Source organism: Saccopteryx bilineata, chromosome 4 (genome assembly GCF_036850765.1).
Source record: "Saccopteryx bilineata isolate mSacBil1 chromosome 4, mSacBil1_pri_phased_curated, whole genome shotgun sequence".
NCBI lineage: Eukaryota > Metazoa > Chordata > Mammalia > Chiroptera > Emballonuridae > Saccopteryx > Saccopteryx bilineata.
In genome coordinates, this window is record NC_089493.1 from 86,298,248 (window position 1) to 86,370,336 (window position 72,089).

Genomic DNA, 72,089 nt, shown 5'->3' on the forward strand with positions numbered 1-72,089 from the left:
AGGAGTTGAGGGGCACACTCACTTTTGGGGGAAGCAAAAAATTTAATAAAAAACCATTAAATTTTAAAAATCTTATCATTGTTCATTTCTCCTCTAAAAGGTGAATATTTTGTCCAGAAATTTCATTTTTGAGCTGAAGTAGCTAAAATAGTAGATGGAGTCACCCTTTTCCATCTATACCCAGAATCCAGTTAAAAAAGAAAATGGGACATAATATGTATGTACCAGTCAGTAGACCATTATGGGGGTAAAATTGGTCTAGCACAGCTCTTTGGTGGGGAATGTAATTTTAGCAGGTCATCACTGATTATTCTAATTCTTTAGAACAATTATAATTCATTTTACTCTATCTCAGTGAATCCTGCTTTGAAATTTTAAAACTATCTATCATTATAGTAACTTCTTTATAGGCTGCTAAAATACCTAAGGACAGTATTGCCCAAGTAGAATAGATGGAAAGCAAATGATATAGGTTTCATGCATATGGCTATGGACAAGTTAGCTTCTTTCACTGAGCCTCAGTTTCCCCATCTGTAAAGTGATCTGAACCAAACCCATGGCGTTATTGTAAGTTGTACATAAACCCTTAAGTTAATCACCTAGCATAGTGATTAAGACCGGAAGATACTCCATAAATAGTAGCTATTATTGTTATAATTAATAAGTTATGCAATTATATTTATTTAGATTATTTAAAGTTGAATTTCAGAACTGCCTTTGATAATAAGGAATTTGTTTCAGTAGCATTCTGTCAACTCTTATTCATAAACATTAAAAATTCAAATTGTTCTGTCCAGTTATAAATATATTTTTGCTATTTAAATATGTACATTAATGTAGATAGGATTAACCCATAGCTTATATATTATGGAAGAGAAGAAGGCTGTTAAATAAACATCCTTTAAGCAAATTTATATAACTCATTTTTCCATTGCCTTCCATGACTTTTATATATTTTAAAAAAAAGCAAAAAAAATAACATTAACGGAGGTGGGGGAGGTGGAGGAGGGTAGCGGGGAGATAGATGACGATGGAAGAAGATTTGCCTTGGGGTGGCAAATCATCAATGCAATATACAGATGAGGTAGTTGTGCCCCAGCAACCTGTATAATGTAATTACCCAATGATTTAATAAAAAATAAAAAGTAAAAAAATTCAAAAAGAAAAAAACCTTCTAAGTAAGGCAATTGAAAAATTGAGTTAAAGAGCAGTGTCTTTATACTTAGCATCTTCTCAGCCATGGTATTTGTTCTTTATCATTCACTGCCTTTCCATTTTTTCTTCTTTATCTTGATGCTTTCCAAGCAATAAGAACATCTACAATTAATAATAACATTTTAACTCACATCTAAAATGTCCAGAATTTTAGTCTGGGTTTCTACAAATTAACAGAATCAGGATGTATTGAGACTGGTTTTGTTTTTTGTTTTTTTGTTATCTATGTATTCTAATAATCTTAGTTATAATGGTTACGAAAGTGGGCTTCAGAACATACTGAACAAGTTCAAATCTTTTCTCTGCCACTGTTTATCCTTGGACGAGAGACTTTACACTCTATTCTGAGGACTTTTCTTCTGTGAGAATTATAGTAGAATTATAGGAGTAATTCCTATCCCAAAGGTCGTTAACGGGAATTAAAGTCATTTGTCTGTCTGCTTAGTGCCTGTCACAGAAGAATCACTCAGTGAATGTTTCCTTTTTTTTTTTTTTACTTTTTTTTTTTTAATAAATTTTTATTAATGGTAATGGGATGACATTAATAAATCAGGGTACATATATTCAAAGAAAACATGTCTAGGTTATTTTGTCATCAAATTATGTTGCAAACCCCTCGCCCAAAGTCAGATTGTCCTCCGCCACCCTCTATCTAGTTCTCTGTGCCCCTCCCCCTCCCCCTAACTCTCTCCCTCCCTCCCTCCCTCCCTCCCATGTCCTCCCTCCCCCCCCACCCTTGGTAACCACCACACTCTTGTCCATGTCTCTTAGTCTCATTTTTATGTTCCACCAATGTATGGAATCATGTAGTTCTTGTTTTTTTCTGATTTGCTTATTTCACTCCTTATAATGTTATCAAGATCCCACCATTTTGCTGTAAATGATCTGATGTCATCATTTCTTATGGCTGAGTAGTATTCCATAGTGTATATGTGCCACATCTTCTTTATCCAGTCTTCTATTGAAGGGCTTTTGGGTTGTTTCCATGTCTTGGCCACTGTGAACAGTGCTGCAATGAACATGGGGCTACATGTGTCTTCACGTATCAATGTTTCTGAGGTTTTGGGGTATATACCCAGTAGAGGGATTGCTGGGTCATAAGGTAGTTCTATTTGCAGTTTTTTGAGGAACCACCATACTTTCCTCCATAATGGTTGTACTACTTTACATTCCCACCAACAGTGAATGAGGGTTCCTTTTTCTCCACAGCCTCTCCAACATTTGCTATTACCCGTCTTGTTGATAATAGCTAATCTAACAGGAGTGAGGTGGTATCTCATTGTAGTTTTGATTTGCATTTCTCTAATAAGTAATGAAGCTGAGCATCTTTTCATATATCTGTTGGCCATTTGTATCTCTTCCTGGGAGAAGTGTCTATTCATGTCCTCTTCCCATTTTTTTATTGGATTGTTTGTTTGTTTGTTGTTGAGTTTTATGAGTTCTTTGTAAATTTTGGATATTAGGCCCTTATCTGAGCTGTCGTTTGAAAATATCAGTTCCCATATAACTATATGGCTGTCTGTTTATTTTGATATCAGTTTCTCTTGCTGAGCAAAAACTTTTAATTCTGATGTAGTCCCATTCATTTATCTTTGCCTTCACTTCTCTTGCCATTGGAGTCAAGTTCATAAAATGTTCTTTAAAACCCAGGTCCATGATTTTAGTACCTATGTCTTCTTCTATGTACTTTATTGTTTCAGGTCTTATATTTAGGTCTTTGATCCATTTTGAATTAATTTTAGTACACGGGGACAGGCTGTAGTCGAGTTTCATTCTTTTGCATGTGGCTTTCCAGTTTTCCCAACACCATTTGTTGAAGAGGCTTTCTTTTCTCCATTGTGTGTTGTTGGCCCCTTTATCAAAGATTATTTGACCATATATATGTGGTTTTATTTCTGGGCTTTCTATTCTGTTCCATTGGTCTGAGTGTCTATTTTTCTGCCAATACCATGCTGTTTTAATTATCGTGGCCCTATAATATAGTTTAAAGTCAGGTATTGTAATGCCCCCAGCTTCATTCTTTTTCCTTAGGATTGTTTTGGCTATTCGGGGTTTTTTATAGTTCCATATAAATCTGATGATTTTTTGTTCCATTTCTTTAAAAAATCTCATAGGGATTTTGATGGGAATTGCATTAAATTTGTATATTGCTTTGGGTAATATGGCCATTTTGATTATATTTATTCTTCCTATCCAAGAACAAGGAATATTTTTCCATCTCATTGTATCTTTTTCGATTTCCCTTAACAATGCTTTGTAATTTTCATTATATAGGTCCTTTACGTTCTTTGTTATGTTTATTCCTAGGTATTTTATTTTTTTGTTGCAATCGTGAAGGGGATTATTTTTTTGAGTTCGTTTTCTAATATTTCATTGTTGGCATATAGAAAGGCTATGGACTTTTGTATGTTAATTTTGTATCCTGCGACCTTACTGTATTGGTTTATTGTTTCTAATAATCTTTTTGTGGAGTCCTTCGGGTTTTCGATGTATAGGATCATATCATCAGCAAAAAGTGATAGCTTTACTTCTTCTTTTCCGATATGGATGCCTTTTATTTCTTTGTCTTGTCTGATTGCTCTGGCCAGAACTTCTAGCACCACGTTGAATAAGAGTGGAGAGAGTGGACAACCCTGTCTTGTTCCTGACTTAAGGTAGAAAGTCCTCAGTTTTATGCCGTTTAATAGGATGTTGGCTGATGGTTTATCATATATGGCCTTTATCATGTTGAGATATTTTCCTTCTATACTCATTTTGTTGAGAGTCTTAAACATAAAATTGTGTTGTATTTTATCAAAAGCCTTTTCTGCATCTATTGATAAGATCATGTGGTTTTTGTTCTTTGTTTTGTTGATATGGTGTATTACGTTAACCGTTTTGCGTATGTTGAACCATCCTTGAGATTCTGGGATGAATCCCACTTGATCATGATGTATTATTTTTTTAATATGTTGTTGTATTCGGTTTGCCAGTATTTTGTTTAGTATTTTAGCATCTGTATTCATTAGAGATACTGGTCTGTAGTTTTCTTTCTTTGTGCCATCCTTGCCAGGTTTTGGTATGAGGGTTATGTTGGCCTCATAAAATGTGTTTGGAAGTATTGCTTCTTCTTCAATTTTTTGGAAGACTTTGAGTAGAATAGGAACCAAGTCTTCTTTGAATGTTTGATAGAATTCACTAGTATAACCGTCTGGGCCTGGACTTTTATTTTTGGGGAGATTTTTAATAGTTTTTTCTATTTCCTCCCTGCTGATTGGTCTGTTCAGGCTTTCTGCTTCTTCATGACTCAGTTTAGGAAGGTTGTATTGTTCTAGGAATTTATCCATTTCTTCTAGATTGTTGTATTTGGTGGCATATAATTTTTCATAGTATTCTACAATAATTCTTTGTATTTCTATGATGTCTGTGGTGATCTCTCCTCTTTCATTTTGAATTTTATTTATTTGAGTCCTGTGTCTTTTTTCCTTGGTGAGTCTTGCCAAGGGTTTGTCAATTTTGTTGATCTTTTCAAAGAACCAGCTCCTTGTTTTATTGATTTTTTCTATAGTTTTTCTGTTCTCTATTTCATTTATTTCTGCTCTGATTTTTATTATCTCCTTTCTTCGGCTGGTTTTGGGTTGTCTTTGTTCTTCTTTTTCTAGTTCCTTAAGGTGTGAAGTTAAGTGGTTTACTTCGGCTCTCTCTTGTTTGTTCATATAGGCCTGAAGTGATATGAACTTTCCTCTTATTACTGCTTTTGCTGCATCCCAGAGATTCTGATATGTCGTATTTTCATTTTCATTAGTCTGTATATATCTTTTGATTTCTGCACTTATTTCTTCTTTGACCCATTCATTTTTTAGAAGTATGTTGTTTAGTTTCCACATTTTTGTGGGTTTACCCCCCTCTTTTTTGCAGTTGAATTCTAGTTTCAAGGCTTTATGATCAGAAAATATGCTTGGTACAATTTCAATTTTTCTAAATTTGCTGATATTGTCTTTGTGGCCCAACATATGGTCAATTCTTGAGAATGTTCCATGTACACTAGAGAAAAATGTATACTCTGTCGCTTTGGGATGAAGTGTCCTGTAGATGTCTATCATATCCAGGTGTTCTAGTATTTCGTTTAAGGCCACTATATCTTTATTGATTCTCTGTTTGGATGACCGATCTAGAGCCGTCAGCGGTGTATTGAGGTCTCCAAGTATGATTGTATTTTTGTTAGTTTTTGTTTTAAGGTCAATAAGTAGCTGTCTTATATATTTTGGTGCTCCTTGGTTTGGTGCATATATATTAAGGATTGTTATGTCTTCTTGATTCAACTTCCCCTTAATCATTATGAAATGACCATTTTTGTCTCTGAGTACTTTTTCTGTCTTGTAGTCAGCATTATTAGATATGAGTATTGCTACACCTGCTTTTTTTTGGGTGTTGTTTGCTTGGAGTATTGTTTTCCAGCCTTTCACTTTGAATTTGTTTTTATCCTTGTTGCTTAGATGTGTTTCTTGTAGGCAGCATATAGTTGGATTTTCTTTTTTAATCCATTCTGCTACTCTGTGTCTTTTTATTGGTAAGTTTAATCCATTTACATTTAGTGTAATTATTGACACTTGTGGGTTCCCTACTGCCATTTTATAAATTGCTTTCTGTTAGTTTTGTATCTAGTTTGATTCTTCTCTTTTGTTTCTCTATCATTTGTTTTTGTTTGTTTGTGTTCCATATACTTCTTTCCTCTGTTGCTACCTTTTTTAAGTCAAGTGTTTTTGTGGTGGTTTTTTTAAGGGTGGTTACCATTAAGTAATGAAAAGGGTACCTACCATATTCATTGTAGTACCCTATCTTATAAGTATTTCTGCACTTCATCATCCTTTGCTACTGTTAATCTCCATCCTCTCCCCCCTTTTTTTCCTTTGTTGTCACAGTTTAAGTTTGGTTTTATTGTGTTCTTGGTGGAGCTGTTACTTGTGGTGTTGTTTTCTTTTGTTCTTTGAATCTGGTTGGAAAACCCCCCTTAGTATTTCCTGGAGTGGGGGCTTTCTGTTGATAAATTCTCTCATCTTTTCTGTATTTGTGAATGTTTTTATATCTCCTTCATACTTGAAGGATAGCTTTGATGGGTATAGTATTCTTGGCTGAAAGTTCCTCTCTTTCAGGGCTTTAAATATTGGGGTCCACTCTCTTCTAGCTTGTAGAGTTTCTGCTGAGAAATCTGATGATAATCTAATAGGCCTTCCTTTATATGTTGTACTCTTCTTTTCCCTGGCTGCCTTGAGAATTTTTTCTTTGTCATTGGTTTGTGTCATCTTTATTATGATGTGCCTTGGAGTGGGTTTGTTGGGGTTAAGAAAACTTGGTGTTCTGTTTGCTTCTTGAATTTGAGGCTTTAGTTCCTTCCACAGGCTTGGGAAGTTCTCGTCTATTATTTGTTTGAGTATATTCTCCATTCCATTTTCTTTCTCTTCTCCCTCTGATATACCTATTATTCTTATGTTATTCTTTCTGATGGAGTCAGACAATTCCTGTAGGGCTTTCTCATTTTTTATTATTTTTGAGTCTCTTTCTTCTTCTCTCTGTTGTGCCTCAATTGTTTGTCTTCTATTTCACTAATCCTATCTTCAATCTGGGCTGTTCTGTTAGCTAAGCTTGTTACCTCGTTTTTCAGCTCGTGAATTGAATTTTTCATTTCTGTTTGATTTGTTTTTATAGTTTCAATTTCCTTGGTAATATATTCTTTGTGTTCATTGAGTTGTTTTCTGATCTCCCTATATTGCCTTTCTGTGTTTTCTTGTATATCTCTGAGTATTTTTAAGATTTCTATTTTAAATTCTCTGTCATTTAGCTCCAAGGCTTCCAATATGTTAAGTCTTTTCTCCATAGATTTTTCCACATCTATTTGTGTTACCTCTCTTTCTTTTGTATCCATAATATTCGATTTCCTCTTTCTTATCGGCATCTGAGGGTGGTCTTATTGATAGCACGCAGGCGCACTCCCTCGCGGCTTGAATGAGCGTCGCTGCGGTAGCTTCCTCCACACCCTCGTCTCTCAGATTCAAGTCATAACAGTCCTTTTGCTTTCAGTTTGTGTGGAACTCCGGAATGCTCCGAGGATAAATTTTTCTGTTTCTAGTTGATAAATTTGTTGTGATTTAGGGGAGAGCTGTCGGATGCGCTTCTCACGGCGCCATTTCAAATGTTTTCTATTATTATAATAGCTCCTACTTTTTAGTTTAAGATATTGTTCAGGCATGACAAAATGTTTTTATGACCTTAATTCGTGACCTTCTCCCTTTTTCTCATGTAATGTCTCTATTACCATGACTAAAATTTTCAACTAGTGAATACCCAACAACATCAATGTATCAGTGGACTATTTCTACTTTGACACTTTTTTCCCCACCATGGTTAATTTAACTAATCAATACTGCTTCTTAAATTTTTTTTAATTCTTTGTTTTAGCATGTCAAATGCATGATTCTCTCTTTTTTTTTTTTTGACAGAGACAAAGAGACAGTCAGAAAGAGAGACAGATAGGGACAGACAGACAGGAAGGGAGATGAGATGCACCAATTCATTGTTGCGGCACCTTAGTTGTTCATTGATTGCTTTCTCATATGTGCCTTGACCAAGGGACTATAGCAGAGCAAGTGACCCTTTGCTCAAGCCAGCGATCTTTAGGCTATGCCTATGATCCCACACTCAAGCCAGCAACCCTATGCTCAAGCTGGTGAGCCCATGCTCAAGCCCAATCAGCCTGTGCTCCAGCAGAATGAGTGCATGCTCAAGCCAGCGTCCTCGAGGTTTTGAACCTGGGCTTTCCACATCCTAGTCCAATGTCTATCTACTGCACCATCACCTTGTCAGGCTCAACTGCATGATTCATAAGTATGGTTAAATGAAAAATTAAATGCTTATAATTCACACTTGTCCTATATAATTAACTGGTATTTCTGTTAGCACCAAGAATACCTTTAGCTGCCCTAACTGTGAAGAAGTAAGCCACAAATGAAAGAAAAATATTTATAATCTTGAATGTTGCCCTAGTCATTTCTTCAATTATTTCCATCATTAGAAATGCATCATGGAAACAGGATTTTAAATTACCTATGAGGGTTCTCAAAGCAAGTTTGTTAGTTTATTGAGTTTTAAAAAGTCTTTGCAACCATAAAAAAACAAAGACTTGAAGTATCTTAACAATGCCTCAGATGCAATGTTTGGAGCCAACAAACTAGACACTTGGGTGAAGTCTAACTTCTGTGAGACTTATGAAATCTGCATAACATAGGAAAACCATCTGCATTCTTGTCAAGAAAGCTCCCACTGAGTGTCATTCCAACACCAGAAAGAATTTCTTATGATCCTCAAGTGGTTTGTAAAGTATCATCATATGCAGTTTCTTTGGTAACAAGAGAAAATTTTGTCTTATTTTTCACCCTAGCAGAGATTAGGTCTCTCACAAATCTTTGCATGAGAGTCATTTCTAGACTCACAGTCTTTCCCGCAGCCTGGGTGGCCACTCTAGGGAGGGTCTGCACCTTCCACAGGCATGCCACTTTACTGACCAATTCTACACATAGGAAGACACAGAATGTTAATTCTTATAGCCTACTAATTAACTTCTGAACATTCTTTTTTTTATCACTTTTGGGGTTTATATAATGAGTGCCCACTGCTTTTATTTATCACTACAAAATGACATGTCCTCTTCTCCCTACAGGCTTCTGCATTGCCTGAAGTGGAAGAGGACTCTACTGAAATAGAGCTCTCCTCGTGAAAGCCAGCTTGTTACTTAAAATTCTCAGAGCATGCAGAATATGTGGTTTCTCAAAACACACACACAAAAAATCTTATTAATAAAGAATTTTTACCTCAGTGGGAACAAAAAAAGGGGCAGGAATTTTAGAAGATTAGTAACTCCTAACATTAAAAACCACAATATTATAAACACAAAAACAATGGCATTGTTTTCATATTAATGATGTCTTTTTCTCTAAGATGAAAACAAGGAGGTGATTGAAAATGCCACTTCCAATGCATATTTACAATGCATTCAGTAATAAAAGTATTTGCTAAATATTGGCCTTATCATTTATTTTCACGGGCCAAGAGGAGGCAGATTCTTCATCAATAAACATTTTTTTTATTATTGGTTAAAAACATGACTCCCATGAAACTGTAATATCATTAACCCTTTAAAGTAAGTTGTAGATTTTTTAAAAGTCTACAATGGGCTATGCTTTGTTGTGGGAATATTATTTTCTTTAAAAGAAACTTTCAAAAATGATGCTAAGGTCCATACCCGTTATTCCTTCTGTCTGTCATGCATCTCACTTCTTTCCAACCTCACTGATTATGAACTTTTATTTGAACCTTATGTAAAATATGTTATGTTCCTCTTGTTTGTCAAAGATGAATAAGCAAACTGCTCCTGTGTTACAAGATTAGTTTTTGCCAAATCTAATAAAGGATTTTATGTTATAATTTATAAAAGATTGTCAATGCTCCTTACTTTCTAGAATTTCCTTTTCCAGAGAACAGACTTCCAACCCAAGTCTTTACCAAACATCTTGGGTAGGAGTGATTGATCTAGGGCTGACCCAAAGTTTTTATTGAGCCTCAAGATCAGCAGGAAGAACAACTCAGACTAAGATTAACTGTATTTTTACTTTGGTTTACTACTGAACCAGCAAGTAAGTCCTATGAAGGATATATAAATAAAAGGAAATGAATGAATGCACACAGCTCACTGATGCCCTGCTGGTCCCTCACAGAGATGCCCCTAAAGTGAAGTGACCAACTGTAGACCACACACATTTGATCCTGGAAATAAAATCTTCCAGGAGAGAGGAACCCATGACCAGGGACTCACTCTCCCTTCTACAAGTGGCCTTGTCCACACACAAAAAGTGATAGTACTATAATCTACTCTACCACCATGTAAAGATGTCTTGCCATAATTACCTACTTCTGGTTCTATTACACACAGTGTTGGTTTGTCCATAGCAAGCTGTCCATGGCCTCTAGTCCTGTTTCTTAACAATTACATTACATATGATCTTCTGTCATTTAAAGCACTTAATAGCCTGACCAGGCAGTGCCACAGCATCGATCTGGGACACTGAGAACCAAGAGTCAGAACTCCAAGGTTGCCAGCTTGAGGCAGGCTCACTAGCTTGAACAGGGTCACCAGCTTCAGCGTGGGATCATAGCCCATTGTCACTGGCTTGAGCCCAAATCACTGGCTTTAGTCTCAAGTTCTCTGGCTTGAGCAAGGGGTCATGGTTCAGCTGAAGCCCCCTGGGTCAAGGCACATATGAGAGAGCAATCAATGACCAACTAACGTGCTGCAACAATAAGCTGATGCTTCTCATTTCTCTCCCTTCCTGTACAAACACGTCTCTCTTCTTTCTCTAACTCTCACAACTCTCAGTACAGTTAGCCCTGAGTCAACTTATTATCCACATATGTAGTACCCCATAGAATAGCTGCCACCTAAAAAGATCTCTCTCTTCTCCTTGGGTTCCAATCTTACCTATGTGTATGCTGATCATGAAATCTTTCTACACAAACACATCACAATTTTTCATCTCTCCTTATTCCTGACTCCCCAGAATTAATTGCTCTTAGCAAATTTACACAAATTAGAAACTAATACAAATGATTTCTAAACTCATCAAGCTTTATACATTCATTATTTACACCTTTTTGTATGTCAAAAGAAAAGTTTAAGATTAAAGACTACAGCTTTAGTGGGATGACAGAGCATGAAATAAAAATATTATGAGCCTTCACATTTCTCATTTTCCATATTTTTTCATGTATTTCATTCACTCTCACTGTTCTCAGGCTATTTTATTATACTTTCTCATCCTCCATTTATTCATGTATTCAAAAACTCATCAAAAGTAATACCTGGGCTCTGGCCAGTTGACTCAGTGTTATAGCATTGACCCAGGGTGTTGACGTCCTGACTTTGATTTCCAGTCAGGGCACACAGGAAAAGTAACCATCTGTTTCTCCACCCCTACGACTTATCCTTCTCTCTCTTTCTCTCTCTCGTTCCCCTTCCTGCAACCATGGCTGGATTGGTTTGAGTGTACCCACTCTCAGTGCTGAAGATGACTCTGTGGAGCTTCTACCTCAGGTGCTATTTAGCTTGGTTGCAAGCATAGCCCTAGATGGGCATAGCATAGCCCAAATGGGAGTTGTAAGGTGAATCCTGATTCAGGTGCATGCTAGAGTCTATTTCCTTTCCTTTCATTTAAATTAAAAAAAAAGTAATACCTGGCCTGACCAAGTGGTGGCACAGTGAATAGAGCATTGACCTAGGATGCTGTGGACTCAGGTTCAAAACCCTGAGGACACTGGCTTAAGCACAAGGTTATCCAGCTTAAGTATAGGATTATAGATATGAACCCATGGTCGCTGACATAAGCCCAAAATTCTCTGGCTTAAAGCTCAAGGTCACTGGCTTGAGCCCAAGGTTGCTGGCTTAAGCAAGGGGTCACTGGCTCAGCAGGAGCCCCCCAATCAAGGTACATATGAGAAAGCAATTAATGAACAACTAAGGTGCCACAACTATGAGAGCTTCTCATCTCTCCCTTCCTGCTTGTCTGCCCATCTGTTTCGCTCTTTATCTCTCTTGCACTAAAAAAAAAAAAAAGTAATACCTGACCATTAATGGAAAATACTAGTTAAATCAAAATAAAAGGTAGAATTTAGTTTTATTATATGATCAAAATATGAAAGTGGATAAGCACTTTGAGGATAAAGAATGCATTTATATCTCACAACTCTGTAATAGATTCTAAATGTTTCTTGCTGCAGTTTCTGCTAAATGTTATTTTGGGTATTCTGTACCCTTCATCCAGACCCACCTTCTGTCCTTTCTAGCCTCTCTATGTCTTGACACCTATGGACTGCAGTAGCCTGGCTCCCAGGTTTGCTCAGGCAACAGGAAACACCAGCAATTGTTTATACGGGCAGTCCTCAGGCTACAAAGAAAATAGGTTCTGTAGGTTTAAAAATGTTTAAGTATTTATTGCACAGAAAGGTAAAAATAAATACTATGTTAAGACAAACATCTAAGTTACATTTAATTGGTAAATGTACCTGTTCCAACTTACAAATTCAGCTTCAGAGCAAACCTACAGACCCTATCTTGTTCATAACCCGGGACTGCCTGTAAGTTGAAAGACAGAGATCAGATGTTTATTGTCCAGTCTCCCTCCCTGCTGGATTGCAGAGTGGAAGGGACTATGTTTCTCCACCAAAGTTCATAGCATGTGTTGATAATCCCTCTTCTCCAGGTGCAGCTCTCCCTAGTTTATGGGAAATACTCCATCTTCTTGTTCCTCCAAATTTAGTAGAAATGACACCTTGACCCTGCTAGGTTCTCTATATCTTAACTGGTTTCCTTTAATTCTGTCTATATCCATGGAAATGGTTCTTTGATTAAACTATTTTCTGTCATCTATTTAAGTGTTATATATTTCCTGAAAGGTCCCTGAGTAATATGATGATGAATACGATATATACCATATCTCTAGGAAAAAAATTATTAATTTGCTTCTATTATAGCCATAATTCTCAAATACTTGTTTCAGGACCACTTTGCAATCCTGAACATTATCAATGATACCAAAGGCTCTTGTTTATGAGGGTTAAATCTATCAATAATCCCTGAGTTAGAAATTAAAACTGAAAATTCATTTTAAATGCATGCTTATTAGTTCATTTAAAAATAACAATAAAGTTGTGATTTTAAAATAAATGGCATAATACTTAAAAATAGCTATAATTTCCCAAACAAATAGTAGTGAGAAGAGTGGCATTTCTGCATATTTTTTATGTCTGGTTTAATACAAGATGGCTGGATTGTCACATTTGCTTCTGCATTTAATCCGTGGTGATATATTGTTTTGGTTGAAGTACATGAAAAAAGACCAGCCATACACAGACATGTAGGTGGCAAAGGAAGGAGTGACAAAGTAGTCTTTTCAGATAATTATGGGTGTTGTTTTTGATAATATATTGATTTGATAGTTGGTAGATACTTAAAGTGTAGTGGCAACGTGGATGCTGAAACTTATCAATAAGCTTTTCACATTGTTACATTAAAATCCACTGGTCTATCTTGCATTTACATGAGTCTTGACTCACGATGATCTTGTAACATCATAAACATTGTTTCATCAAATTAAACAGATCTCCCAAATGTTTTACTGTGTAAGAGAAAAAAAAACACCCCAAACTTGTGAGAAAGTTCGTAAGTATTGTGAAACTATGAGCTCATTGCTCACTGTGGAGAATACAAGTTTCCCAAAACCACACCACAAATATACAAGTGCTTTTCCACAAGGTAGCCATTGTGCTCTGGCACAGAGCGAGAGAGTTTGATGCGCATTTCCCATAGATTACAAAATAAAATGGACTCACGGCATGAGATTTTATACAATTAATAATTGTTATTGCTTCACGAAGGACATCCTTAAGTGAAACTCGTATTTGCTTTACTGTGAGTACATGTTGGTCATAAACACAATGACTACTTACACAGTTGGTGCCATTGCCCGGGTTCCTGCTAAGGCACCAGAAGTTTTACCCAGTGATGTTTCTGTACCATTGGTATAACAACAACAAAAAAGTGTTGGTCAAACAAATATGAGATCCAAAATGGTCATTCAATACCTTAAAGGACTTTGACTATTCATCAGTATTTGTTTGATTGCCAAGTATTCACACACACACACACACACACACACACACACACACACACATACACACACACACATACATCTTCCTTATTGATTAGTTGGCACTGAGACAGGAAAATATAAGCAAAACAGCAAGTCCAGGCATGACTATAGACTTACCCTTTTGTACAATTCTGATCACAAGCTATTAACTCAGCCTTCAGGTTTACAGCTAAATCTTTAATTTGTCAGTTGGCACAGTCAAGACTTATTTTCTTTTAAAACCAGTATTACACTCAGCAGGAATTCACCTATGTCAATTCTATAAGCTATTGTGTGCTCTTCACAGGGCTGTGTGAAAACTTACTCTGCAGGATAACTCATTTTTTTATTTCTAGTTTGAAAAAGTGTAATGAACAATTTTAGCCCTTTAAAAAGCTTATTTGTCCTATGTTTAGTACCTCAGATAATATAATAATATAACTAGCATCTTAATACTATTCAAAAATATTCCAATGCTTAAGATAAAATAAGGTAAATTACTAACATCTATAAAACCAGAGATGACTTTCATCATATTCTCATTCTTTTTCATAACTTTTTCCAATTTCTTTGAAGTAATACCTTCTATGGGCTCATATTTTCTGACAACTTGAGGCAAAGCCACCCAACTACATTGAGAAGTTAAATCTTCTAATCTCCTTTCTTTAAGCCTATGATCCAACTTTAAATAGAAAACATATTAATATTTTAATTTTATACTACTACTAAATACTAAATATAGTTTAAATTAAAACATGAAATATATATAATATTCAAAAATATTTTCGTATTATTTCAAAACAAGGCACAAACTGTACTTCTTGTATTTCTGTGAAGGTGCAAAGAAAATTTCAGCATTAAAAGTAGCAATTGACTGAATACTAATGAGTTACAGAAATTACAGAAAGCATAATCAAAAATAACTGGTTAGAGCAAGATAGAAGCAATTAAAAACAAACTGAGTTAACTTCTAAAACTATATAGACATTTATACCTTCAAACCACCAGTTTAATTGTATTAAGCAAAAATTTTTAACAGAATAAAAACAAACAAAAAACTCTTAGTTGTCAGATTAATGACAGGAGCACAAGTCATAAGGTATCTGAAAAGATTTACTGCACATTTATGAGAGAATAAGATTGAAAGGTAATTCACAGCCCTGGCCGGTTGGCTCAACAATAGAGCATCTAGTATTAAGATGAGTTACAAATTTTGAACAGTGAAGTTGTTTGAATTCATTGACTCAGCAAACTAAATCCTGGCATTATTAAAAAAGGTTGGAGGTTAAAAAAAAATAATCTCACTTAGGGGGCAGTACTCTTACAACTACATTGTACTATCAATTGGCTAATGATTTGATAAACTCATTTGATAAATGAGCATGAGTAAGATTATGTTCTCCCAAAGATTTTAAGTCAAAGGATATATATATATATATATATATATATATATATATATATATATATTTGTATTTTTCTGAAGTTGGAAATGGGGAGGCAGTCAGACAGACTTTCACATGCACCAGACCAGGATCCACCCGGCATGCCCACCAGGGGGTGATGCTCTGCCAATCTGGGGCATTACTCTGTTGCAACCAGGGCCATTCCAGTGCCTGAGGCAGAGGCCATGGAGCCATCCTCAGCGCCCGGGCCAATTTTGCTCCAATGGAGCCCTGGCTGTGGGAGGGGAAGAGAGAGACAGAGAGGAAGAAGAGGGGGAGGGGTGGAGAAGCAGATGGGCACTTCTCCTGTGTGCCCTGGCCGGGAATCAAACCCGGGACTCCTGCACGCCAGGCCAACACTCTACCACTGAGCCAACTGGCCAGGGCAAAGGACATATTTTTTAAGATAAAAAATTATTTGCAAATAGTTTTTATGCTAACAAATATATATATATACTTTTAGTTTCTAATGAAAAAGGAAGTTATGAGAACTACATGGGATAACAAATGTAAATAGCCTAGCACATTGACAGGCACACAGTGGGTGCTATTTAACAGTCTATTCCTCTCCATGCCTAGAATGTCTTTCTTCAACCTAATAAGTAACACAGAATTTACCAAAATTTCCACGTAAAAATTTCAACTCTGGCCTGACCAGGCAGTAGCACAGTGGATAGAGCATTAGACTGGGACACAGAGGGCCCAGGTTCGAAGCCCCGAGACCACTGGCTTGAGCACGAGCTCATCCAGCTTAAGCTCAGGTCACTGGCTTGAGCCCAAGGTTGCTGGTTTGATCAAGGGGTCACTCGCTCTGCTGTAGCCCCCCTGGTCAAGGCACATATGAGAACTCAAATCAATGAGCAACTAAGGTGCCGCAACTATAAGTTGATGCTTCTCATCTCTCTCCCTTCCCATCTGTCTGTCCCTATCTGTCCCTTTCTCTGACTCTCTGCTGTCTCTGTCAAAAAAAAAAAATTTCAACTCTGCCACAAAAGTTTTTGAGTGCAAATTTTTAAGAAATATATATTTATTATAGCAGGGATTTGTAAATTGTTCAGAAAGATGCAAGGTGATTCCAAATAAGGCATAGGTAATCCTGGGTTAGCATCAACCTTCAGGGTTATGAATATATAAGTAAGCAATTAATCTTAAACAGTCTATTTGCAAAGTTCTTTGGGCTCTTAGGGCGTCAGTGTTTTCAGTATTGTAGAAACTTTGTGTTTATGAGTAACTGTCTCTTCCATCAAAAAAACCCAAAGGTATGTGGTATTTGTTTCTATAGATTGATGTCATTTTTGGTTTGTAAATGACATTAGAATAGTAAAACATGCCTCCAATTATTTTCCAAAGGGCAGTAAGAAACCAAATATGCTCTGAATTCATTATCTTTTCAATTTGTATCTTTCAATGTACCCATCCCTACTGCCCTTAGGCAGACTTAAAAAAAAAAACAAAAGGAAACGAAACTCTTAACACAATTAAATCAAAACATGCCAAGCAAGTGATCAGCAAGGCAAATAAACAATAAAACAAATATCAACCCATTCTCAAAACTAACATCACCTTTTAAAACAAACCTCCCTCTCTCAGCAACGAGTTCCCTGGAGCATATGCTCCAACAAATTGATGGATCTTGGCTATGAAATTAAAATGCCCAGAATCTGTTAAAAACAATATGGGACACTGTTCCATAAAGGAGTGTCTTATATGATATTTCAAATGGAGTGAGTGTCTTATACTCTAACATGTAAGTCATGATAAGCAAGACTTGTGGTCTGGTGGATAGCTTCAGGGTCAGAAACCTGAGTTGATGGTTTGGCTCAATCACCAGTAGTTGGTTCTTAATACAATTTATTAAATTGAATAAATTAATTGTGATACACTCATGAGTTCATAAAATTGTTAAGTGGCAAGGAATTTTAACCAAAACAATGGCACAAGGAAGAAAGTGAAAGTTTACATTGTGGTAAAGATAATATAAAGGACTTTTAATTAAGAGTTCCTTCAAGAGACTGTCTGCTTTGTGCAGGAGGCAACAATATACGTAAATCCCTTCCCACTAGAGTAGGACAGAAAGAGGGTAAATCATTTACGGGCAAAAGTGGCAGGCATCCTTTCAGAAATTAAAGGATTTTAACACCTCTTAAAACTCCATTATATGAATGAATTTGAGTAAATTAGAAGTGTAAGAACTAACCTATAGAAATAAATACAAGCACTAAAATTGTGCTGTCATTAAGAATTTAGAACTTGCCTGACCAGGCCATGGCGCAGTGGATAGAGCATCGGACTGGGATGCGGAGGACCCAGGTTCGAGACCCCAAGGTCGCCAGCTTGAGCACAGGCTCATCTGGTTTGAGCAAAGCTCACCAGCTTGGACCCAAGGTCGCTGGCTCGAGCAAGGGGTTACTCGGTCTGCTAAAGGCCCACGGTCAAGGCACATATGAGAAAGCAATCAATGAACAACTAAGGTGTTGCAATGAAAAACTGATCATTGATGCTCTCATCTCTCTCCATTCCTGTCTGTCTGTCCCTATCTGTCCCTCTCTCAGACTCTCTCTCTGTCTTCTCTGTTAAAAAAAATAATTTAGAACAACTACAAAAATGAAGAAGTCTATGTAAGTGGTAGGTCATTGCACATATAAAAATCTGTGGCTGTGCCCCGGAACAACATAAGCAATGATGGCGAGTGGCTTAACAAGTGGGAATCAACAAGTGATCCAGAAGTAGTCCAAGGAAGAGCAGAACTAGGGAAGTAAGTCAGAGTCACACTCGTTATAACTCCTCATTAGGACTTCTACATGAATATTCTCGGGGGATTAGTCTATACATAAATATTGCAAAGTTTATTTTTAATTAACTTTAGCAAACAGAACTGTAATCCAACTATTTTGAGATCCAAAGGACATCAGTATTTCTTTGTATTATATGTCCAGTTATTTTAGTAAAATATATCTCTTTAACATGACATTATGTGACATTTTCCCTTCTTTGCCAACTTTATTCTCTTGAGGCAATGAGATAAATCATAGAGATAACTCATATCAAAGTTTCTATGTGGTTGAGCAGGTTTCTTGTTTGGTTTTTCTGGGGGAGGGCTAGTCTTGGTGTTTGTTTTGTTTTGTTGTTTTTTTTTTTGTTTTTTTTTTGTCTTAAGCATTGTTGTTAAGGTTTTTTTTGATAGAATAAACTAATGGAATTTTCAGATCACTTAGTGCTTCCAAACTGCTTGATTTCTGGCAAGTTTGCACTCCTTTAACTTTCCAGAAAGAATCAAGGTAGGCAAAAAGACAATGAATCACTGAGGGCTGTATTTGGCTTACTTCCTGGCAGTTTGAAAAATTAAGATTTTTAATTAATTAGGTTTTTGGTGTTTGTATATTTTCATTATTACTATTGTACATATTTTCTTTCCTTGTTAGCAAAAGTTGGCCCAACTAATAATTGCCATAGTTCCTGGTGTGTACACTCTTGATTACTATGAATGTTTCTCTGCTTTGTTGTCTTCTGCAAATGTTTCGGTTCTCACCAGTGAAAGGTGACACTGAAGCAACCCAAGTGGTACTTCGGTCTTAACCTCTCTAATGAATCTTCCTCATCTCCTTTGATTGACTTAAGAACCAGAGTGTGGTCAGTGGCCGCCTGCAACAGAAAGGAGGCATTTACAGCAGCCTCGGAAATAAGCTTGAGACAACTCTTTCAGGCTTTTTTTCTGTTGAGGAATTTGTCCTGCCTCCATCAAATATTTTTGTTCAGTCTTCATGTCTAAAAAGACTGTACTTTTAAATTTGAAACTAAGAAATAAATTATGCAGATCTTTTTAACCAGAGCGTAGTCTGCCAGACATCGGTCTGCCCCTGAAGAAAGTGGCATGAAACTTTCTGGTGGGCAAGTAAGGCAGGAGGCAGGCAAGTTGAGAAGGTGGTAAACTTCTTGGGCTCTAGTGAGTGGATACAGGATGAAAGCACCTTTAATCCTCTAAAGAGTGTAGCATACTTCGATTCAGATGTAAATAAATATAAAAATGTCCCTCTAGATACAAATACAAATGTTTCAGGGATTGTCTCCCTCTATTAGTGCAGATACCTGAGGGTTAACAAGTAACCTACTAGTCCGGAATATCTACTCTCCAGTCCTTATCCTTTCAGAAAATCGATAGTCAAGAAATAACAGGCTATTCTCTATAGAGCACCAAGGATGTCACATGGCAAATAAAATCATTTCCTAAAAATACTGCCATGGTTATATTTCTAAATCTAAACAAAACAATATACATTTAAATATGCTGTGGGTTTCTTGCCTATAGTTTCTAATCCTTGCAGATCAAACCACATCTATCAAACACAAATCTTGAAGTAAATCATAAATATCAAGTATGTTCACTTTTAGAAGAGTTAGTCATTGTACTTTTAAAGGCAATTCCCCAGCCTGACCAGGAGGTAGCACAGTGGATAGAGCATCAGCCTGGGATGCTAAGGACTTATGTTGGAAACCCCAAGGTTGCCAGCTTGAGCATGGACTCATTCAGCTTGAGTATGGGTTCACTAGCTTGAGCACAGGGTCACCAGCTTGAGCATGGGATCATAGACCTGACCCCATGGTCACTGGCTTTCTGCCCAAGGTTCTGGCATGAGCAAGGGGTCACTGGCTCAGCTGGATTCCCCAACCCCGGTCAAGGTACATATATATATTTATGAGAAAGCAATCAATGAACAACTAAAGTACCACAACAACAAGTTGATGCTTCTCATCTTTCTCTCTTCCTGTTTGTCTGTTCCTGTCTGTCTCTTTCTTTCTCTTGTTAAAAATAGTAATAATAATAATAACAATAAAGACAATGCCCCAATCTTCAGCTCCCTTCTGCTCTTTTAAATATTTCTTCAGTGGAAGCAATGGGTGTACATTCTATCTGGCTCAGAAACCTATCTTGATTAGCTGGAAAAGGAAAATGGGCCATACTTGATACTTTTTGTGAGCATTGTGTGTGTATATATGTATTTGTTCATTTATATTTAATGATAGACATCATAAGTAAGTCAATATTTATTCTCCCATGTATTTTTTAGAGCATTTGGCAGGTTATTTGTTAATGGATAAAGGAGATGGAAGAACATGCCGAAAATATTTTAGCATGGCCTGCCATTTCTGTAGATAAAGTATTGAACAGATGGCTGTGGCTTCCCCAAATTCTGGTTCAGTCAATCGCTATTAAAGGAGCTTAAATAACCCTTACAAACTCCGGATACTTTAAACCAAACTTTTATTCTTCATCGTACAGAGTAAATCTAGCTCCCAGTATGCTTTTGTCATTAACAAAAACTCTGAGGGTGGTTTCACAGGGATTTTTATGCATTGTTCTATGTTCTTTGTTTGATTTATAAACTGCTGAGGGGAAATGGGGTTGTAAACCTAATCCAGGTTTATGATATAAAAGGGCAGCACATTTTAGAAACACCTTGTGGTCTTGCAAATAGAGTTAACTTTAAGCAATTTATATAGTTAAATAACTGACTCAACTATGTATTAAATTGCTGCCAGTTGGAAATGATGGAGCTTGGCAGTTTTACTGTCAAATATAGGGGGTATAGGAAAATTTGTGGAGACTGGAGACTTGCAAAAGACTGAGCTGGTATAGCATTTAGTGATGGAAAAATCAAGTAATTCACCTTGACTACACTCAAAAGGAAAAATTTGAAAAGCATGCCTCTGCTATTAAACAGTTAATTATAGCGTGTTTATGTGTGCAGGACTTGATTGTTAATTGCTTAAACTAAGTAGTTCTATGAAGACAAGTGCATATGTAGATTCTTATGTGCTTAGAAACTGATCTGAAGGGTAAGCCGGTCTGTTTTGCAAGGTGCAAATTGATTGACATAAATTTGTAGTCTGGATTTCAGAAAAGAGATGTTACTGAATGTCTTGAGCACAAGATAAACTATGAAGGAAATTCACAATTTTAATAATAAAATTAAAAATATTACATGCTCTGTCTTACATGATGATTTCTGAAGAAGCATTTCTTAGTCTTTTTTCACCCATCAACAAGAAAAGGAAAGAAAAGAAAAAGTGAAAAGAAATAAAATATACCAGATTCTGGATTATAAGATTTTATGGGTTCAGAGATTTTGTGATTAGTTATGGAAAATAAGATCTTTGGTTTGGGAAAAACAGCTGTGTTAGGCTTGCTCACAGGTTTACTGGCTGCAAGCACTTTGCCCTGTTGGTACCTGGGCGTGTACCAGCACCATGTATGTGAGGTCTCTAGGGCTGTGAGTGCTTTCCCTGGGCGGTGATTCTCCCAGATCGCTCTCCTGCCACTGTGAGGTGTGTTTTTCCCTGCTCCTATGCCCTTACTGCAAATAGCAGATTTTCCATTTGTTTATTAGCTCTTTCCTTTTTGTTGTTTATTCGCTCACCTGTCTTTGTGAGCCTTCAGTAAATGATTATGGCCCAATGCTTTCCGGCTCCACAGTTCCTCTACCGTCTTCCTGAATCCAATGGGAACCTGCCTGGCCTTGGCCAACTGCATTTCACCTGGGAAAAGATCAAGGGACATGGAATTATTTGGGCTGGACAAAAGAAGGTTGAGGAGTAATATAACTGGTTGAAGCCTATGAAAGTCATAGAGGAACCATACAAGCAGCTATTCTCTTTGAACATGTACATGGAGTTTAATTGGCAAAAGTTGCAGTAGAAATAATTTGAATTGGGAATAATAAAGATCAATAAGCTTTTGTTCTTAAAATATTTTTTAATTAGATACTAGGATTCTATAAATGACATTATGGCATTTCATATAGGAAATAGACAATGCAAATATCAAAATGTGCATTAAAAATTTCTGTCAACATTGGTTATCAGAGTTTGGATTTGATCAGAAGCACATGATGTATAATTTTTCAAATCATGTCTATAAACTATAATGTGTAGTTAAGTTGTAGGCTTATACATACCCTAAAGACAAGAAATAATGGCAAAAAAATAAAACTTGTGTCAGGTGAGGTCATTAAGTCCTTTATATTCAGTTAAAATTGGCTCACGGTCCCTACCCTCTATCCTTTGAAGAGTCTATGCCCTTCAAAAATTTTGAAAGTCTCCCAAGGCTGAGAGAGCCCCATGGTTTCAAGTTCTTTTAAACTTGGAACTCAAGGTCTCACTTGGGTCTAAAATACAATTTCAAAAATATATAATTAAAAAACCAGTGTCATAAGGCATTGTGTACATAGTGGACTTTCATATCAAACTCAATTTTCCTCCTTTATCAAAATAACTTTGTAGGTATTCTAGTGTTATCAGGCATTAAATTCTCTTATGCTAGTAAGCCTCAACTATATTGAGGAAAGATAGTCTACAGAAAAGTATAGCCAGCATCTGCAATAAACCCTGGAAAAATATACCAACTTAAGTAAAAAAGAAAGTCATCAAGAGCATGTTTCACTGTGCCTTTCTAGCACTGTAGACTGTAGCTTGCAGGAAAGGGGACATCTGATAGAATTCAAGAGAGTAATTAACTGAAGGACAGCGTGCGGTTTTGAAGTAACTTGTGTCTGGTTCAAATCAGGACCAGAGAACAGACCTTTTTGTTCTTTTGTGAATGTCAAGCTCAATGGTGTAAAAACTGTGTTGTTTTGTTTTTCTTTCTGAAAAAAGGAGGTAGTTCAGTGTGATATATTAAGCTAAGAGATAAGTATGATCTTAAAATGATATACTACTTTAAGAAAACTATTTTTTCCCATTAATAATGAAAACAAATAAAGGGCTTTTTCTTGTTTGTAAATAGTCCCCATTAATTTTGTTTTATCAAACTTGGGGCTTTCCTCCATTATTCTTACCAGCTCTCTTTGAGTTAAAGTACGGCTCTATAAAAAGAAATGAAATCATCTGTTCATTAACATTTTACTCAGTAACCTTCTTTTATTTTCTTCAACTACAACTCTCATAATTTTTCTAGTCACCATTCTTCTCATCTATTTTCACATTCCTCAGTTTTCATGTCAGTCCCAAATGCCTCAACCCATCAGTTAAATTAATTCTGTTTTTACAATAGCTCGCAAAAGGGTTTACAGCTGAAACTCTTCCTCTAATCTAGCTCTTCTTGCTGTATGTACTTTTTTTTTATTGACCTTAGCTTTAGAGAGCCTTAAAAATAATACATATCAGCAAGAGTTGCATGCTTTCTAATCATATGTTTTCTCCTGCTAATCATTCAGTTACCTGATTAGAAACAGATGCAACCTATTTGAAATGTGAACTTAAGAGTGAACTGCTCTTAATGGTTGCATTTTTTTTTTAGATATTCTATGTCTATGTTGTGAAATGCCCTAGAAGGTTTTCAATAGTAAGCATTTAGGTTATATTTCATAGATACAAGCTTTTTCCTTCCCAATGACCCATTCCAACCAATACAAACTGACAGACAAAACCAGCAAAAAGAAAAATTCCATCAACATTGAAAGCCACATTTACAAGTAAGCTGCAAACAAGAGTACTAGAACTGTGATAATATAAATTTTAAAACAGACAAATCCCTGTTCTCTCAAAGAGTTTGTGATATATTATAAGAAGTAAATACACAGCTACTTATAACCCAAAGCATAATATAATTACTTTAATTAAAGGATATACAAGGTGTTATGTTAAAAAAGAGAAAAGAAAAAGTTCTTCTGTGTAAGGAGACTGGGGGAGGGATTGATGGAAAAGATAGTGTTTATTTTGGATCTTGAGAGTACAGATGGACCGAAAGCCTAGGCTTGAGCACAGCGTCAGCAGCAACCTTGAAAAGATCTTTAAAGCTCATGCCAATGGGATCACTCCCCATTTTACCGATAAGAGGTTAAATTACTGATTTGAAATAAGTTGATATTACATTGAAGTGATCCCTATCAATAATGCAATTCTAACCAAAGGGACTTGAACTGAGCCATATAGCAAACAATGTTTGTAGAACTCCAAATATAAAAATACTCAAATATTTATTTAATCAAACTGCCAACTGAAATTTTTTTTTAAAGAAAAAAAAAGAGTCCAGTGAACCTCTTCAAATTAGAACTAAGTCTCTGTGGGCTTTTTTTTTTTTATTCAGACTATTTTTAGGCTAACTTTATTCTTATAGCAAAATGAAGAGAAAGGTACAGAGATTTCCCATATCCTCGCTGCCTAAACATATCTGCACAGCTGCCTGCAGTGTCAGCCTCCCCACCAGGGCAGCACATTTACCACTGACACACCATAATCTCCCAAATCCATAGTTTACGTTATGACTGATTTTTTTTTTTTACTTTTATAAATATAACAAAATCAGGGCAATGTGCATTTCTCCAATTCAAATCTGAGCTAAAAACTAACATTTATTATATCTAGTTTATAGCTATAGTTATCGATAAAATACAAATTAGGTCAGCACAACTTGGACACCAATTTTAACCTTTAGTAATCTGAGCCTTTTACAACTATTTGACAATGTGGAGAGTTTTTGTTTTGGACCATTTTTGTCAAGAACAAAACAAGGGCAGAGAGTTCCTAACCTTCAATTCCTGGTTCATCAATTAAATTTCCTTCTTTCCTTGTGGCCAAATGATTTATTCAGACAACTTAGGGTAGATACGGAAATAGCTGGGGGGGGGATATTATTGCTTAGGATTTGTTAGTAATAATAAACAGACACCTCAAATTTTGCTGCCCCTTAATATATAAATGCTTTTCAAGTTACTGCTGAATTCATCTCACCACATGCGCTTTGTACACATGGCCTTTTCAGTAACCATGAGAAGCAGAGAGGCAGGGCTTTGGTGACTGAGAGGTCCTTTTTTCCATTGCTTTGATCCACCACCAATTCTATTTAGTCATCTCTGTTCTGAAAACTGAGTTCCTCCATGACTCCAAGGGCACACGGTGGCTTGTTTTGGCACTAACTCTGTAGAGCTAAAACTCTGGGCTACACAGAAAGATTTAAGAGCCTCTCACCTCACAAACTTGAGTTTCAGGTCAGGGCAGTGACAACCTGTCAGAATCTTGTTTGTGGCACCCAAGCAAACCCAGCACATGGACAGTGGAAATGGCTAGAAAATCCTCAGACCATGGCTCTCTTGGTCATTAATTCCATTGATTATTTTGGTGTTTAAATACTGAGACAGGCCCTGGTGCCAACCCAAAATACAGCAAAGCAAGTCACATTTCCTTTGGCCTTTTAGAAACTTTAGATGTGCCAAAATCCTAAAACGGCTGAGTTAAAAAAAAAAAACAGAAGAAGAAGAAAGGAAGGAAGGAAGAAAAAGAAAAGACGTAGGGAGGAAAAGTGTTCCAAACGAACGAAATGTTGATCTGCCTTTTATTAATTTCATTTTTTATCTTCTTGTGTACGGACGTTTGACAGCTATGACATTCATGGGCAATGCATTTGAAAAAGAAGACATAAATATTCAGAGACATATTAGAATGCTGTTCAATGTAAGCACCTGTCTACTTAGTGTTGACAGAAAATCATTTACTTTGCTTTATGCATGTTCCCTCCAGAGACCACAAAGGTCCTATTTTATTTAAAGAGCTGGTCCCAATATCAGTGCTTGCTCTTGAAACTGCAGTATATACAGCTAATTATATTTATTGAGGAAACAATTTTGTTTTATATTTTCAATAATACTTAAACAATTTTGTCAATCTTGACCTCAGAAATTATTTCTCCAGGGATTCAGTTAACAGAAGTTTTCACACAAGGCCTGCTACTAATGTCCTTATACTGCTTCCATGATGTCCTAGGGAAGTTTTTCAAGTGTAATTTTCATAGAGGAGAAGAACATGGATGAAACCGCAAGATCTTTGTGGGTCTTATAAAGGCATCACCATCAATGAAATCCATGCCAGTATCTGTATATACCCATTTATTATTATACTTTGATTATTACCATCTTAAATAATATTAGTTTTGCATAAAGTAATGCATTATTAAAAGCCATATGACTCATGAATTTTAAATCGAGTATATCCAATTTGATGCATCTTTGTTTCTTCTCTACTCTGTCCAGATCAGAGAAGTAATCATGTGACTTGACTGAAACAGGTGGCTACACACAGAAAAAGAAGAAAGCGATAACAAAGAAAGAACAACCTTCCTCAGGATGCTACGGTTGCTGTGGGGACCTTGTGAGCTGATTTTGATGAGCGTTCTTGAAGTCTTTTGACTTGTTCCCAAGTGATTAACACAGGTATGCTCAAGTTAAATTAATTATTCACAAGCGTTATTTCCCTTTCTTTACTTAGTATAAATATAATGCCTATCTTAAAGGCCTATGGTTTGCAATGGGTTAACGCCCAACTACTGAGATGCCTCCTTAGCTGACTCTCAGGTCAGAATTACAAATGTATGTACCATATTATCAGAGACCGAAGTGAACAAAACCGAATTTTTGGACTGTGACATTTCTCTCCATTTTAGTTTCACCTGACATGAGTGTGTAATGATATTAGCTCATCCTAAAGAGATGGGGTTGAGGGGGACGGGTCTCAAGGTATGGGGGAAATGCAATTGGAACTGGCAAAGATCTCAGAGCTCAAGACTTCCAAACCCTTACAATGCTGCCACCTACAGGCCTAAACTTTCAAGGCAGATGCCATCAATGCTGTGTCTTCCTACCCTTAACAAGGAGAAGCATACAAAATTGTGATAAAAGACCAGAGCCCCAAACTCAGAACCCTGCAAAGAGTTAAATCACCAGGTGAGTTGAAAGAACAGAACAGGCCTTTTAATTCTCAGTGCCGTTACATAATTTAATTAGGATCATCACACGGCAACTGAAGCTGTCCAGAGGAATTATGAGCCACAAGTTCAGATCACATGTGAATCCTTTTGCTCAATTAAAGCTAAGCAATTTTTAAGGTTTCCCCCCCTCTTTACAGTATATGCAAAGAGCAGTGAAGCGTGGCCTCCATATTTTTCACATTAAAATTATTACATAAAGCCTGTAGCAATTGAAATGCTTATGGGAAATCAAAACGTTACACTCTGACCTTAGGCATTTAAATTTCGTCATTTTTAAAGCTATTGTTGCCATGCTCTCCTTTGTTCTAGGAAAATTACTGTGGTTAGTTATAATAGCTGAATGAATAATTACTGAGGGAAGAAAAGAAATGTGTAATAGCGCTGAAATGATTCTTGAGCCTGCGTACTGCCAAACAGAGTTTTAATTCTGCATTGAAATCCCAGCCTCATGACTAAAGGCACTGTGTACTTCTCCCTTCCCTACTGTGCCTTTCCACATAGTAGCCACATCCCTTCTCAGTAGACTATCCAGTCTTTTACTTTCACTTCAGGAAAATTCTGCTAAGAACTTGATTTGGTGGGGATAGGGGGGCAGAAAAACCTTTTGAAGGAGTCTGATCCAAGGTTGATCTATATTTTATGATGTAAGCACATGCAGCATGAAGCATATTAGGCTACTAATGTTCATTACCAAGATTTTCTCTGAAGTCTTAAACATCCTTATGGCTTTGAGCTTACCTTATAGTTTTAACTGTGCTTTAAACATATATAATCAGATACAAAATTATAATTTCAGTGATATTAAACTACAGCTTAGAATCATATTTGTTATTTGTACTTATGGAACTGACTATTTCAAATCAAGCTACTTTAATTTTTCTAAACTAATGAAAGTTTAAATATTTATATGTTTACTTGAGGGGATAAGTATTATTCTTTTTTGTGGCAGAGACAGAGAGAGAGTCAGAAGGGACAGATAGGGATAGACAGATAGAAAGGGAGGGAGATGAGAAACATCAATTCTTCATTGCGGCTCTTTAGTTGTTCATTGATTGATTTCTCATATGTGCCTTGACCAGGGGGCTACAGCAGACAGAGTGACCCCTTGCTCGAGCCAGCTACCTTGAGCTCAAGCTGGTGAGTCTTGCTCAAACCAGATGAGCCCATGCTCAAGCTGGCGACCTCAGAGTCTTGAACTTGGGTCCTCCATATCCCAGTCCAATGCTCTATCCACTGCGCCACCACCTGGTCAGGCAAGTATTATTCTTAATAAAAGATCATTCGAATAAAAATGACAAAAAAAGGGAGATGCAAAGAAATAAATAAGTCAGTGCTGGAAAGACCCTTACATTTAGTTGATGATGATGGCAACTTGGAGTAGTTTTATTTATGTTTATTTCTTTTAAAAATCTCCAGAATTTCCAGATGTGTTGCATAAGACAACTGAAACTACAAGAGACAAAACAAAACAAACCTTACAGTGAGTACTGTGGAAAATTTCTTCATAACTCATAGATCAAACAGAATAGGCAAAACTTATTTTTCAATATTACAGCTTATTTATTATTTACAGTAGAAAAAGTCTTCTGGATTTTAAGGACACACACAGATAGTGTATCTGAGTCATATACTGTTTATTAGTTTCTTAGCTGAAAGGTACACAAAATGCAAAAATGAGGCAATCTTTATTTTCAGAAAATCTGAAAAGGTTAATTTTTTTTATTTTTGCAACCAAATATTTGCAGGATTAACAACTCCTTTAAACACTAGTTGGATTTAGCTATAATAAGAATATAAATACAATAACACATTCCTAAGGGTAATACAATTTTTTTAAAATTTCCATACTTGCTACAATAAATGTTATGCCTAGAAATTTTATAGCTAACAGGAACACAGAAAATACTATACCCAGAGCTAGAAAACTGTTCCAGTACAAAGCAAGTCTGATATATTACCTCCCAAATACACAGCATATCCCTGGTAAAGTTGTAAATTATGGTTGCAAATGAGGCCACAAACAAAATTTTGCTCAAGGCATGAATCATAAATTCAAACAATAATCATCTCCTACGTGAGGCACAACTACTTTGTTTACTTCTAGACAGTTTCCTAAACATGAAAATGAAAGTAGGTCAAGGAAATTTAGCATCTTTTTCTCAGGAAGCATGCTCTGATATCGAATGCACTGCCTTATTTACAATTGCATAAGCTTTTAAATACTAAAAATCTGTGTTTTCACAATGCCAAGTCCTTCAACATGTTGACAGTTTACCTCATGATGACATCATATCATTAAAACTACAAATGTTTACTGAAAAGAAATCAGCAATTCTGATAGTAACCTGCTATGTGGAATTCAGATGGGCTTTTATATATTGAAATTAAAAGGATATTTACCTCATGGTCAATGGTACTTTTAATCTACTTAGTAGATATAATTGTTTGCTATTGCTCAAACATATCTGAGTGGTCAAATCTTTTTCTCTTTTTACATTTTAAAATTGCTAAAAGACTAATACCACTAAAACCTTTTTTAAGCATGAAGAAGGAAAACCTTTAATTAAATCTATTCAAATCACAGAAAAAATCATGCAGTTAAGTCATTTAAGCGCCAGTTTTAACAATTATTTTGGAAGAGCATACAATTATAAAATATCGTTTGGAATGCAGATTTTGAACATTAACATAATGATTTCTATTTATAGACAATAAGAATGTAGCATGTTTGCTTAGCTATGAGCTCCTTAGCTGTCACATACTCACAAACTTCCTATTCTTTCAGCAATAAATATCAATAATAACAACAACAAAGGTCACATTGATTGTTTACAATATATATATTTTGAATCGTGCTATATGCTTTATATGGATTATCCCATTTAATTTCTATAATGACTCTTTAGAACAGGGGTGATGTTGATATCTGTCTTATAGATTATGAAACTGGAGGCTCAGGGACAAAGTGAAGAGTCTGTCATGTCACCCTGAGCTAGGCACCAGGCATTCAAAGAGCAACCTGTTTCCTAATGAAACCAATAATCTATTTATTAAAACTTTCAATCAGCATAGAAACCAAGGGGGATTCATAAATATGATTTATTTTAAATCTTCCCAATTGAAAGCAGAAAATTTGTGGGGACCAATACAGAACTAATAAGCTGGCACATAACACAATCATTCAAATGAATGCCTAGCATCTTTATTATTAAATGATTAATTCACTCTCTGCTAGATGGTGTGAATTCAGTGGTTAGCAAAATGGAGGTACTTCTGCCCTCAAGAAGCTTTTACAGGAGTGGAAAAATCAATTTTTTTTAATTCTGCAAATAAAATTAAAAATCAAATTGAATAGAGAAGGAATATGAGATTTGGGCAAGTGGTCAGAAGATGTCTCTAAATAGGTTACATTTAAGCTGAGACTTAAAAATGAGATATTATCATGCCAAGACATGGAAAAGGAAATATAAATATATATGCAAAGAGTCTGAGGCTGTAAAAAGCTATGTATACGTGACCAGAGATTGGTAAGTGGTAAGTTCAAGGGCACAAAATGAAGGTTTATTGTTTTCACATCCATCCCTCCCCCCAGTCTTCTCCATCGGTCACTCACATCAGTTCTACCTAACCATCCAAGCTAAAAAGTTAAGAGTTGTATTTAATTTCCCTTGGCCCTTACACCCTATATCCAATCAATTAACAAGACCTGTCAGCTTGGACACATTATCCTTAATTTACCCATGCTTTCCCATTCATTGTCCTACTCTAACTTGTAACCTTCTCTTACCTGGACCACTGCTATCGCTTCTTAACTGGGCAGCCTGCTTTGACTCAGCCACCTCCAACTTCACTTTTCTCATAGCAGCCAGAGTCATCCTTTAAAAAATGTAAAACAGTGCACATAACTACCCTACATAAAACCCCCCAGTGTCTTTCCTCTGCTCTTTCTTTTGAGATCCATATGATGTGCTTCCTCTTGTTTTTCAGATTTTTACCTTCTAAATAAGGCCTTCCTTCATGGCTCAATACAAGAGGGGACCCACTCTGATACGTCATATTTATTCTTTTTAACTTTTTCTTTATGGTATATATTCATCTTCTGAAACAGAGTTTTGAGGAGGAATCTTGTCTATCTGAGACACCACTTCAAGTGAGAGAGGTGGAGAAGTACGCAGAAGTCAAATTATCCATAGACCTTTGGTCTACCATAAAAAAGTTGGGGTTTTTATTCAAAATTTAATAGGAAGCCTTTGGGGCATTTTAAGCAGGGGGACAAAAATCATGCTGACTATTGTTGTGTGGAGAATAGATTGAAGAAGAGCTAAAGTGAAAGTAAGAAGATGTTATGAGGCCAATTCAAAAATCCAAGAGAGAAATGGTTGCAGCTTGGTCTAGAACAGCAGCATTAGAGATGAAGGGGAAATGGATCAATATGTGATATAATTTAACTTTCTGGTGCATTGAATTTGGGAAAATAAAAAATAAATGTTTCCTATAATATGTATTTGTTTGTTTGTCTGCATAAGATACAGGAAAGATGGAGTTAAAGGAGGATGGACCTGCAGGTAGGACAATTACATTTGAATTGGATTCATTTAATCACCCTGAGCCAGACCTAATTATCTGGCAACACATTTGGGTTTGTTTCAGGTCCAGTATTTCTTCTCAGAGGGGAAATTTAAGGAAAGGTCAATCTATTAACAGAAACAAATATCTCCTTAGCAGATATCCTGCCTTGATGAGATGGCAGCACGGTTATATGCAAACAGCAGCCCATGAAGAATAGTAAACATTTATCTCTTCATTTTTTATGCCAGTTTTCCACAGAAGCCAAAAACAATTTTGTCAGAGTTTCCAGCTCCAGATCATTTAACTGAATGATGCTGCTGCTGTAGGTTTTTACTATTCCATTCTCACTTTACAATCCCCCCATGCAACCTGTAGCAATAGGGGTATCAGAGAGGAGGGGTGACCTGGTGCCATTAGCAATGTGTTCGTCACTGTTACTAAGGGAGGCCTGAGGATATGAACCATGGCAGTAAATCTGTAAGAGGAAGCCTACGTAGGAACCCAAAGAATGACAGTGATCACAGGAGGAGCAGTCCCTAAAGGATCATGAAAATTGGATAAAGGAGTATAGCAGGAGAATGGAAAGTACCTGGAATATCTCTTCATCCTAAGACGACATGAAATGTAGCTTCTCACAAGGTTTGCTAGTCAAGTTGGAGGTTGATATTCTAGTAGATATTGAATTATTAAGAAATTAAAAAATCACCTATCAATGACATTTTATCTTTATGGCATAGGTAGCCATTACATTCATCTTCATTTTTATATGAACAGTGTTTATGAAACAAGAATGTGTTAAGCTATAATGTAATTCTAAATGTGCTAACATCTAGTACACACAGATTTAGAAGGCATGGCAAGGATTCAGAATGCAATCAACAGTAGGTAAACAATAATGGAGACAATACTTTGGATATAAATTGTTCTTAACATCCTGGCAGAAAAAAATATAAAAATCATTGGTTGATAACCTGTAAAGAAAAAGAGAGAATTAATAGTTTCAATTATAATTTTAATGTTGCCAAAAAGGAGAAATAATATCAATATTAATCTGATTGTTATGAGTATAACTGAATTTTAGTATAACCTTAATACATAACCAAATAAAACATAGTCAAAGAAAAGCATTCATTAATTTAAGATTAACAAAATAACCTGGAAATTTTATTAACAACATTCCTATATTGGTTTTTTTTTTTTTTAACATTCCTATATTGTTATTTAAGACATGTATTCCAGGTTTATCCACTTGCTGCTCCCCCAAGCTGGGTATGGTTTGAAGTACCTGAGTCCAGCCATAAAATAGAGAAACCAGAGTTTCTCTCCCTGCAGTCTATTGAGTCCTGTGTCCCATTTGGGATTTTAAGTCTCCTGGTGCACAAACAAGCATCTTCCGCAAGGGTCCAAAGATCAGACAGCATAGATTCAGCCCCAAATATAATCATGTGCCAAGTAAGGACGAAGATACGTTTTGAGAAAGTTATCATTAGGCGATTTTGTCATTGTGCAAACATCATAGTGTGCACTTACACAACCTGGACAGTCCAGTCCACCACACATCTAAGCCATACAGTCTAGCTTATTGCTTCTAAGCTACAAGCTTATACAGCATGTTACTGTACAAAACAACCTGAAGTTAAATCAAACACAAGAGAAAATGATGCGATCAAGACACATATACGGAGTAACCCAACATACTATTTCACAGCAAACATTTTTCAAAATTAAGTAGAAAGTGTACCCTCAAAATAACAATTTTGAAAAGTATATAATAGTAACTACATGAACTGGCAGCATGATGATTTATTATCATTATAAGTATTATGCACTGTATACAATTGCATGGGCTCTACTTTTATACATTTGGCAGTGCAGGAGGATTGTTTACACCAGCATCACCAGAAAAGCATGATGGCTATAGAAATATTTCAGTTCCATTAAAATATTAAGGGACTATCATTGTCTGAAATATCATTATGCCATGTGGAAAGACAGTGCTGATTCCCTTCCTGGAATGACAGGACAGTGCTGATATATGCTAATACAACGAATTTCATTTGGCCTCTGTTTTAGGGCACATTCTGATTCTCTGGTCTGCACAGCTTCTGGGCTCCTGAGACTTGAACCTCACGGCAGTTCTTTTCCCAGGCAATTAGCCACAGTGCCTTTTTACCACAGGCTGCCTAGTGGGTAACTTTGGGGGACACATACCCAAATGTTCCTGCCCTCATTCTCCTTATTCTTTTTTGAGCTTCCTCTCTTTATATGCACTTCTTCTCATTTTTGTCCTTCATTTCACTTCCTTTCTCCCTGTAGGTCTTAGAAAGATGCTGGCTGCAAGGACCCCCACATTCAGCAACACATCATTTATTTACCTTCTCTGAAGTAGAAGGAGCTAAATTCTCAATCTATAAACTCCTTTCACAAAGGAAAGACAGAGTGTTTTTACTCTTCTTGGTGTCTTAGATGTGTTCACAATGGACAAGATGCTTGTGAATACACAACAGTAAATAGTAAATATACACAAAAGAAGATGTGCTTTCCTACCTGATTATGAACATTGGTGTTTAAACAATTCCTGTCTGTTAAGTGACTTGCTAAATCTTTAGATTCTGCCTTTCTTTTCTGTAATATTGACCCCAAACAATTCCCTTGATGACAGTGATGCTTCCAAGCATCAGGAGATCCTCAGAGTGCTGTCCTGCCAGCACAGAGCAAAGTGCTATTTTCCTCCACTTTGACTTCAGGTTGTGGGCACACAATGTGATATACAGGTCATGTATCATAGATTTGATACATTGAAACCTATGTGTTCCTAGTAAGCAATATCACCTCAATAAATTTAATAAAAACAAATAGTACTTACCAATTTTAATTTTATTGTCATGATGTATGTGTATATATATATATATCATGTAATATATATATATATATTACAGATAGTGAAGCCATTTAGGTGTGTGATAAAGCTGACAATGGTGATGAACCTGCATTATTGAATAAGAGCCAGCACAGTTGAAAAGCCCACCAGCCCTACTTACAGAAGTGATGCCATCTACCCATCAGAATATATTAGTAAAGATATTGTCATAATCTGTTAGTATGAAAGCAGGCTACTTTGAACTAGATTTTACTATAATTTAAACCCCATTCATATTTAATATAACACTCTATTGGTTTTGAAAATTTGTTCTAAATTTGTACTTTAAGACTGATGGAGACCTCATTTGCTCAGTCTGGGGCAAATATTTTATAAGTTAGTTGTAAACCCTAAATATGGAGAGTGGTGATGAAAAGTACAATCCCCCCCAAATGATAATAATATATTCAATAAATCGTTTTCTACTTGCTAGACCAAACTGCACATGAAAAATGTAAGCATATAAATTCATTCCATGTGTAAATAGAATGGGGAATAAGAACCAGTAGGAAATGAGCATCAGAAGCTGTAGCCTGAAGTACACAGGTGCGGTGAACGTAGTGAAGGCTGTTTCTCTACTTGCTGTGATCTCCTTAGCATGTGCCATTGAGCTGCCTGATGTCTGATACTCTGTTTTGATCTGCTTATGAAACAGTCCTCTCACCTGCATTGTACTGTTCTAACTTTAGAAATGAGACACAGAGGGAAAAGAAGGCCACATACTTAGTCAAATTAGGTAAGGAGAAATTCCAAACTCTTTGTGTTTAACGGCTCTGCACATTTGGGACCAGCAAACCATGGAATTCAGTCAAAATATAGTCAACAGCCACCAGGCTGCCCAAAGTATTGTCTTCTGGACTGAAAACACTAACAGTCAAAATATGATTCAAGCAATCTCATAGATGATTGATAGATAGATAGATAGATGATAGATAGATAGATGATAGATTTTAAACTCCATCCATAATAAGTTCATGTGGTGTTCCTCCCCTTACCTTTCACTGCTGCTCTACTACATGGTGTTGAAGAACCATGCCCACCTGTATGAACTCGTAAGGCTATAAAGACATTTGTACCAAAGACAGTATAGCTTACATAAGCCTATAGTGACAACCCTTTGTGTCCTTGGGCCTCTTTCAAAATAGCAGTCTCATATGCCAGAAGTCAATAAATACATGATAAAAAGGCCCTGGCCGGTTGGCTCAGTGATAGCATCGGCCTGGCGTGAGGGAGTCCCGGGTTCGATTCCCAGCCAGGGCACACAGGAGAAGCGCCCATCTGCTTCTCCACCCCTCCCCCTCTCCTTCCTCTCTGTCTCTCTCTTCCGCTCCCGCAGCCAAGGCTCCATTGGAGCAAAGTTTGCCGGGGCGCTGAGAATGGCTCTGTGGCCTCTGCCTCAGGCGCTAGAATGGCTCTGATTGTGGCAGAGCGACGCCCCAGACGGGCAGAGCATCGCCCCCTGGTGAGCATGCTGGGTGAATCCCGGTCGGGCGCATGCGAGAGTCTGTCTGACTGCCTCCCCGTTTCCAACTTCAGAAAAAAAAACAACAATAATAAATACATGATAAAAAGAATGAGAAAATCATCAAATAAATTAATACTGCCTGACTGATCAAGAATAGAAAAGTAGAGAAAGGACCATAAACAAACTAAAACAGAGATTATTCCACTAAAAACCTCAATGACAAGATACCATTCGCTTTAAGAGACATAAAGAAGTATAAAGCATTTCTCTTGTTCTGGAGAAGTATAAAATTTCATTGGGGAAAAGTAATATAAACACCATTAGGAAGGAAATAGACTCAAAGTATTGCAAAGCAATAAAATCAAGAATGAAAAAAAAAAAGTAAATAGCTAATTTTCAGAATGTGACAGCAAAATTGACACAGTAAGAATTTGAAATCAGAGGACCAGGGCTCCGTCATCACTCAGATCAAATGACATCAGGAAACTTTGTAAATTCAGATTTTCACTTTCTTTTTCTTTTCTTTTCTTTCTTTTTTTTTTTTCTGGCAGGGAGGCAGACAGACTTCCACTTGCAACCCTATCAGGACCCAGCTGGCAAGCCCCCTTACAGGGCGATGCTCTGCCCATCTGGAGCCATTGCTCTGTTGCTCAGCAACCTAGCTATTTTAGTGCCTGAGGCAAGGCCATGGAGCCATCTTTAGCACCAGGAGCCAACTTGGACAAATCATTCAATCCATGACTGGGAGAGGAAAAGAGAGAGAGAGAGAGAGAGAGAGAGAGAAGCGAGGGTGTGGAGAAGCAGATGGTTACTTCTCCTGTGTTCCCTGGTCAAGAATTGAACCCAGGACTTCCACACACTGGACTGACACTTACCACTGAGCAAACTTCCCAGGGGCAGATTCTCACTTTCTTCACAGGCAATGAGAAAAATACTAGCAATCTTTACCACAAATGTTTGTTATGAGTGTGTTGAGAAATATTACAACTTAAAATGGGCTCAAGTGGAAACCTCAATAGGACAATCTTGTGACAGAGCTGTCAAGTCTAAATAGTTTATTACAAAGATTTTTTTTTTCCCTATCTCTGTATCCTCTCACCAGAGAATCCAAGAGATACAAAGATGGTCACTAGATGGGGAAATCCCAAGAAACTTTAAAATGGTTTTGAGTAACTGGAAAATAATTTATGACATTGAGGAAATTAAAGCATAAGGCAATTAGTTATTTATTCAGATTTCTAAAATACTTCCCAATGAATACAACTATTTTGATCAAGAATCTATTCTAAGACTTGATAACCCATAGTAACAGTAGAGACTTTATTTGTAGAAGTAGTTTTAAGGCAAAGCCTGACCGATTATATTACAATGCAACAATAGACGTTTATTGAATATCTATCTGCCTTCCCCATGCTGTGATATTACCAAGTGCTCTAAAGATTTCACACTTAACACAAATAACATTTTTTTCCCCTCATACTCCTCCAATTTAACTGATCTCTAAGCCTTGTCACAACCCCAGGACTGGAGGCCTGGCTTACTTAAGGACTCACATCTGCGGATTCCATAGTCTCCCAGGTTTCTGCAGTAGCAACATTTACATTTTCATTACTGAAGCTTCTCTCCCAAATAATGTCACTTCATACACTGCAGATGCTCTGAGTCTTCCAAATACTTGACATCAGATCCCCACGAGCCTGTTCTCAATTGACAGTTTCCCTTTATTCTCTTCTCACTGAATTGCTAGCTAGGCCAGAGATTCCTCTTACTTTGCCTTCTGACTTGTTTCTTCAGGATTTTCCATTGACACCAAGATCTCCAGGGGAGTCTAATTACTGAATCTCTGGGTACTTTTAGTTACACCTGTTTTTTTTTCTTTTCTTTTTTTCCCCTTTACAGAGTTATTAGAATTTGGCTGAGAGGAGAGAACAGCCAGTAAATATTGATTTTCTGAAAGAGAAGCCAGCATGGCATTTCCCCCACACCAAAGTGCAATGGAGTATATTCTACAAAGGAAAACACAGACACAATCAACCACCTTTTAGGTTTATAATTTGGTGCTCTCACATTATCTGTCCCTAGGATTTCTCCCAGTAGTCTTGATGCTTCAAAAAAACTGAATAATGGATGGGAGGAGATGGGGTAGGGATAGTTGGGAAGAAAGTATCAAGAACCCTATAAGAGGAAATAAAAACAAAAAGACCCTGTGCAGTCTATATTGAATACAGATGTACACAAGGCAGCAACTCTGTCCTGTACAGTTGCCAAGAATACACCAGCTACATATGGTCTTGTAGTAGCTTGGAGAACAGTGATAGGATAATCTAATAAGCATTGTTTTATTATTGGAAACAGAGCCATATGCTGTACTATTGTTGTGGATCTACCTGAAACCTCATCCGTTAATGAGGACCCACTACGAGCAGAGGACTAGGCTGGGGACTGGAACCAGGCTTCTGTTTGCCCACTTTTCCTACCTACACCTGCAACCATGAGTCAGTCGGGCTCTCTTTAAGTCTCAACTGGACTCTTAAAATAATTTTCCAATCAATCTCTCCCCCTCCAAACCAGCTTTTTCACTATTGTGGGATTGATTTTTCTAAAATATAGCTTTGATCATTTCACTGGTATGATCAAAAGCCTTTAGTGGCTCTCCACTGTATATTCAATTAAGTCTAAAGGTGTAGCTTAGCATTTAAGAACCTTTACAAAATGGTCCTTTTCTGCTTACCTTTCCCCTCTCTAGTCTGGTTTGTCGGAAAATCCCACAAAGTCAGCAATTCTTTAGAATCTGCAAGTGGGAAATGGCCAGGGTGTCAGTGCTTTCTGGGAGTTTCCTCCAGGCTCAGGGACTTAGAAAGATACAGAAGTTTCCTATTGGAAGGATTGTTGGTTATGGCCAATAAACTGTGCAGGGAAAAATCCATGGTAAAGCCAGGAAGGGGCCTCCAACCTGCAGACAGTGGAGATGCTACATGCTTCATACACATCAGTCAACAAGAGAGTTCACTGGAAAGCATTTTTAAAAGAGCAGAGCTAAGCACATATGAAGCTTGTGATCCCTGTTTTTTGCTTATGAGGACAAGGTGATAATGGCAGTCATGCCCAGCTTTCCCACACTTCCTTCTATGAGCCCACGTACTAGCATTACTTTCTTCTCCTTACTTGGGGAGTATTCTTTTCTGTTTTTAAATAACAGCTCCATCTTGCCTGACCTGTGGTGGCGCAGTGGATAAAGTGTCGACCTGGAAATGCTGAGATCGCCGGTTCGAAACCCTGGGCTTGCCTGGTCAAGGCACATATGGGAGTTGATGCTTCCAGCTCCTCCCCCCTTTTCTCTCTCTCTCTCTCTCTCTCTCTCTCTCTCTCTCTCTCTCTGTCTCTCCCTCTCCTCTCTAAAAAATGAATAAATAAAAAAATAAAAAATAAATAAATAACAGCTCCATCTTACATAAAAAACTCCTGTTACTCCAAATATTGTCACCCCATTTTAACTAGCATTCCGTATGTTTGTGTATCTTAAAAGTACAGAAAAGAGGAACAGTGAACTACTGAAAGGTAGGAATCTGACTGAGCAAGGAAGTGGCGACTGTATAGATGGACAGTGTGTATGGCACAGTCACAAAAAACTCTCCCCAAGATGAAGAACAAGACAATTATGTTTGCTGTCTTCACTAATATTCAAAACTGTATTACAGTTCTGTCTAATGCAAAAAGGCAAAAAAAAATGTTTGTAAGAATTGAAAGTTAATTATTCACAGATGGCAAGATTGTGATTGAATAATCTACATATACTCCCTTAGAATTTACAAAGTTAGGAAGGCCACTGGATATGAGCATAATATACAAAAATTAATTATATATTAGCAAAAGAAATTAAAAATAAATTTAGAAAATACCAATTACATTAGCCATCAAAACCATTAAATATCGAGGAGTAAATCTAACAAAGGTTGTATAAGTACCCTCTACACAGAAAACTATAAAGCATTACTAAGACCTCAGCAACGAAGGAATATATAATGGTTGTAGACTGGAGGTCTCCATGTTCTAAAGATCTTAATCCTCTTCAAATTGATCTATACAGCAAATCAAATCCCACCAGAAAAGGTGGTTGTGTTGTGTTGTATTGTATTTTGTTTTGATTTATTTTGTTTGTTTTGGGTATTTGAAAGTATATGGTATGTATGTGTATATAAGTTACCACATGAATTCTAAAATGTATATAAACCTGCAAGAGGACAAAAATGGCCAAGACAAGCTGAAGGATTTATACAACTAGATTTGTAAATTTATTATGAAGCTACAATATTCAAGATAGTGTGGTACTGGCACAAAGAAAACCAAAAACACCAATGGAACAAAAGAGACCAGAAACAGATCACTGAGTATATGGATACCTGCATCATTGAAAAGCTGGCTTTGCAGTATGGTGAGAAAAAGAAATGGTCTTTGGAGTCAAGTGGAGAAGTCTCTCTCTCTCTTTCTCTCTCTCTCTTTCTCTCTCTCTCTCTATATATATATGGAGAACTCTCTCTCTCTTTCTCTCTCTTTCTCTCTCTCTCTCTCTCTCTATATATATATATATATAACTAATCATGGCCTCTATATCTCATATCATACATAAAATTAATCCTATGTTTCCAGGTGGACTGTAAATTTAACAATAAAAGGAAAATCAATTAAGCTTCTAGAATATTACACAGGAAATATTTTCATTAGCATGGAATAAACAAAAATTTCTTTAACAGACACAAATATACTACCATAAAAGAAAAGATTGATGACTTGAAAGACAGTAAAATTAGGAACTTCTTTTCATCAGAGACACCTTTGAGAGAAAAGGCAAGCTACAGAGTGGCAGAAAATATTCACAATACATATAACTAACAAAAGTCTTACATCCAGAATGAATGAACAATTTTTATAAATCAAGTTTAAAAAAAAAAACAGATAACCCTAGAGAGAAAAAAAAAACACAGAAAAAATAGATTTGAATAGGTGCTTCACTAGAGGATATCCACATAAAAATTATCATACAAAAAGGTGTTCATTCTCACTGATAATTAGGAAAATGCAAAGTAACACGACAATATACCACCAATACTCATCCCAAATTGCGGCAGTTAGAATGCCTTACAATACCAAACGTTGACAAGGTTGTGGAACAACTATAACTCTTATACACTGCTTGCAATAATGTAAGTTGGTAGAATTGATTTGGGAAACTATTTAGCATTATCAGTTAAAGTTGAATATATATAAATCCTAAGGTCCAACAATTCACCTAAAAGAAATTCACATTTTTGCACCACAAGACATGTATAGGCAATTCCTCCAAAATTTTTGCAGATGTTTATAACAGCATTACCAAAAAGGTAGAAATGACATAATTCCCAGAAATAAATAAAAGAACAGATTGAGGAATATTCATACAATGGTATATTATTCAGCCTTAAAAGAGAAATAAAAAACTAACATACACAACTTACATGAACCTCGAACATATTATGTTCAGTGACAGAAGCTAGACACAAAGGTCACATATTGTATGATTCATTTATGTAATATATCCAGATAGGCAAACCCAGAAAGAGAGAAATTAGATTGGGAGTGACCAGGGAAAGGGGGAGAGGAAATGGGGAGTGATTACTTAATGGGTACAGGTGTTTCTCTAGCATAGTGTAAAAGTTCTGAGAGAGGGGGTAGCTGTACAACATTGGGAATCCATTAAATGCCATTGAACTGTATGCTTTAAAATGTATTTTATATGATTTTAAAATATCCATTTTGTCTTTATTTTTATAGTCTGAAGAAACTATATCCCTAGTCTATGCCAGTCCTCACTATACAGGAAACTGGCACAAATTTCCGTTACCACAGTTAAGTTAAATTAGACCAGTCCCTCAACAAAATGACTCAAATTTCAGTGGCCAGTATATTAACTGTGAGTAATTGCATAAAGTATAAGCTTCACAACTAATTCTTCACAACTGTTCATAAATCAATAAGTAAATAACAGATATGCATTATAATCAATGACTAATCATGTCTTCTTCCAAAGACTGCCAGTGATTGCTACTGCAATAGTTATGCAATTTAAGCACAGATAGCCTTCTGGTCTTCAAGTGATAAACCCACATGACATTTTACAAAAATGGATAATTGAAAGAAATAATTGGGCCCTGGCTGGTTGGCCCAGTGGATAGAGCACCGGCCCAGCATACTCAGGTTTGATCCCGATCAGGGCACACAGAGAAGTGACTGTCTGCTTCTCTTCTCCTCCATCTCCCCCTTCTCTGCCTCTTCCCCTCTCGCAGCCAGTGGCTCAGTTGGTTAGAACATTGGCCCCAGATGGGGTGCTGGGTAAATCCTGGTCAGAGTGCATGCGGGAGTCTGTCTCACTATTTGCCCTCCTCTCAATTAAAAAAAAAAGGGGGGGGGAGAAAGAGGGAATTGGCCAAGAAAGATAAAAATGTGGCAAAGAAATGAATTATAACATCAAAAGTGAAATTCTGATTCAATGTTATAAAGTTATGGAAGAAACTGCTGATCATGGGATTGTTTACAAAGCTAACTTTCGACACACTCACAATATGCAACTAGAGAACTTAGTGAAGGTAAAGTTCTCAAATTACATTACGAAAGTGGTTTTGACAAAAACAATGAAGATGTCCCAGAGGAAGAGATGCAGGCAAACAACTTCAACATTAAAGAAGCTCTCGGAGATATTTTACATTGAAAGAAAGAGGATGAAATGTTGGAAACTAATTGAAACCTAGAAAAGAGTATGCAGGGTGCCCATATATATAAAAACGCTCCCTTCCTACCAAAATCTATAGGCAAGAAGAGAACAAGTACAAACTACTATTGAAGCTACTATTGATAGGATTTCACAAAAATAATAATGTACTTTAACTCTCAATATTTCTCATGTTTTTTATTACAGTGCATTAGTTGTATTTTTATTTTCTTACATATTTATAATTGACAATAGAATAATTTTTATTTTCTTGATAAAGATTTTTAAAAGCAACTGCATAATTATAATTTTTCCCACTGATTAAAAATATCACTTTGCATGGTTTCAGCTTACATGGCCATTTTTATGATTCCACACTATTATGCAAAACTATAACCACCTTATACTCTATTTTTTCTACTCCATATTCTAGTCAAATACTCACTATTACCACTTTAAAATAATTGTATACTTCCTAACAACATCTCTGTCATATAATACAGGATTAAAAATACTTATTTCTACCATCCAGTGACTTTGATCATGATATTACTTTATCCTATAATTCCTTCCCCTTACAATTTTAAATTTATCTTCCTTCAATGAAGACATTTTCTGATTTTCTGCTCTCCTAATTAAGGTTATCTCCTCCTCTGAAGTTTCTGCTACTGTAATAAAAAGTACTCCTATCAAATTAGCAACAATACCCTCTTAATAAACCTGTTTTATAAAGACATATATGTCTGGTGTTCTGGGTTTTTTTTGGGGGTGGGGGGTTGTGTCTATTTTTGCAAATAGAGAACTGCATTATTAGAATGGGATAAAGCTGAACATATATGCATATGAAAATAAAGGCAAAATGGACAAAGGAAGGAAACACTAGAACTTCTTTTTTATTTTTAAGAAATATAAAAATCCTAAATCAGAACTTTTGTGGAAAACAGTTAACATACTGTTATGACATAAATTTTAGTATTTATAGAATACTGAATACCTCTAAAGCATTTATCTGAAGAACAAAGTCTATGCAAGTTTCATTCCTCAAGGGTGTGGGGAAAGACAACATTGTACACTGTATGTTAGCAGTCACTCCAACAACCCCCAATTGCTGTGTTCAGTTGCACTTTTATTGCCCTGGAATAAATAGTTACTTGACTCTGAAATTTCTTGAACTGACAGCTCTTTGTTGAAGACTTTTAATAAAGACAACTAAAAAGCAATTGATTTCCCCCCTGGTTGGAGTATGAATTCAAAAGATTGGTAAACAATATCTGCCATGTTCTCCCTTAAGAATGTATCTTTTGATTTGTACTTTGAAAAAAGATACATGTAAATCAATATCTGTTTTCTTTGTGTAGTAACCACATGCAGGGTTTTCCAAGGCAGTAGCATTAAACAGCTACAGTTTTTGCGAAGTGGGGCAAATATTTGTCTGTTTACATTCTCATTTTATGTGACTTATTTGAAATATGTACTAGCTTATACATACTTGAACCAATTTCTTCCAATACCGCACAAAACACACTGCATTACACTGCCAGGCACCCTACATCCACTGCACCCCATCCATATCAGAGCCATTTTATCACTCCATCCCCTTGGCCATGGTTGTTTGGAGCAGGATTGCTACAATCTCAGCCATGGTACCTTCTCTTGAAAATTGGATTTAGAACTTAAAGATAATCTTTTTTGGGATATCTAGACATGCAGGATATAGGTTACAAATGTGAAAAGAAAATTATCACCTGTCATGCAGAAAGAAACCTGTTTTCAGATAGAGAATAAAAACAATTTTCTAATCCCTGGTTCCAACTCTTTCTTAGCCTAAGTACCTTCCCATTACGGGGTTCCATGAGACATCCTTGTATCCTTATAATGAAGACTCCTTGCCAACTTAAGTTTATTAGAATTGTTATCTGTTACTTGGTACTTGACTTATAACAATAAAAAGTAATATTCCAATGCAGCAATGAGTAGAGACTTCATCTCTGAAAGAATAATGATGACATTATTATTATAAATCTGAATAGTAGACAAGAAGAACAATGAATGGCTTTTTAAAATTGGACTCAACTATTAATTATTTTTAGATTTAAAAATTCCAAGTTTTTCCTGGGAAGTCTTTGTTACCTGTCCTAAACTCGCTATGTAAATCTATGTTGCTAATTTGCTGCACAAATTGATCTGCTACTCCACAAAAGCACATCAGCCTTTTACGTAACAACCAAGCTTTTTAGACCTATAAGTAAGTCTCCATCTGAGAGGGGTAAGCGGTTTCAAACACCCTTTTAGATCTTTTATATGAGACATTTTTCTAAATGAATAACAATTTCAACATCTTAACAGTCTGTGTTTGTTTCCCTGGTGCCATGAGATCCTTAGTGGGGAAAACGTCTCTAACCTGACCACTAACCATAATGTTGCTTGTTGGCTTCCTGTCTAGTATTATTTACCTTTCGAAATGTTTACTTATTGATTTTTTAAAAACTTAATATTTTCTAAAATGCATTTGATACTCTTTCCCAGAGATTTCCTTTTTCCTCATTCAGTTTTCTATGGGTCTTTAATCCCATTCTCATCAGTAAGTAGAATACAGCAATAGTACATCTAAACTTGCTATAAATTTGAGGAGCTGGATAAATGGAACCTAAGTAAAAAGGTAAGAGATAGGCAATTTTCTAAGCTTCACAGAGAATCAGCCCATTCTTAAACGTGATTACACAATCAAACCCAGAAAAAAGGGTCATGTCTACTTCACTGGAAATACAAACAGTAGGACTTATTGCCAATATTTGTACTTATCTCTGAAAAAGTTCCTGAATAACATCAGATGTTTTAAAAGGTATTTTGCCTCTAATTTTTTACTAGTTTTAACAACATAGTTTAGACTAACACTTTAAACAATCAATCAATTAGCTAATTATTTCTTGAGTGCCTAGAGAACAATTGGCAAAGTAGTTAATTTACCATTCTACTGTCAAGGTTAATAGTTGCTTTCTTTTAATTAAGCATTCTCTTTTTCTAAAAGGTATGTATAGTCACTATAATTCAAAATGTATTTTAATTTCATAAATATGTTTAAATAACAGAATATTTCACAGCTGGGATGTAGGCTCAGGTAGTCTTTTTTAGTGAAACAAGGTATTATTTAAACAAAAAAATAGTAAGGAGTAAATAGAGGCACATTAATAAATATTATCAATGTATTTTTTATTAATAGCTATCAATATTTATCCAATCCACTATGCAATATTGATTATCAGTTATTAACATAATTGTATTTTGGGTTTGTCTTCAATGCTGACAGTAATGGCTAGTAAAAATTTTAAATCACAAAAAAAGTTTAATGAATGAGTACATAAATTAAACTAAACTCAACTTAATGAATCTATATATAAAACAGAGCCCTTATCAAAGAGTATCTTGTGTTAAAGAGTTGAATTTATTTAAAAATTATAGATAAATTCATAGAAATAAGGAAAGCTGATGAATATAAATTATAAACTATCAAGTTATAAATACTTATATTTCATCTGCTTTAAGACATAGTATAGAAATTTCTCAAAAAGTTGAATATAGTTACCATATGATTCAGCAATTACACTTCTAACTATATGCTCAAGAGAAATGAAAACAGAAGTTCAAACAAAAACTTATACATAAATGTTTTTAGTAGCCAAAAGTTGAAAGAATTCAAATGTTTATCGATGCAAAAGTAGATAAACAAAATGTGTTATATTCATAAAATTGAATATTATTCAACCATAAAAAGAATAAAATAATCAACAACCTGATTCCAGGTTTTAAAGAAGCAAAAGATCCAAAACAGTCCACACAACACATACAGAAGGAGAAGAACAAAGAACTGATGCTGCTCAACTTCAAGGCTTATTATAAAGCTACAGTAATCAAGGGAGCATAGTACTGGTAAAAGAAAACAAATAAATCAATAAAACAAAACAGAAAGCCCAGAAATACAGTCAACTGATCTTCAGCAGGGGAGCAAAGGCAACACAATGGAGCAAAGATAAACTCTTCAACAAATGGTGCTGGCACAACTGGATATCTACATGCAAAAAAGTAAATCTAGACACAAACTTAACACCCTTTAAAAAAAACTCAAAATGAATCACTGACCTATAGATAAAATACAAAACTATAAAACTCATAGCAGATAAAATAAGAGAAAACCTAGATGATCGTGGGTCTTTGTAGATATACATCATCAAAGACATAATCTATAAAAGAAATAACTGATAAATTGGACTTTATTAAAATTTAAAACTTTTTCTCTGTGAAAGACAATATCAAGAAAATTATAAAACAAGCTACAAACTGGAAGAAAATATTGCAAATTGCAAATCTGATAAAGGATATTACTCAAGATAAACAAAGAACTGTTAAAATTCAACAGTAAAAAAACAAATAACCTGATTTTTAAAATGAAACAAAGACTTGAATAGACATCTCTCCAAAAAAGATATCTAGATGGCAAATGAGCATAGTAAAAGATGCTCTGTATCAGGGGTTCCCAAACTACGGCCTGCGGGCCACATGCGGCCCCCGCCGCACTTCCAGAAGGGGCACCTGTTTCATTGGTGGTCAGTGAGAGAGCACAGGATGCATCCTGTGTGCTGTATGTGGTGGCGTCACAAAGCGCAGCGATGCGGGACGCACGCGTCAGGGCTCCAGAAGCGCATCATATCACTTGTTACGGCTAGCATTGACAAATATGGAACCAGACACTGACCATCTCATTAGCCAAAAGCAGGCCCATAGTTCCCATTGAAATACTGGTCAGTTTGTTGATTTAAATTTACCTATTCTTTATTTTAAATATTGTATTTGTTCCTGTTTTGTTTTTTTACTTTAAAATAAGATATGTGCAGTGTGCTTAGGGATTTGTTCATAGTTTTTTTATAGTCTGGCCCTCCAACAGTCTGAGGGACAGTGAACTGGCCCCCTGTGTAAAAAGTTTGGGGACCCCTGCTCTATATCATGTCACTAGGGAAATGCAAATTCAAATATCAATGACATACAGCTACATATCTATTAAAATGGCCAAAATCCAGAACATCGACAACATTAAATGTTGATGAGAATATGGAGCTACAGAAATCCTCATTCAAAGTTGTTAGAAATGCAAAATTGTAAAGCCACTTTGGAAGACAATGTGGCAGTTTCTTACAAATCTAAACATATTCTTACTGTATGACCCAGCAGTCATACTCCTTGATATTTGTCCAGGATTTGGAAACATATCTACACAAAAACCTGCACCAAAATGTTTTAGCAACTGTAGTCATAATTGCCAAAATTTGGAAGCAATCAAAATGTCTTTTAGTAGGTGAATAGATAAACTGTGATACATCCAGACAATGAAATGTTATTCAGCACTAAAATGGAATGAACTATTAAGCCATAAAATGACATGGAGAAAGATTGAATGTATAATTGCTAAGTGAAAGAAGCAATTCTGAAAGTATATTTATACTATATGTTTTTAACAACATGACATTCTGGAAAAGGCAAAACTATGGAGAAAATAAAAAGATCAGTTATTGCCAGAGGTGGTAGGAGCAGGGAGATGAATAGGTAGAAATAGAGGATTTTTAGGGTAGGTGAAAATACTCTTAATGATATATATATTTTTTTTCATTTTTCTGAAGCTGGAAACAGGGAGAGACAGTCAGACAGACTCCCGCATGTGCCCGACCGGGATCCACCCGGCACGCCCACCAGGGGCGACGCTCTGCCCACCAGGGGGCTATGCTCTGCCCATCCTGGGCATCGCCATGTTGCGACCAGAGCCACTCTAGCGCCTGGGGCAGAGGCCACAGAGCCATCCCCAGCGCCCGGGCCATCTTTGCTCCAATGGAGCCTTGGCTGCGGGAGGGGAAGAGAGAGACAGAGAGGGAAAGAGAGGCGGAGGGGTGGAGAAGCAAATGGGCGCTTCTCCTGTGTGCCCTGGCCGGGAATCGAACCCGGGTCCTCCGCACGCTAGGCCGACGCTCTACCGCTGAGCCAACCAGCCAGGGCCTTCTGTATGATATTTTAATAGTGGGTGTGTCATTACATATTTGTCCAAAGCCATAGAAATGAACACTAATGTAAACTACGGACTTCAGGTGATTGTGATATAGGTTCATTCTTGGCAAAATGTATTCTTTTAATGAGTGATATTGACAATGGCGTAGCTCTGCATGTGTGTGGGCATGAGGTAAATGGGAAATCTGTACCTCCTTCTCAATGTTGCTGTAAAATTAAAACAGCTCACAAAACCTAATAAAACAATATTAATACATAGCACATTATATGGGTGAATCTTGACTATATGATGCTAAATTCCCAATAAACTCAATCAAAAAGAAAATAAAAAGAGAGAGAGAGAAAAGCCAGACACAGAAGGCCACATATAGTATGATTACATTTATATAAAATTCCAAAATAGGAAAATTCATAGAGACAGAAAGTAAACTAGTGGTTGCCAGGAGTTGAGAAGAAGGTGGGATTGACTGCTAATGGGAATAGGTTTTTTTTTCTGGGATGATGAACATTGTCTAGAATTAGATGGTTATGTAATGGTTACATAACCTTGTAAGTATACTAAAAGCTACTGAACTGTATGCTTTTAAAGGGCAAATTTATAGTATGTGAATGATATTGAAATGTAAAAAATCACATGAGGAAAAACATTTTTTATAGATAAGAAAAATGAAACAGAACATAACCAATGCATGTGATAATAAACCACTTGATTCTGGTCATCATATTTCATCCTAAAAATGGCCTCAATGCCTTGAATAATCTGTGTGTACAGAAGCATCCCATCACAGATAACCCCCCTGCCCAAACAACTCTCCCCAGGTAGAAAGTGGAGCCATACTGGAAAGGACTGGGAGGGATTAGAGGAAGAGAATTTTAGACTTTAAGTGGACATAGAAAAATAATAATGTTGTACTTCAAAAGCATTTTGGAGACTTTGAATGCTCAAATCATTAAAAGACTGCTAAAGAAGAAATACGAATTTAGGACAGTTTGGAGAAAACAGACTGAAGTACCCATCTCAATTCAAATGTTAGTTTAGTGCTCAACACATGACCTCCTCTCTCTGACTCCTGTGTAAGTACTGATGCCAGCCTTTCCCCAAATTTGTTCTTTTTTTAACCACAACACATCCAAGAGGGAAAAGAAAATGGATTTTCAGCCATTCATGCAAGTGACACAGTCGGGGATTTCATAGTAGCTGGTAGAAGATTTTACCTTTTCAGTGCAGTGCCTTGATAATGCCAACCCAATTTTGTGCCCTCCCTAGGCAGAGCCTTCTATTTCCACCAGAGCCTCAGAGAATGAGATCCCAGTTCTTTAGTGTATGAGTGTGATTTGTTGAAATTTATCTGTAGTCCCAGGTAATGTCAGTATACCAAAATGGATGTATTTAGTGTTAAGTACCTTTCCAGCAATTTCCCTTTTGAGCATTGGAATGTGATAAAGCATTAGAGCTGTACTCTTTGGAGTGAAATGTAATACCACATGGGCTGCAAGAAAACAGATTGGGGAGAACTTCTTGCAGCCATTTGTCCCAGTAATTGACCAACAGAGGACAATAAAGCAGTATTCCTCAATAGAAGTATCCTTTTGAAGTATCTTGCCCTTCCTCTTACACATTTTATAAATTGCAAGGCTAGTAGGACAAGCATACTCCTCCATTAAATGGATAAATTTGGCCCCTGGAACATGAGCAGCAGCCGTGTAGCACCTACAAACAACGATGAAGAGATCCATTTCCATTGCTTCCCAGAACGTGTGGGCCCCTTTAAGGGTGAAAGTAATTTCGCAGTATATCTTCAGGTTAGTGACCAGATGGGCTCTGAAGCTGGCACCTATATTTATCTCATTCTGATAAGAAGCATCTCCAGCTAACTTTCTTTCCAAGTAGTTCCCAAACTTTATAAAATTAAATAATCTGATGAAAAAGTGAATGGATTCCACCACTGAATGGATACCACAGCAAACAGTGAAGTGCAGATTTCACCCATAACTGCTTCTTACATGTTAAAAATTCATTGTGCATGTCTGCAGTAAGAGATCGTGTTCATCTGAAAAACATAACCTAACACATTGTTTCACATGAAAGATGTTCTAACAACCTCCTCATTTTTGGCCTAAATCTATAGCTCAGTTGGAAGAGCTGCATGAAAGTAAAAACTCTTTTTTCTCTAGGTAAACACTCTAGTCCATTTTCCCGCCTCAATCCCCCCCCCCCCCCCCGCTATCTCTGGCCCTAGTGTGCAATTTTTTAAAGCATTGCAAAATGTCAATACACAAACAAAGGAGACCAGAAGCAAGCCCCTGCTATCACAGAATCTTGTTGTATAAGCTGAGAAACATCGACATGTAATGAAACCCCAGTCCCTCCCGTCCCTTTTTTGTAAATGATTTGCTTCCCCCTCCTTCTTCATGTATAAATAAACAGAAAAGTGTCTGTATATTTGGTATTTTTTCTCCTTTGGTCTTCATAATCAAGGGCTATTATAGCAATAGATCTTATCTGTGGAATGGCAGTCCCTCTGCACCTTCAGTTCAGATTTTTGTTTATGCTTGGCTGCCATCGTGGCTGTTCCTGATAGTTTTAGGTCAGCCAAGACAGACTATGGGTGACACTAAATAAACAAGCCAGGAGTCTGGGACCAGCCAGGAAGGAGCGGCAGTAGGGCTCATAGTTTGATTTTCCCTGATTAATCACCCCTTTTATTTAGAATAACTTATTGTATACAGTACCTGCTTGTCTGACTAAGCAAATTGCACCATCAACAGGCAAGAACATAGAAATCCTCATAAACAAAGAGAAGCAAGGAAGACAAGTACAGCCTATTCGACTGCAAAGTGAAGCTGCTGGCTTTAGGAGCATGATCAGGACTGTTTATTTTCTTAAATAGTATAGAACTCTTTCTTCTGCTGCTTGTTATCCTGCTCTGACCTAAGTTACTATGTCAAACCACCTCCCAGGTTGCCCAGATCACCACAACTAGAAAACTAATCATTTTCAATATTAGGAAAAGGCATGATTCCTAGTGATAAGTGTCTCAGTAACCATCTTGGCTCTCAAAGTGCTCCCTGCGTGAATGCGCATGCACACACGTGTGTGTGTGTGTGTGTGTGTGTGTAAAAGGCTACTGATGGCGTCTCAATTTACTATACTTTTTGCTGTGCAACTTGGTTCAGAATCATCCCCAGTTCCTACTGTGTGTAAAGCATTGTAGTATTCATGGGGAAATCCCCATTCTTTATTAATTTCCTCAAGTTGTCCTCGTGAATTAAGCAAAAACTAGTGACTTACATAGGTGACTATAAGCTTTTGGGAAGAAAACAATTTATCCCTCAAATTCTACACAGTTGAAAAGCATGGTTATCAGGATCATTGAGAATCCTGCAGTCCAAATTCAGCAGGTTAACCAAAGATCCTAGGAGTTGTCCACATGGCAATTATAAGAGTAAAAATAATAATGGAATTTTAAAAAGTATACAAATAATTAGGTCAGGGAAAACTATACAAATAATTAGGTCAGGAAATAAAAACTACCAAATGCTATGTACAAAGAATTCAGAGACAGGAGTGACGTCACGGAAATGGCGCCGTGAGAAGCGCGTCCGACAGCTCTCCCCTAAATCACAACAAATTTATCAACTAGAAACAGAAAAATTTATCCTCGGAGCATTCCGGAGTTCCACACAAACTGAAAGCAAAAGGACTGTTATCACTTGAATCTGAGAGACGAGGGTGTGGAGGAAGCTACCGCAGCGACGCTCATTCAGGCCGCCAGGGAGTGCGCCTGCGGTGAGTCAGCCCATATACTTGGGAACCGCAAGCCGCCGTGAGCAGCCGACCGCGAGCTGCCGCGAGCCCCCGCGAGCTGCCGTGAACCCCCGCGAACCGCCACCGCAAGCGGCCGCCACGAGCCGCAGCGCGCGCGCCCGGTCCCGGTCAGGTTGAGCACCGCTGACGTTCCCAGAGGCCCGCACACTGCGAGTGGGGGTCGCCGGCCACCAGTGCCCGGAGCGCCCCATTCGCGCGCGTGCCTTGGGCATTCCACGCGCCCAGGGCGCCCTACTGGCCCGCACACCCAGGGGGCTCCATTATCCTGCGCCTGGTGCGGTCCAGCCGCCAGAGGCGGGGCGAGCGGGAGAGGCTTGGGAGATTCTCTCCGTGGGCGGGGCACCTCACCCAGCCATTCAAGCTAACAATCAAGCGTTGGGGGAGGGGCGCGCGCAGGCAGCCTAAAATACCTTCGGAAACACAGCTGCGACCCAATCACTGAAATTAGCTTAACCCATAAAATCTGCGCACCCTCGGTTCTAATTGATAAGATCTCTCTCAGTTCAGCGATCCAAGACAAGAGGCGTGATATTTTTTAGTGCCTCTCGCTAAAGGGGCGGGGGCAACTTCTGATTGATAGAGCCTCCATATTCAGGGATAAACGCTAACAAGAAGGACTTGGCAGATAATAAGGTCTATACTACACTAGTCGTAAGCAGAGACTAGTGCCTCTTCTTCCCTGCAAAAACAGGCTACAAAGTGTGGAAAGCCTGGGTTGAGAGGTCCAACTAAATGATAGGCGCTGAACAGTCACCTTGACAACAATTGACTCCCACCCCCGCCTGATTACACTGGAGGCCCTGACTCTCAGAGCCTTTCCCAAAGCCTTGCACTGAGTGGGGATAGAGTGGGGATTTCCCAGCTCTTTGAGCCTCTTACTCCCCAGGCAGAAGCAGTTGCAGCCTTATAGCTGGATCACCAGGCTGCTAATTCAGAAAGGGGGGACTAGGAGAGAGAATCCAGGACAGCAAACTCTCTCATCGTTGGACCCTGCAAACGCCAACAAGCCTTTACTTCCAGCAAGACTAAAGCCAATTATATGACATTGCCATAGAATCCCATCAACTGCAAATCCCTACCTAAGAGTGACACAGGGGCAGAGCCTGGGGTACAGAGTCACCGACTAGGAAGAGGCAGAGAAAAGAAAAAGGAAGAAGTTAACCTCTCAAAATCAAGAAAAACCCACAGACTTTACAACTTGATCCACTAATTTTTGTTGTTGTTGTTGTTGTTTGTTTCTTCTATCTTTTTGCCTTTATTTCCTCCACCTGGGTCCTTCTATTCTCTGCCCATCTTATGCTTCCCCTTTCTTGAACTACACTACCCATGAGTGTTGCATTTTATTTTTCTTCTTCATCCTCACCCTCCTTTAAGGTTATACTCCAAAACACTTAACTCTCACTCTCTCCTCTTTTGTTTTTTTTTGGGTTTTTTTTGTCTTGCTTTATTTTGTTTTTTTCTCCTCCTATTTTATTTCTTCCTTCGTTTTTCTCTTTTTCTTATTTTTTCCTTTCTATTCGTTTTTTCTTTTCTCATTTTACTTTCCTCCCATATAATCCTCAATCATGAACAAATTAGTTAATTTGAGACTCAAGGCTTTTTTTTTTGGCTTTATTTCTCTTTTTTGCTTTTGTTTTTATTTTTTTTTCTCTTGTTTGTTTATTTTTGTGGCATTTTGGGTCCTCCCAACCCAAGGTCTCCATTGTATTTAGTCTTCGCTCCACTTAATACAACAGATTTTTACTTATTATTTTTATTTTTTCTTCTTTATTATTCTTTTTTGGTCCTTTTTTCTGATTCCCTCTTATCCCTCTCATTATATCTCTTAGTTGACCATCACTTACAAGCAAATCATCTTATGCTTGTCTAAGATTTTCTTCCTTTTTTTTTTTTTTTGCATTTAGTAGGTCACTACTCCCTTTTTTTTGCCCCTTGAACTCTTCACCCCAAATCAGGCCCTCTATTATGGGCACGATATTTCCCTGAGGAGGGGAGAGGAGGGAAAGAGAAGAGAGAAAAAAAGGGGGAAATAATAAATTATTACTGTTTTTTTTTGTGGGGTGTTTTACCCTTTTTTTTTTTTCCTTTTTTTTTTCTTTTTACTCTTTATTAATTCTAATTAGTGCTATCAATAAAACCACCCTCAGATGCTGATAAGAAAGAGGAAATCGAATATTATGGATACAAAAGAAAGAGAGGTAACACAAATAGATGTGGAAAAATCTATGGAGAAAAGACTTAACATATTGGAAGCCTTGGAGCTAAATGACAGAGAATTTAAAATAGAAATCTTAAAAATACTCAGAGATATACAAGAAAACACAGAAAGGCAATATAGGGAGATCAGAAAACAACTCAATGAACACAAAGAATATATTACCAAGGAAATTGAAACTATAAAAACAAATCAAACAGAAATGAAAAACTCAATTCACGAGCTGAAAAACGAGGTAACAAGCTTAGCTAACAGAACAGCCCAGATTGAAGATAGGATTAGTGAAATAGAAGACAAACAACTTGAGGCACAACAGAGAGAAGAAGAAAGAGACTCAAAAATAATAAAAAATGAGAAAGCCCTACAGGAATTGTCTAACTCCATCAGAAAGAATAACATAAGAATAATAGGTATATCAGAGGGAGAAGAGAAAGAAAATGGAATGGAGAATATACTCAAACAAATAATAGACGAGAACTTCCCAAGCCTGTGGAAGGAACTAAAGCCTCAAATTCAAGAAGCAAACAGAACACCAAGTTTTCTTAACCCCAACAAACCCACTCCAAGGCACATCATAATAAAGATGACACAAACCAATGACAAAGAAAAAATTCTCAAGGCAGCCAGGGAAAAGAAGAGTACAACATATAAAGGAAGGCCTATTAGATTATCATCAGATTTCTCAGCAGAAACTCTACAAGCTAGAAGAGAGTGGACCCCAATATTTAAAGCCCTGAAAGAGAGGAACTTTCAGCCAAGAATACTATACCCATCAAAGCTATCCTTCAAGTATGAAGGAGATATAAAAACATTCACAAATACAGAAAAGATGAGAGAATTTATCAACAGAAAGCCCCCACTCCAGGAAATACTAAGGGGGGTTTTCCAACCAGATTCAAAGAACAAAAGAAAACAACACCACAAGTAACAGCTCCACCAAGAACACAATAAAACCAAACTTAAACTGTGACAACAAAGGAAAAAAAGGGGGGAGAGGATGGAGATTAACAGTAGCAAAGGATGATGAAGTGCAGAAATACTTATAAGATAGGGTACTACAATGAATATGGTAGGTACCCTGTTCATTACTTAATGGTAACCACCCTTAAAAAAACCACCACAAAAACACTTGACTTAAAAAAGGTAGCAACAGAGGAAAGAAGTATGGAACACAAACAAACAAAAACAAATGATAGAGAAACAAAAGAGAAGAATCAAACTAGATACAAAACTAACAGAAAGCAATTTATAAAATGGCAGTAGGGAACCCACAAGTGTCAATAATTACACTAAATGTAAATGGATTAAACTTACCAATAAAAAGACACAGAGTAGCAGAATGGATTAAAAAAGAAAATCCAACTATATGCTGCCTACAAGAAACACATCTAAGCAACAAGGATAAAAACAAATTCAAAGTGAAAGGCTGGAAAACAATACTCCAAGAAAACAACACCCAAAAAAAAGCAGGTGTAGCAATACTCATATCTAATAATGCTGACTACAAGACAGAAAAAGTACTCAGAGACAAAAATGGTCATTTCATAATGATTAAGGGGAAGTTGAATCAAGAAGACAAAACAATCCTTAATATATATGCACCAAACCAAGGAGCACCAAAATATATAAGACAGCTACTTATTGACCTTAAAACAAAAACTAACAAAAATACAATCATACTTGGAGACCTCAATACACCGCTGACGGCTCTAGATCGGTCATCCAAACAGAGAATCAATAAAGATATAGTGACCTTAAACGAAATACTAGAACACCTGGATATGATAGACATCTACAGGACACTTCATCCCAAAGCGACAGAGTATACATTTTTCTCTAGTGTACATGGAACATTCTCAAGAATTGACCATATGTTGGGCCACAAAGACAATATCAGCAAATTTAGAAAAATTGAAATTGTACCAAGCATATTTTCTGATCATAAAGCCTTGAAACTAGAATTCAACTGCAAAAAAGAGGGGGGTAAACCCACAAAAATGTGGAAACTAAACAACATACTTCTAAAAAATGAATGGGTCAAAGAAGAAATAAGTGCAGAAATCAAAAGATATATACAGACAAATGAAAATGAAAATACGACATATCAGAATCTCTGGGATGCAGCAAAAGCAGTAATAAGAGGAAAGTTCATATCACTTCAGGCCTATATGAACAAACAAGAGAGAGCCGAAGTAAACCACTTAACTTCACACCTTAAGGAACTAGAAAAAGAAGAACAAAGACAACCCAAAACCAGCCGAAGAAAGGAGATAATAAAAATCAGAGCAGAAATAAATGAAATAGAGAACAGAAAAACTATAGATAAAATCAATAAAACAAGGAGCTGGTTCTTTGAAAAGATCAACAAAATTGACAAACCCTTGGCAAGACTCACCAAGGAAAAAAGACACAGGACTCAAATAAATAAAATTCAAAATGAAAGAGGAGAGATCACCACAGACATCATAGAAATACAAAGAATTATTGTAGAATACTATGAAAAATTATATGCCACCAAATACAACAATCTAGAAGAAATGGATAAATTCCTAGAACAATACAACCTTCCTAAACTGAGTCATGAAGAAGCAGATAGCCTAAACAGACCAATCAGCAGGGAGGAAATAGAAAAAACTATTAAAAATCTCCCCAAAAATAAAAGTCCAGGCCCAGACGGTTATACTAGTGAATTCTATCAAACATTCAAAGAAGACTTGGTTCCTATTCTACTCAAAGTCTTCCAAAAAATTGAAGAAGAAGCAATACTTCCAAACACATTTTATGAGGCCAACATAACCCTCATACCAAAACCTGGCAAGGATGGCACAAAGAAAGAAAACTACAGACCAGTATCTCTAATGAATACAGATGCTAAAATACTAAACAAAATACTGGCAAACCGAATACAACAACATATTAAAAAAATAATACATCATGATCAAGTGGGATTCATCCCAGAATCTCAAGGATGGTTCAACATACGCAAAACGGTTAACGTAATACACCATATCAACAAAACAAAGAACAAAAACCACATGATCTTATCAATAGATGCAGAAAAGGCTTTTGATAAAATACAACACAATTTTATGTTTAAGACTCTCAACAAAATGGGTATAGAAGGAAAATATCTCAACATGATAAAGGCCATATATGATAAACCATCAGCCAACATCCTATTAAACAGCATAAAACTGAGGACTTTCTACCTTAAATCAGGAACAAGACAGGGTTGTCCACTCTCTCCACTCTTATTCAACGTGGTGCTAGAAGTTCTGGCCAGAGCAATCAGACAAGACAAAGAAATAAAAGGCATCCATATCGGAAAAGAAGAAGTAAAGCTATCACTTTTTGCTGATGATATGATCCTATACATCGAAAATCCGAAGGACTCCACAAAAAGATTATTAGAAACAATAAACCAATACAGTAAGGTCGCAGGATACAAAATTAACATACAAAAGTCCATAGCCTTTCTATATGCCAACAATGAAATATTAGAAAACGAACTCAAAAAAATAATCCCCTTCACGATTGCAACAAAAAAAATAAAATACCTAGGAATAAACATAACAAAGAACGTAAAGGACCTATATAATGAAAATTACAAAGCATTGTTAAGGGAAATCGAAAAAGATACAATGAGATGGAAAAATATTCCTTGTTCTTGGATAGGAAGAATAAATATAATCAAAATGGCCATATTACCCAAAGCAATATACAAATTTAATGCAATTCCCATCAAAATCCCTATGAGATTCTTTAAAGAAATGGAACAAAAAATCATCAGATTTATATGGAACTATAAAAAACCCCGAATAGCCAAAACAATCCTAAGGAAAAAGAATGAAGCTGGGGGCATTACAATACCTGACTTTAAACTATATTATAGGGCCACGATAATCAAAACAGCATGGTATTGGCAGAAAAATAGACACTCAGACGAATGGAACAGAATAGAAAGCCCAGAAATAAAACCACATATATATGGTCAAATAATCTTTGATAAAGGGGCCAACAACACACAATGGAGAAAAGAAAGCCTCTTCAACAAATGGTGTTGGGAAAACTGGAAAGCCACATGCAAAAGAATGAAACTCGACTACAGCCTGTCCCCGTGTACTAAAATTAATTCAAAATGGATCAAAGACCTAAATATAAGACCTGAAACAATAAAGTACATAGAAGAAGACATAGGTACTAAAATCATGGACCTGGGTTTTAAAGAACATTTTATGAACTTGACTCCAATGGCAAGAGAAGTGAAGGCAAAGATAAATGAATGGGACTACATCAGAATTAAAAGTTTTTGCTCAGCAAGAGAAACTGATATCAAAATAAACAGACAGCCATATAGTTATATGGGAACTGATATTTTCAAACGACAGCTCAGATAAGGGCCTAATATCCAAAATTTACAAAGAACTCATAAAACTCAACTACAAACAAACAAACAATCCAATAAAAAAATGGGAAGAGGACATGAACAGACACTTCTCCCAGGAAGAGATACAAATGGCCAACAGATATATGAAAAGATGCTCAGCTTCATTAGTTATTAGAGAAATGCAAATCAAAACTACAATGAGATACCACCTCACTCCTGTTAGATTAGCTATTATCAACAAGACGGGCAATAGCAAATGTTGGAGAGGCTGTGGAGAAAAAGGAACCCTCATTCACTGTTGGTGGGACTGTAAAGTAGTACAACCATTATGGAGGAAAGTATGGTGGTTCCTCAAAAAACTGCAAATAGAACTACCTTATGACCCAGCAATCCCTCTACTGGGTATATACCCCAAAACCTCAGAAACATTGATACGTGAAGACACATGTAGCCCCATGTTCATTGCAGCACTGTTCACAGTGGCCAAGACATGGAAACAACCAAAAAGCCCTTCAATAGAAGACTGGATAAAGAAGATGTGGCACATATACACTATGGAATACTACTCAGCCATAAGAAATGATGACATCAGATCATTTACAGCAAAATGGTGGGATCTTGATAACATTATAAGGAGTGAAATAAGCAAATCAGAAAAAAACAAGAACTACATGATTCCATACATTGGTGGAACATAAAAATGAGACTAAGAGACATGGACAAGAGTGTGGTGGTTACCAAGGGTGGGGGGGGAGGGAGGACATGGGAGGGAGGGAGGGAGAGAGTTAGGGGGAGGGGGAGGGGCACAGAGAACTAGATAGAGGGTGACGGAGGACAATCTGACTTTGGGCGAGGGGTTTGCAACATAATTTGATGACAAAATAACCTAGACATGTTTTCTTTGAATATATGTACCCTGATTTATTAATGTCATCCCATTCCCATTAATAAAAATTTATTAAAAAAAAAAAAAAAAAAAAAGATTTAAATCCAAAAAAAAAAAAGACTCTCAACAAAATGGGTATAGAAGGAAAATATCTCAACATGATAAAGTCCATATATGATAAACCATCAGCCAACATCCTATTAAACGGCATAAAACTGAGGACTTTCTACCTTAAATCAGGAACATGACAGGGTTGTCCACTCTCTCCACTCTTATTCAACGTGGTGCTAGAAGTTCTGGCCAGAGCAATCAGACAAGACAAAGAAATAAAAGGCATCCATATCGGAAAAGAAGAAGTAAAGCTATCACTTTTTGCTGATGATATGATCCTATACATTGAAAACCCGAAGGACTCCACAAAAAGATTATTAGAAACAATAAACCAATACAGTAAGGTCGCAGGATACAAAATTAACATACAAAAGTCCATAGCCTTTCTATATGCCAACAATGAAATATTAGAAAACGAACTCAAAAAAATAATCCCCTTCACGATTGCAACAAAAAAAATAAAATACCTAGGAATAAACATAACAAAGAACGTAAAGGACCTATATAATGAAAATTACAAAGCATTGTTAAGGGAAATCGAAAAAGATACAATGAGATGGAAAAATATTCCTTGTTCTTGGATAGGAAGAATAAATATAATCAAAATGGCCATATTACCCAAAGCAATATACAAATTTAATGCAATTCCCATCAAAATCCCTATGAGATTCTCTAAAGAAATGGAACAAAAAATCATCAGATTTATATGGAACTATAAAAAACCCCGAATAGCCAAAACAATCCTAAGGAAAAAGAATGAAGCTGGGGGCATTACAATACCTGACTTTAAACTATATTATAGGGCCACGATAATCAAAACAGCATGGTATTGGCAAAAAAAATAGACACTCAGACCAATGGAACAGAATAGAAAGCCCAGAAATAAAACCACATATATATGGTCAAATAATCTTTGATAAAGGGGCCAACAACACACAATGGAGAAAAGAAAGCCTCTTCAACAAATGGTGTTGGGAAAACTGGAAAGCCACATGCAAAAGAATGAAACTCGACTACAGCCTGTCCCCGTGTACTAAAATTAATTCAAAATGGATCAAAGACCTAAATATAAGACCTGAAACAATAAAGTACATAGAAGAAGACATAGGTACTAAAATTATGGACCTGGTTTTTAAAGAACATTTTATGAACTTGACTCCAATGGCAAGAGAAGTGAAGGCAAAGATAAATGAATGGGACTACATCAGAATTAAAAGTTTTTGCTCAGCAAGAGAAACTGATATCAAAATAAACAGACAGCCATATAGTTATATGGGAACTGATATTTTCAAACGACAGCTCAGATAAGGGCCTAATATCCAAAATTTACAAAGAACTCATAAAACTCAACAACAAACAAACAAACAATCCAATAAAAAAATGGGAAGAGGACATGAACAGACACTTCTCCCAGGAAGAGATACAAATGGCCAACAGATATATGAAAAGATGCTCAGCTTCATTAGTTATTAGAGAAATGCAAATCAAAACTACAATGAGATACCACCTCACTCCTGTTAGATTAGCTATTATCAACAAGACGGGCAATAGCAAATGTTGGAGAGGCTGTGGAGAAAAAGGAACCCTCATTCACTGTTGGTGGGACTGTAAAGTCGTACAACCATTATGGAGGAAAGTATGGTGGTTCCTCAAAAAACTGCAAATAGAACTACCTTATGACCCAGCAATCCCTCTACTGGGTATATACCCCAAAACCTCAGAAACATTGATACGTGAAGACACATGTAGCCCCATGTTCATTGCAGCACTGTTCACAGTGGCCAAGACATGGAAACAACCAAAAAGCCCTTCAATAGAAGACTGGATAAAGAAGATGTGGCACATATACACTATGGAATACTACTCAGCCATAAGAAATGATGACATCAGATCATTTACAGCAAAATGGTGGGATCTTGATAACATTATAAGGAGTGAAATAAGCAAATCAGAAAAAAACAAGAACTACATGATTCCATACATTGGTGGAACATAAAAATGAGACTAAGAGACATGGACAAGAGTGTGGTGGTTACCAAGGGTGGGGGGGGAGGGAGGACATGGGAGGGAGGGAGGGAGAGAGTTAGGGGGAGGGGGAGGGGCACAGAGAACTAGATAGAGGGTGACGGAGGACAATCTGACTTTGGGCGAGGGGTTTGCAACATAATTTGATGACAAAATAACCTAGACATGTATTCTTTGAATATATGTACCCTGATTTATTAATGTCATCCCATTACCATTAATAAAAATTTATTAAAAAAAAAAAAAAGAATTCAGAGACAGATATTAAAAAAAAAACCAAACTTTACCAGTAATCAAAGAGGAATAAATATTAACATCATTACAATATAATTTTTTTCACCCATCAATTATGCAGTTGTCTTTTATTTTAATTAAAGGCAATAATATATCTATGTGAGACTACAGTGTGCTGGGTTTTCTTTTTTTTTTTTTTAAATAATTTTATTTTTTTAATGGGGTGACATCAATAAATCAGGATACATATATTCAAAGATAACAAGACCAGGGTGTCTTGTCGTTCAATTATGATGCATACCCGTCACCCAAAGTCAGATTGTCCTCTGTCACCTTCTATCTTGTTTTCTTTGTGCCCCTCCCCCTCCCCCTTTCCCTCTCCCATTCCCCCCTCCCCCCCGTAACCACCACACTCTTATCAATGTCTCTTAGTTTCACTTTTATGTCCCACCTACGTATGGAATAATGCAGTTCCTGGTTTTTTCTGATTTACTTATTTCGCTTCATATCATGTTATCTAGATCCCACCATTTTGCTGTAAATGTTCCGATGTCATCATTTCTTATGGCTGAGTAGTATTCCATAGTGTATATGTGCCACATCTTCTTTATCCAGTCATCTATTGACGGGCTTTTTGGTTGTTTCCATGTCCTGGCCACTGTGAACAATGCTGCAATAAACATGGGGTTGCATGTGTCTTTACGTATCAATGTTTCTGAGTTTTTGGGGTATATACCCAGTAGAGGGATTGCTGGGTCATAAGGTAGTTCTATTTTCAGTTTTTTGAGGAACCACCATACTTTCTTCCATAATGGTTGTACTACTTTACATTCCCACCAACAGTGTATGAGGGTTCCTTTTTCTCCACAGCCTCTCCAACATTTGCTATTACCTGTCTTGCTAATAATAGCTAATCGAACAGGTGTGAGGTGGTATCTCATTGCTGTTTTGATTTGCATTTCTCTAATAGCTAAAGAAGATGAGCATCTTTTCATATATCTGTTGGCCATTTGTATTTCTTCCTGGGAGAAGTGTCTGTTCATATCCTCTTCCCATTTTTTTATGGGATTGTTTGTTTGTTTGTTGTTGAGTTTTATGAGTTCTTTGTATATTTTGGATATTAGGCCCTTATCTGAGCTGTTGTTTGAAAATATCATTTCCCATTTAGTTGGCTTTCTGTTTATTTTGTTATCAGTTTCTCTTGCTGAGCAAAAACTTCTTAGTCTGATGTAGTCCCATTCATTAATTTTTGCCTTCACTTCTCTTGCCATTGGAGTCAAATTCATAAAATGCTCTTTAAAACCCAGGTCCATGAGTTGAGTACCTATGTCTTCTTCTATGTACTTAATTGTTTCAGGTCTTATGTTTAGATCTTTGATCCATTTTGAGTTAATTTTAGTACAGGGGGACAAACTGTAGTCCAGTTTCATTCTTTTGCATGTGGCTTTCCAGTTTTCCCAGCACCATTTATTGAAGAGGCTTTCTTTTCTCCATTGTGTGTTGTTGGCCCCTTTATCAAAAATTATTTGACTATATATATGTGGTTTTATTTCTGGACTTTCTATTCTGTTCCATTGGTCTGAGTGTCTATTTTTCTGCCAATACCATGCTGTTTTGATTGTCGTGGCCCTATAATAGAGTTTGAAGTCAGGTATTGTAATGCCCCCAGCTTCATTCTTTTTCTTTAGGATTGCTTTGGCTATTCGGGGTTTTTTATAGTTCCATATAAATCTGATGATTTTTTGCTCTATTTCTTTAAAAAACGTCATTGGAAGTTTGATGGGAATTGCATTGAATTTGTATATTGCTTTGGGTAATATAGCCATCTTGATTATATTTATTCTTCCTAGCCAAGAACAAGGTATATTCTTCCATCTCATTATATCTTTCTCAATTTCCCTTAACAATGGTTTATAGTTTTCATTATATAAGTCCTTTACATTCTTTGTTATGTTTATTCCTAAGTATTTTATTTTTTTTGTTGCAATCGTGGAGGGGATTATTCTTTTGAGTTCCTTCTCAGTTGTTTCATTGTTGGCATATAGAAAGGCTATTGACTTCTGAATGTTAATTTTGTATCCTGCGACCTTACTGTATTGGCTTATTGTTTCTAGTAGTCTTTTTGTGGATTCTTTGGGGTTTTCGATGTATAGGATCATATCATCTGCAAAAAGTGATAGCTTTACTTCTTCTTTTCCGATATGGATGCCTTTTATTTCTTTGTCTTGTCTGATTGCTGTGGCGAGAACCTCTAGTACCACATTAAATAAGAGTGGAGAGAGTGGACAACCCTGTCTTGTTCCTGATTTAAGGGGGAAAGCCTTCAGTTTAGTGCCATTTAATATGATGTTAGCTGATGGTTTATCATATATGGCCTTTATCATGTTGAGATATTTTCCTTCTATACCCATTTTGTTGAGAGTCTTAAACATAAAATTGTGTTGTATTTTATCAAAAGCCTTTTCTGCATCTATTGATAAGATCATGTGGTTTTTGTTCTTTGTTTTGTTGATATGGTGTATTATGTTAACCGTTTTACGTATGTTGAACCATCCTTGAGATTCTGGGATGAATCCCACTTGATCATGATGTATTATTTTTTTAATATGTTGTTGTATTCGATTTGCTAGTATTTTGTTTAGTATTTTAGCATCTGTATTCATTAGAGATATTGGTCTGTAGTTTTCTTTTTTTGTGCCATCCTTGCCTGGTTTTGGTATGAGGGTTATGTTGGCCTCATAAAATGTGTTTGGAAGTATTGCTTCTTCTTCAATTTTTTGGAAGACTTTGAGTAGAATAGGAACCAAGTCTTCTTTGAATGTTTGATAAAATTCGCTGGTATAGCCGTCAGGGCCTGGACTTTTATTTTTGGGGAGGTTTTTAATGGTTTTTTCTATTTCTTCTCTACTGATAGGTCTGTTTAGGCTTTCTGCTTCTTCTTGACTCAGTCTAGGAAGGTTGTATTGTTCTAGGAATTTATCCATTTCTTCTAGGTTGTTGAATTTAGTGGCATAATGTTTTTCATAGTATTCTACAATAATTCTTTGTATATCTACGGTGTCCGTGGTGATTTCTCCTCTTTCATTTTCTATTTTGTTTATATGAGTTCTTTCTCTTTTTTCCTTGGTAAGTCTTGCCAAGGGTTTGTCAATTTTATTGATCTTTTCAAAGAACCAGCTCCTTGTTCTATTAATTTTTTCTATAGTTTTTCTGTTCTCTAATTCATTTATTTCTGCTCTGATTTTTATTATCTCCTTTCTTCGGCTGCTTTTGGGTTGTCTTTGTTCTTCTTTTTCTAGTTCCTTAAGGTGGGAAGTTAAGTGGTTCACTTGGGCTCTCTCTTGTTTGTTCATATATGCCTGAAGTGATATGAACTTCCCTCTTATCACTGCTTTTGCTGCATCCCATAGATTCTGATATGTTGTATTGTCATTTTCATTAGTCTGTATAAATCTTTTGATCTCTGCACTTATTTCTTCTTTGACCCATTCATTTTTTAAAAGTATGTTGTTTAGTTTCCACATTTTTGTGGGATTTTTTTTCCTCTTTTTTGCAGTTGAATTCTAGTTTCAAGGCTTTATGATCAGAAAATATGCTTGGTACAACTTCAATTTTTCTGAATTTGCTGATGTTGTTTTTGTGGCCCAACATATGGTCAATTCTTGAGAATGATCCATGTACACTGGAGAAAAATGTATACTCAGTCACTTTGGGATGAAATGTCCTGTAGATGTCTATCATATCCAGGTGCTCTAGTGTTTTGTTTAAGGCCACTATGTCTTTGTTGATTCTCTGTTTGGGTTGAGCCATATGAATCTGCCAATAGCTAACCACTTTTAACCAACAAACATGGCCATTTCATTTGGTACAACCTGATACATTTAAAGTTTATTTTATGAAAGTAATAATTGAATATGTGGAGGTGCATAATTATGGTAAATCTAAGCATGAAGATTGAGGCACTGACTGATCTTTGAGAAATCTCTACATTTAGGGGATAAGCAGAGAAAGAAATGAAGTAACCAAGTATAGCAGATGACGTGACTTACAACAGAAATTTATTTCTCACAATCCTGAAAGCTAGAAGTCTGAGATCAAGATTTTAGCAGGGATGGTTTTTTCGGAGGCCTCTCTCCTTGGCTTATATTTGTCCATTTTGTCTGTCTGTCTTTATATAGTCTTCCCTCTGTACTTATCTGTGTCCTAATTCACTATTCTCAGAGGCACTGCTCGTAGTCCATTGGAGCCAACCCTAATAACTTCACTTTAATTTATTTACCTCCTTAAAGACCCATCTCTAAACTGAGCCACATTCTGAGATACAAAAATTTTTAAAAGATAGAAAAAAGACAGCAATTTATTCTCAGAATCTTAGAGAAGCAGAGTGTCAACAATGAACAGTGGGAGGATGGTGAATGAGTTGCTGGATTTGTAATTTGGAAGTCTTTGCTGACATTTGGGAAAGCAGTTTGAATGATAAAATCGGGAGTTAAACTCAGAATAGAAAGGGAAAGAACTCAAAACATTACAAAAATATTAGTGCGGTCCATTGGACCAAATAAAACAAACATAAATCTTTGATCCAGGCCTTCTGTGACTTACCAACTTCTTTCCTCTCCCATGAGGCACATGTTCACTTCCCCACAAGGAGCCCAAATCTCAGTACCTTAAACCATGTGTAGTCTGTGTAGTCTTAAATGCTATGACTATTTCTATCCTATCCTCTAAACATTCTGGTACCTTTTGCATAAAATGTACAGTGGGAATCCCCCTCTAGTAGATGAAGTTTCCCCAAAACCATCAGCTTCAAAACAAGGAAGGAAATGATTCTCTTTTGTATTAAAATTAGTCTGGGACAAAGGGTTAGCAGGGAGACATCCATGTACCTTTGATATATATGTGACATCATCTTCACAGCATCTTATGGCAAGGTCATGAAATTACCCTCACCACTCTGACAGATCTCCCTAATAGCAGACATCAGGGAAAAGGACATAAATTTAACCCAAGTAAAAATATTTCAGTCATTCTAGTATAAAACTTCCTTTTAGTTTAAACATTCAGTTCACTGATAATTTATTTTGTTGACCTTAAATAGATATCTCTTCAGCAAAAATGAGTTTATTTGGGAACAAAAAATAATTGCAGTTTGTTCTAACAGTGAACCATGCCAAAGTCCAGAGAAACAAAGAAGAGGAATGCTCTTTTATGAACTTAGGAGGGGCTTTCATAAACAAAGAGTCCCTTGGAGAAAACAAAGTTCAAAGTATAGTGACTTTCCGTTGGCTGAGTTACAGTAGTCTCCCATTGACTAAGCTGTTTCTTGGCCATGAGGAATCTTTTCTTTCTCCTGCTGAGGTAGTAAAGTAGTATAATTTCCTGTCAGAGATGAAAGGTACCACTCTTCTCATTAGGGTTAGTATTGTGTGTTCAGTTCTCTCTTATAGCCTCCCAACTACATTTTAAATGAGGTTTTTGTTCATTAATTTTTACAGCCTTTAATCAAGATCCACTCAAGTACTTCCCTTGGAATTCCAGCCACTTGCAGATTTTGCAACCTTCTCGCTTCTCCACTCAGAACGGTATCTGGGTGTATGCTGGGGGAAGATGTGTACCAGGTGTTTGTGGCAGTTGATTGAAGGAGTCCACAGATCTGATGATAATTCTGCCATTATGTTTCTTTTCTACCTACTGGCAACTCAGAGGTCCCTAGTGGTACCTCTGCTGGCATTCAGGTCTGAAGTCAGTTGCTGTTATGCTTGATGAATGGCCCATTGCAACTTGATTGGGGTTCGTTGACTCTTACTATTGCATTGACATAGGCATCTAGCACTCAACCCTGCTCAGATTTACCTCTTAGAGCAGATGCCATGGTAGACTGGGTCTCAATTCTGCCCCCACTAGGATATAAACTCAGCAAGGGCAGAGTTCTATCAACAGATTTGACTCGCTGCTGTATTCTCAATGCTTAGAACAGTCTCCTATCAATAGTCAGAACTCAATGATATTTGGTATAAGTAAATTTTCTAAGCTTGGCTCTTGTCATGCAAAGGGAAGAGAACCCTTTTTCTTTTTCTTCTTACCTAGTTTCAAGTTTATTTATCAAAATATTTATTTGAATATTAGAAATTGAATGTTAGCTCTTTTTTTCCACTTTGTATTGCTTCTCTAAGGAGCCTGAATGCTCCCTCTGTCCTCTCTTCCCTCCCTCACACAGAGGGAGATAGTTCCCTCAACCCATGGAGAGAGGCCATTCAAGACACACACTCACATATATTTAGTGTTCTGCAATCTGACAAAGAAGAGTGCTTTACAAAAACATTGAATCTCATGTCTGGCATAGCCAAATGGAAGGAAAGTATCATAAAAAGCAAAACCCACAAAATTCAAACACCCTTGTTAGGAGGCAAGGCTTCTTCTTCACCCACTTACAACCGTGGGGGAGTTCAAGGAGAATAACTCTGATCTCTTTGTTTCTCTTTTTTTTGCCAGCAAAAATGAGGACACAAGAAGCAACTTCCCAGATTAGCAAATGTGATGTGACCCTGCCCCTCCCCTTGCCTCAAAGGAGCAGGTCTTCCCACCTACCATGGGTCACTGTCACCTGTGACTGGGGAGTAAAGCCCATTGAACTCTGGGATTAGCTCAGCTAGCTGATCGGAATGCACTTTAAGATACAGTGTTCAAATTTCATCAGTAATAAAGGTAATCTTTCATTACTCCATTAACTCACTGCTGATTTATTTCTTGATTAGCTCAGAAGCCAGGCAAGGAAGAGAAGCATTATTTACTGTGTTGCTTCAGAAACCTCCCAAACTGGAATATTCTTTCCAAACTAGATCTATCAATAGATACGTAGTCATTAGATAATGAAAAACCAAAGTGTATGTAGTATGGATGAAATAAATGCTGAGTGAATCATTTAACATGTTGCAGTGTGTGGGAAATAACAGAACTCAAACATTCTCATGCTAACCATTTCTTTGCTTTCACATGGGTCAAGGCCACATATCAAGATTTATTTTACAAGAAAATATTCAAGTACTTTCTTTGTTAACCAATTCTATTTTTTTAAAGATTAATATTTTAAAATTCCTCATTGTCTACCAGTAATGCAGTGGAAGGACTCTCCACCAGGAAATAGAGAAACTTACTTGGTTTATATGTCAGTCCCTTCTCTGTGACCCATTGCCTTGGTTGTAAACGGGACAGGTGAACTAGATGTGCTCTAACATACTATTCTATATCTTTTCTAGACAATTTGTTCTTTTATCTTATAAAATGAAAAGACAATAGTCTCAGGTTGAGAAAAAAGGTAGTCAATCAGCAGTCATTGTGCAACCTATCATAAAGTCACCTCTGAATTTAAATCATTTCTAAACTCTATTTTTCTAATCTCAGTAAAAATACCTTAGAATTCTTTCACAGATATTATGCATCAACCAGTTGAGTGGTAATTTTTTGCTTTTAGGGTACATTGAAACAGTGACACTTTTTTAAAAAAAGGGAATGTTGGCCAGAGTAGTTGACACCAGGATAGTTTAATTAGTTACCCATTTGCCTCCTATCCAGGTCCAATAAATATGCATTCATCAGCACAGCTGCATCTCAGCATGCACATTTAAATTAAAGAGGCTTCCTCAGACGCTGGGACAATCCTGGCATCCCCTTGCTTTGCCAAGAGCAACATCAAATCCTGAATCAGTTGTCTTCCTCGAGTTTGTTCTTAAGTGTCTTCCTGTGACAATCAATAATGTGTTGCCTGATTGAAATTTTATATTGTTGCTTAATAAGCTAGGAATGATTTTAAAATAAAATCAGAACATCTAGTTCTTTAATGAAATCAAACAATTTATTTTTTCCCCTCCATCTCTCTTCAATGGACGTACATCAATGACACTTGCTATAAAGGATTCAAGACTATTGACCCATGCTTTCCCTTTTATCTTTACTGTTGCTTTTCTAAAATGAAGCAACATTAATTGAAAGTGAAATTAAACCCAAAAGATTCTTTTTTGGTACATTAGGATCCAAATGTAAGTTATCCTAGCTAATAGACATCGGCTTAGCAGCTATTCAAAATGACATGCTATTTCTTAAATGTTAACATTTTTAGATGATGTAAGTATTATCTTTCTTCTCAATCAGAAATCCCTAGCTAATGAGAAAAGGGGATATTTTATGTAGGTTCTGACTAGTGCTGTATCAGTCTCCAAACATTTATCCACAGCTTGCACCTGACATGAGCAATGATGGATGAGCCAATGTGCTGTTTGCTCTCCCCTGCAGAGAGGGCGGGCTACCTTCTTTACCAGAGAGCCAGAAGGAAAAGGATGAGAAGGAGACAAATGGGCATTCAAGAGGCACTAGCAGGGGTAATCTTTGTGGACAAGCCTCAGTGGCACCTGTCACCATATGGAATCAGGCCAGGAGGCTTCAGACTGGTCTGAATGGTGGACCCAGATCAGAAAAGACCTTACGTTAACCATGCGCTAGTCACCTTCTTGAGGACTGCCTACATTGAGACTTGCAGACTGGCACCAAATTACAACTATCACTATCCCCACAGGAGCAGGGGTTCTCCACAGGATGCCAAGACAGCCACAGGATGGATGACACAGAGAGGAATGGCAAGACAGGGAGGTGGGGATAAAGAAAGGAAAGTGAAGAAAGAGCCTACAAACGAGACCTGAGATTTTCTTCCTCCTATTCATGTCTTTAAATAACAAGAAGGTTAATGGCTTCTGCAGTCCTAAAATATACCTATGTCTGCCAAGTTCCTGAAGGTTAATTGCTGCTGCTGGGGCGCTGCCCTGATTTGTTCTGCCTTTAAATGACCTTCCTGTAGGCGAATGCCAGCAGAGGCCTGCCTGCAGGTGTGCTGCCTTGCACTTGAGAAGCCGACCCCTCCCAGGGACATGTTGAACATGAGGCAGTGACTGGCAGTGATTTATATTCAGTGGCAAGTGTTGCAAGACAATGTCACATTTTCATTTGTCTTATAAGCTTTTTTTAGTGGAGTTTTCAATTATATGTCAACTGTTATTTTCCTGTCACCTTGAAGTTCCTGTACAATCCACAATGTGCTCCTGTAATTCAATTTCTGCCTCTGAGAGATTGACAAGAGAAGTGAGTGGCATGAGACAGCCAAGTTCCAGTCTATAGCCATACTGTTTCCATTTTCCCTGGTGACAATGACTATATTTCCAAATCCAAAAATTGAGACATACTGACATTTTTCTGAAACAGGAAATTCCAGAACATGGAATGACCATAACATTTTGTAACTAGTAACTCAGTGGTTAAATTGACCTACATTAGGCCAGTTTCTTAATCTAACAGTGAATGTTAAAAGTGTACACATTGGAAAGGGAGGTAGAAACCATCACCAAGCACAAGGTGAGTTTAGCCACTCATTTTTACCAGCAATATCAGAAGAATTCTTTGCTTTTCTTTCAAGCAGTTCTCACATAAACGGCCCTCTGCCACCTTTACTAACTGACAATTAAGCACAAACTCATACACCACTGCTC